Genomic DNA, 72,089 nt, shown 5'->3' on the forward strand with positions numbered 1-72,089 from the left:
GAGTCTGAAAGGATGTGTAGGTGTCAAAAAGTTGTTACTGAGAAAAGACAATAGACAAAAAATAAGAAATTTGCACTAGAACACTAGACGTCTATGATGTGGAGTGAGATTTTATGGGCTAAATATTCTAGATGTGTTAAGGAATTATGTGGATTGTGAGAAGCATAAAATGCAACAAACTTCTATGACTGAACTTTGGAGGTGTGGAGGTGTTTCTCTTGAAAAACAGAAAGCAAGTTTTAAATTTAAATTTAAAATTTAAATGATGATGTGGACTCTGACTTTTGCACAGTACTGTAGCTTAAATACACCCTCGATCAGATTCATCCACTGAAGGTAGGGGTAGCATAGCTGATGTTTCAAAATGTTGCATGCAAAGGTCTCCAAATCCTCCAATCGTACATAGTGCTGTTATGTAAATGTAAGACAAGAAGACATTGGCATTTCTGAGACAACTGAAGGCTGGACACAGTAACCTCAAGCATCAAAAAATGTCACAGAATGTAAGTAATGATGAAATTCTCACAAGTGAAAAAGATGAAAGATTCATCCTCACTTGGATCAGCGGCACTGGCTGCATCTCTTTGCTTGTGTGTGTGACTCACTGGTAGGATGCCATTATTTATCTGGCTGCTCCATTTACCATTGAGAGAACCAATATCTCCAATTTGCATTTCGGCTATTCTGTAGCCTAACTGTTGATGCCAGCTGGTTCTGCACTGGAGCTTAACAGGCCATAATGGCCATCATATCAACAGTGTACATGCTCCAAGGGTTAATCAGGATATTGAGTGAAATGCAGTAGGAGCCAGAGGAAACACTGAAAATGAACAGGTTATTGAATATAAAAACCAGTCACAAGAACCAGGTAACATGATAAGTATATCTGAATCACACTGGTGCACCACATGGCCGTGAACTGAGGAGAATACATCTCTAATATTTTTATTACAATATTTAAAAAATATATATTTGCACTTATCTTTAACACTCATATCTGGGTGTCCTGGATGGACCTTCATTGTTTCATACACAAAACCCCTATAACCCTTGGCAAAAAAGCATCTCTGATTAATTTCTGCTCTTTATACATTTCATATTCCTTTTATAACTTTTACAGACTCAGAAATAGAATTTACTGATGTTAGAGATATATAATTATCTTAGCAAGGCCTAAAGCATTATATGATGACACAAATCAGAGCCAGATTTTATAGTTCTAATAGGTGGATTAAGCTAAAACAGGGTTTAAGTTAATGTTTGGGATAGGATTATGATGATGATCAAGGTGAGGGTTATGATTATGACTTGTGTCTCACTTTGTGTCCTTTAAACAAGAAACACCACCAGTGATGAGGTTTCACTCCAACAGCGTTTTTTATTAACACAAACTTTAATAAAAAAAATTGAGCAATGAGAGAAAACACACGTGAATTTTTGAGTCTCAATGCCAGAGTCAATAATGCACAGGTGATATAAAATCCTTATAAATAAAGTATTAATTTGTTCTTTTAAAATATTCACGCACCACACTAAGTGATTAATAAAACTAAAATATGCTGATCATACGATACAGAATCACATAGAGGAATGCTGGCCATCTCATAAGCATGTCAACATAAATGCATTAAGCTTTTAGTCACACAAATGAAAAAAAAAAACACATAAATGCTTACAGTGAACTGAGCTTATACCCACTTAAGGCTGCTCTAAATCTCTCAGTCACTCATGTACTTTTTCAGTTTTATAAACACCTCACTTGCAATTCAGCATCTACACTCAAGAGCATGAAAACCATATCATGTATGTGATATAAATACATTAAACTTTTATGTGCATCAAAGCAATAAAATACTCAAAAAACAATCCATAAATTGTTAGCAGAATTAAACATATGCATTTAGGGATGTTTTAAATCTTCCAGCCTCTGTTTCAGTGTCCAAGATGCCTCAAATGCATTTCTGTCATTTTCCAGCACCTCTTAAAAGCTCAAGAGGCTAAATAAAAACATGCACCTGAGGTTTATACCCCATGATCTGTACCCACACCACTGCCATGAGTTTGCGGATGCATTCTACAGGTATTCATACCCTCATACGCACAAGCCACTCGTTCACTTTGCCCCAGCCTCATTCACCTTTCCTCTGGCATGAAGCATGGCCACCCTTCTGGCCACCCCAGTTGAGTCGTCATCCATAAATTCATTAATAATCAAAAATTCTCAAGTATAATTGTTTGTCATATTATCTAATTGATTTTTATAACTTTAAGTATATACAAGTTTTTAATGATGCAGGTTAGATACCATCAAAGGCGAATCCAGCGCAGAACACACACTATATTTCCAAAAGTATTCACTCATCTGCCTTCACATGCATATGAACTTGTGTGACATCTCATTCTTAATCCATAGGGTTTAATATGATGTTGGCCCACCTTTTGCATCTATAACAGCTTCAACTCTTCTGGGAAGGCTTTCCACAAGGTTTAGGAGTGTGTTTATGAGAATTTTTGATCATTCTTCCAGAAGCGCCTTTGTGAGATAATGTTGGATGAGAAGGCCTGGCTCGCAGTCTCCACTCTAATTCATCCCAAAGGTGTTCTGTTGTGTTAAGGCCAGTGAAGTTCTTCCACATCAAACTCTCTAATCCATGTTTTTATGGACCTTGCTTTGAGCACTGATGCACAATCATGTTGGAACAGGAAGGGGCCATCCCCAAACTGTTCCCACAAAGTTGGGAGCATGAAAATGTCTAAAATCTCTTGGTCTGCTGAAGCATTAAGAGCATTAAGAGTTCCTTTCTCTCATTCCCAGTTCATTCCACTTTGTTATAAAACCACTGACAGTTGTCTGTGGAATATTTAGTAACGACGAAATTTCACGACTGGACTTGTTGCACAGGTGGCATCCTATCACGGTACCACGCTGGAATTCACTGAGCTCCTGAGAGCGACCCATTCTTTCACTAATGTTTGTAGAAGCAGTCTGCAGGACTAGGGGCTTGGTTTTCTACACCTGTGGCCACGGAAGTGATTGGAACACCTGGATTCAATGATTTGGATGGGTGAGTGAAAACTGTTGCCAATACTGAATGGATGAGTGAATACTGTTGCCAATACTGAAGGGGTGAGTGAATACTGTTGCCAATACTGAAGGGGTGAGTGAATACTGTTGCCAATACTGAAGGGGTGAGTGAATACTGTTGCCAATACTGAATGGGTGAGTGAATACTGTTGCCAATACTGAATGGGTGAGTGAATACTGTTGCCAATACTGAATGGGTGAGTGAATACTGTTGCCAATACTGAATGGGTGAGTGAATACTGTTGGCACTTTTGGCAAAGTGTAAGTTAATGCTAATGCTAGCATATGTTAGCCTGTCACCCAGCCAAAGACTGCTATCTGGCTAGCTTCATTGCCATTAGACTTGTGTGTGACTCGCAGTGATAGCAGTCTGCTCCAAGGTCTAGCTGCACGAAATGTTTTATTGAAAGATAATTTTGCACAAAAAAGATGCATTTAATTGTTCTGCTTCAAATGTGTACATCATCTCCACATCAATGACATAATCAACATAATATTCTTTTTACATTTACTTACTTTCAGCAATAATTGTGTTAATGTAATATATTTTGTTCTTTGAAAAATTATGTGTAGAATTAAATACATCACTTACAGGGCTGGGTATGTAATAGTGTTACATTACAAAACACTAAAATAGAATGATTATCAGCAGCGTTACATGCAAACCACATACACATAAACGTGTCGCCTTTTGTTCATCATTTATAAGATTCTCAATCCAAATTTTGTCTTGCTGCCAGGAGAGATTTCTAAAGAGTCCTCCTCCCCGGCAGCAGTTCACAGAGTTTTATTCAGCCAATCTATAGACAATTTTACCATTGTAGTCTCACTGCTAAAAGAGACACAGCGCTATTATCCATCTGTTTTCACCCACAGCCACACTGTACATAAGTAGAGTTTTTCTGATGTAGCTCAACGTACATCTCTCTTTCCTCTGTTCAGACACACCTATCACATATTCTGGGGCAGTTTCTAGCCTCATCCTCTACAATAAGAGTCCATAGCAAATGAAGCAAGTTCCATAAATCCTAAAGACCCAAGCTAAAAATGCTGTAAAATTAATGTTAAATACTAAAGAACACATAACCTAAATCTAATGTTTAAATCTTGAACACGCTACAGTGGGTATTTTATTTTTATTGGCAGAACTGAGATCTGAAGCATTTTCCCAAATACCAACCCGGTCATTTCACACACCGCCAGATTCTACAGCAGCAAACTGATCAGAAAGTAAACTCTTTTATGCACTGTGCACTGCTGAAACTGCTGAGCGCTGAAGGAGATTCAACAAATTACAATCATCAAGCATGACACATCAATATGAAACCTGAGGAACACAAATGATGGCCAGGCAGAGTTAACAAAATGGCCTCTATTTATCATGTTGGTCGATGAGGAGTCTCCAAAGAAGATTTCTACTAGATTGATCTCTTGACTTGGTAGCAAAATATTTTTAACAAATAAGTCCAAATCCCAGGAGAGCAGTACAGTTTTAACAGTGTTGCATTTGCATCTTGAACTCAAGGACCTGGATAATTTTTCAGCAATTATTTATTCCCCTGTGATTTAATCTCAGAGCTTTCTCATTTTCCTGTTAAAATTGCTTAATTTGTCTCCTGAGGAGCTTTGATTTCTGAACTTGTCAACGTTTCTCTGCTCAGGAGTGTACATTTGTCTAAACAAATTATACAGTACAGATTTGCCTTCTTTATATTTGAAACATGCTCCACTTAGAATTGGCTGTTTTGCTAAATGTGAGATCAGTGACAGTGTTTGTGAGGCACAACATTTACTAATAGTCACTAATATTCGTGTTTCATAAAACAATGCAATGTATTTATTTACCATAAATTCTTGTTGAAATTATGGGTCTCTTCATGAAATTATACGACTTTAGTCACATAAAAAGTAATCAGTAATCATTTCCTTAATATAGTAATTACATTTATAATGCAACACATTTACAATTACAATGTACAAGCACATTTTTAACTGGTAGCAGCCAGTAATCTGTAACAGAACACACGTTTAAAGTAAACCTCCTGACCCGATCACTTATTTTAATAGTGTAGGCCCAACCTACACACAAAAGAACATTATAACCACCGTTTTACACTTAAAAAGTTCTTCAGGTGTCCTAGAGTAAAAATATTATTCTAAATAGAACCATAAACACTCAAATAACTCTTTACATGAAAAAAGGCTTCTTTGCATCATGTAAGGGATCTTCATATTGATGGGGAGTGTGCTGAAAATGGTGCTATATAGCCCCTTTTAGAACACCAAGAAGGATTTTACTATTATTACAAGCTTAAAATCATAACAATAGAATAACCTGTTTTGTGCTCTATAGAACCATTTTCAGAAAGGTTCTGTATAGAACTATCCGCAACCCATTCTACATCAATACGAAGAACACTTACATGATGCAAAGAACCCTTTAATGAGCCTCTTTAAGTGTTCATGGTTCTATATAGAAGCATTTTCTTTACAACACAGACTCTAAAGATCCACCTTTTTAAAGTTTGCAGTATAGTATAGTTTTTGCCACTCCTCTACAAACACCAGGTCCCAGCAATGCTCCTGGCCTAGAGATCTAGGTCAGTAATATGAAACTGAAGGCTACATGAGACCCATAAGACTTTACCCGACCAGGCCTGACTGGTATTGTTGAATTTGAAGCTTAAACATGCTTGCATTCTAACTAAACTAACAGAGATACATTATTGTGTGGTTGTAGAATACTTTGCTTTTATACTGGTGTTGACTGGTGTTCACTGAAGTTCCTCTTTCCTCTGCGGAAGTGTTGAACATGTTTTGGACAAGCTTAACATGGAAAAAAGAAAGATCCACAGTGACCTTTTCACCAGCCATCAACACCAACCCTGACATGACTGAGACTGATGCTCTGTTAAAATTCATCCCTGGATTCATTCTGGGGAATTTTCACTCACTCCTCAACTTCGAGAGTTATTCCAAATGCAAACCTGAGCCATACGTTGCACATAAAAAATGATCCTGAACTGAAAATTTGTTGGCCCCTTTTGAGCTTGGATCAAGTAGCAGACCCCTAACATATGATTGTACTCAAGGTGCAAAATACAGGGGGTCCTGGGGGGTCCTGGACTCCCTCACTAACCTCTTAGAGCCTAGGATACCGGGATTGGTAGAAAGAGTGACTTGCTACTCATTTCTCAAATCAAAGACAAAAGATGTCAGTTCATTTGTGGAAAACTAGAAAAGATCATTTCCAAAAGAAGAATTGTTAAACCAAACATTTTGCTAGCATCAGCGCCACTATGGCAGGTGAGTTAGCAGCCAGCTAAAACTGGAGGAGCCAACCAAAATGGAACCCCCTGAATACCAAGGGGTATTTCACACACTGGTTGTAGTATGAGAAGAGACTGTGTGACTGCACTAGAGAACTTGTGCTGGACTTCTGGGTGGCTTCTAATCTAACCATGATCCCTCTGTGATGAAAAAACAGAGCGATTGAACTAAGGAACAGATGGGGTGGTGATGGAGTGCCAAAACTTTGAACTTTTTGAGATTTATTACTAGACATTTATAGCTACACAGGAAGCACCATACCTGAAGCTCCTTTTCCCAAAGCTTTTTTACAACTCTATTTTTAGTCCTTCATCCCCTAGTAAGAATCCATAGTTAACATTATTTGAACATCTCCAAGTCAAATCCACTGTCAAATGAAGCCTACATAACAAGTAAAGTACAGCTCCAGAGTAGAGTAACAATGAAATCATCAGCACATATGCAGTTCCTACAACATTTCTGATCATCATCATGTAAACTGTTCTATAAATATTACAGATGCAATCAGCATGAAGAGTGATATACTGCATATGGAAATCATCCGCCTTGAAAACTGGCTGGCAAGAACTCAGTTTGAAGATAACGCATCTGCTTTTATGAATAAAATATTCCGCAGCAAGGGTAAGCACAAAGCACAGAGTGTGGAGGGTCTTCTCAGAGGAGTGCACAGGAAGCCAGTGATGACTATCAGCAGTCGAGCTTGAATAGAGCTGTTGTCTTCTTTAAAGTCTGGCCTCTTGTGAATGGTAAAGGTGGATGGTCTTGCCAGTTACTTGCCAAGTGATCAGATCAAATGAAAATAAACATTTGGGTTGTATCCAGTCAGAGCGCTACTGAACAATAGATGTTCCTCACTCCTATATAATAACAACAACTCAGTCAACTTGATCATTTGTTTTCCATGGTGACTAAATAATAAGCCTTGTTTAAGGGGTTGATTTGACCTTAATAGTATCAAGTGAAACTGACCATTACACTGTCATTTACAATAGGCTTCACATTACACATCTGCATCCAAAGCTTAGGATCTTGCTAAACTTTTTATTTCCTTTTCTCATGCAAAAGTCATCATCCATCATGCTGTTTTCAAAGCCTTTCTGCATTAAGTTTGGAGCTGAATGTAAAGTTTGCTGCTTGATATTTCATGCAGAAGTTTGTTTATTGAATAACCAGCTATGCAAGGGGCAGATAGAGCAAAGCAGGTATGTAATGAAACCAAGATAGAAGCAGGATACAAGTGCATGGCTAGTGCAACTTCAATGGGAGATGTATAAAGGATCCAAAAACCATAGTCATAAAAAACAGTCAAAATCGAAATCAGGAAAATCAAAACCAGAAAGGAAATTGTTGAAAAGTGAGAAAGACGAGGCAACAAACAAACAAAAATGCTCAGGAACTCAGCAAGAACAAGTTGAGCTTACCATATATACACCAGTCTTGATTGAAACCAGCTGGGTAGCAAGTAAAGCAGATGAGGGGATGGTGCTGAGGCAAGGATGGCGATCAGTGAGTCAGCAATGGTGAGTGCTGCAGATGGAGAAGGACACAGGGTGTGACATCTAGTAGAACTCTTTTGCCCAATTGAACTCTTTGGTATTCTCAAGACTTGCAGACATGCAGACTTAATGTGTACATTAAACAGATGTCCACAGACCTGGAGGGCCATCTAATTCAACTAGGCCGCCCAAATGTTAAGAAGAGCCAGTTTGTCCTGTTTCAACAAACATCAAACCACCTTGAGAGCAACAACATTTTATGTCCATTTTATTGGTGCAACATTCTAACATCTTGGCTGTAAATATGTCTCAGTATGTGCTAATGTCCTAGTATAGGCCTAACATATTACATAATATAAAAAGAAACTTATATTGACATCTGCTATAAGCTTTAGCTCAGCCTCAGCCACTTTTCTTGCATCTCTAGCAGGATACTTTCCCACAAAAATACAGTAGTTTCTCTTAAAATGTCTCTCAACATTTGACTTTTTGGTGGTTGACAGTCTCTCATTGCAGAGTAAACACATCAGGAATACTGCTGAAGTGCAAATGAGTCCGTTCATTTATCTATAAATTCTTGATGTTCATCTTGAATCTTTCTCTTCTTTGCTATTTCATTAGTTCCTAGCTGGCAGGATTGTTGTCTGCATTGCTATGTGACCAATTATTCATTAATTCTTTATATAGTTATAATTAATCTAATTCTGCTGTGGAGTCACAAAGGGGCAGTAAAAGAGTCGGAACCGCATGTTGCTGACTCCTGATCTGGGCCAAAAAGGGGATAATCCAGACCTTCTGCGGACTTCCAAAAAGGCCACTTGGAATGCAGGGTTCTGCAGATGTTGCTCATTCCCCAGAACTCATAGTGAAATGCATATGATTATATAAACCAAACGGAAGGAATTTCAAAAACTATTAAATTATAATTAAAAAAAATCTCCAGGCACTTGGGACAGAAACCTGAGATTTAGATAGGACTGTAGAGAGACAGCAGTGTTCCTTGAGCCTCTTCTCTGTACCCCTGAATACCACTGCTGTGGAATGAACCCTACATCATGATAGATGTTTGTCAATTTTCTGACAAATCACAGCTACTAAGACCTTGTTTAAAAAAATGAAATGGGAATATAAATGGAAATCATACCATAAATTAAATCATTCATATGAATACTTTGAATGAATCTGATACACTTCCGAAAGGGAAACTTCAAATTAATTCTCCTTAATATCATTTTATACCCTAGAAACCTGGTAGAAACCCTAGAAATACCCACTCTACTGAATTTCAGATTTACAATTTCCTATCACCAGACATTGTGCCAACTTGTACTGACACTCTGATTAGCTTGAGACAACCCCTTAAAGAAAAGGTTCAGCCAAAAAGTCAATTTACCCCATGTCCCAAATACTGTATATTGGTCACCCAAGGCATGTTTGCTTCTTTAGTTACATTTAGCACTAGAGCTACAACACTGATGCAGCTTTCAAGTAATGGAAGCAACCTGTTAGCATCTCAATTCACATAAACTGCCTTAATCGTCATACAATTGTGCCAAACTGCTTCAAGTTGTTAATGAATCTCAGATTTATTTATGTGGTTTCTAACATTGCATGATATACTCTTACATTTAAGTCACCAAACATGTTTTGAATGATTACTTTTGCAGTAAGGGGAAAACTGCATACATTTGATTTTTGGTCAAACCTTTGTTTTTACTTCCTCTTAGAAAACAAATCTGTTACTTGCCTCCGAACAGTGGACGGCTGGCATTAATTTGCCTTAATCAAGCCAACTTTCTCTTAACTCAGAAAATAATTAATTGAAAAATGAAAAAGAATTAATCTGAAAATCCAAGCATTAACATTTTTTGCATCACCACAAATGTATCTGTCTGTTCATCTTCACTTGATCCATTTATTCATCAAACTGTCTTCCAAATGTGATATATGAAATTTTGAAATGCTGTGAAATCTCATTTGCAACAGCACTAATCACCAGATGATTTTTTAAAAAATGGCATCTGGCCATCAGAAGCATTTCTCTTTAGTCTGACCTCTGTCTCACTTTCTGATCAATCAGTATCATCCCTCTTGCCAAAGGGGAAGTCATCATAGTGGAAGAGAAGTCTGCTGACCTTCGGGGCAGCATACTAATGCTGATTAGGTAAAGTATTTGGAAACTCCATGAATATAATAAATGGCCTGTGACCTTGGTGCTATAGTTCATAACCTTCAAGACAGACCATTACTCAAAAGTTGAAAAAAATGATTATTATTGCAATTAATTCTATTCACATTCATGTTATTTAAAACTACACTGTAAAAAAAAGTTGTTCCAAAATCAACATTCAGCATTTCTTTATTTATTAAACTTTTTACATACAAGTACAATATCTTGTCTCAACAAGAGTTGGGACAATTCAGGAATTTGTCCATTTTACTGTCCACTTTTAAGTTGTTACCACAAGGCTACTTAAAAAACAGCCCATCACAGTTCAGCTTATTGCTCTTCTTATAAATCTTATAATGCTGTCTGACATTTGCTTGCATCAACGTGTTGCAGCTGGCAGGAAAAATTATACTAACCAATAATGTCTTAGCAGCACTTTATCAGCCTGACCAATCATCATGCAAGAAAGACCATCATCACCTCCACTCTTGGCTGCATGTACATGGATTTTTAAATGAATCCCTCATGAGTTATTTCAGCTCATTTATGCTGAAAACCTGTGTTAACAGGAGTGAGGTAGTTCCGTTTGCTTACATTGAAAACCTGTATTCATGAGAAGTGTATTCATTCACAGGAGTGAGTTAATTTGGCTCGTTTACGCTGAAAACCCGTGTTCATGTTGACAGGAGTGAGATAATTCAGCTCCTTTATGCTGGAAACCTGTGTTCATGCTACAACCCCAATTCCCCCAACACAGTTTAGACACTGTGTGAAATGAAAATTAATATAAATAAAAACAGATTGCAACAATTTGCAAATCCCATACACCCATATTTTATTCTCAATACAACATAGAACAAATATCAGAGTTTAAAAGTGAGACATTTTACTATTTCATGAAAAACATTAACCCATTTAGGTAATGATGGCAGCAACGCATCTCAAAAAAGTTGGGACAGGGCCGTGTCTACCATTGTGTAGCATCCCGTATTGTGTAAACATCTGGGAAGTGAGGAGACCTATTGCTGAAATTATGGGAGTGGAATGTTGTCCCATTCTTGTCTGAAGTAGAATTCTAACTGCTCAGTAGTCCTGGGTCTTCTTTGCCAGACTTTTTGTTTCATGAAGTGCCAAATGTTTTCTACTGGTGAAAGGTCAGGACTGCAGACAGGCCAGTTAAACACCTGGATTCTTCTTCTCCGAAGCCATGCTGTTATGATGGATGCAATATGTGGCTTAGCATTGTCTTGCTGAAATATGCAAGGCCTTCCCTGAACGAGATGCTGTCTGGATGGCCGCATATGTTGCCAAAAGCTGTATATTTCATTCAGCATTAATTGTGCCTTCACAGATGTGCAAGACACCATGTTTCCCTAATGCCCCCCCATACCATCATGGTTGCTGGCTTTTGAACTGGGTGCTAATAACAAGCTGGGAGGTCTTTAGTATGGAGGATGCAGTGTCCATTATTTCCAAAAAGAATTTAAAATTTTGATTTATTGGACGACAGGACACTTTTTCACTTCTCCTCAGTCCATCTTAAATGAACTTGGGCCCAAAGAAGTTGTCAGCGTTTCTGGATCCTGTTTCTCCTTTGCATGATACAGCTTTAACTTTTTGTGGATTGCATGGCGATCTGTGTTCACAGATAATAATTTCTGGAAGTGTTCCTGAGCTCATGCAGTGAATTCCAGTTTACTGATGTAGCTGATGAAGGAGCGACATGCACACACACATGCAAACACAAACACAGTGCATCTTCTGCTCAAACGCTAGGTAATTACACCTGTTCACAAATTTATTTAACCTGACTTCTTTGTTCCTGAAGTCTTTTCCTTTTGTAGCAAAAGAACAGTGAGAGTAACATGGAGACTAACAGGCTATCCTGCTGAACAGCTTTTCCCATCGTCTGTCTTAAAAATAAAATAAATGCATATTTAAATCAAGTTTTCAACAATCACTGAATTGTGGTTAAAAAACTGCAGAAAACATGTATTACTTAATTCTTTTGATGAAATCTGTTTTTTTTTCCTTATGCAAAGCAGAGAGATCCTGTTGACCATCAGAGTCTGACTCTGTGTTCATTCAGGGACACCAGCTTTTCACAATCCAATCAAATCCTGAGGAGTGAAGGCATGTCCTGCTCACAGTTATTCCCCACCTGAGTAGCTGGTTTGAGTCAGAAGTATGTCGTGTTAGGGAAGAAAAATGCATTCTGATTCTGGATTCATGTTGAGTTTAAGTAGAATCAGATGTGCTCCTGTGACCCCTAAAACATCTTACAAACTCATCAAACTGATTTGTGTTGCTCAGCCTTGTAGTAAATACGTTGAGGTGGCTTGAATAGCTTAAACCTATCCTAAAGTAAAAGCTTTGTTACTTTAATGTAGAAATAACTGAAGTATGAATGTGTATCAAGTCAAAAACAACAAAAGTACAAAAGAGCTGCATGACTGTGTAACAGAACAGTTTCAGTGTCAAAATGATCAACTTCAAAGGTGAGAGGTGTGAGGAACAGCAAAGCAGGCCAGGAAAGCAAATTAATCACACAAAGTGATTAATGACTGAATGTTAATGGCTAAAATGCTTTGGTTGTCAGTTTAACATCCTTTGCCGCAACACGCAGAATGCACCCTGTGCTTGGATTGCCATATGAATTGCTGTATTACTTTTTTAGAACATAACGACATGCAAAACTGTGCTTGTATAGCCCAAAGCACCTGCATTTATGCACTTGCATGAAGTAGGTTTCTCACCTAAATGTAACTAATTACTTCTCACCTCATTAAAAATCACAAAACACTGATGGAAAATGGTGATTCCTGACATCACTTTGCATTCAGACATGCCTCCAAATGCTCCTCAGTCATCTGCTCCATTCTCTGAAGCTTGACTATGATTGAGCGCAACTCAGCCTGAGTCACTCTCCCTGCTGAATGTCATCATTAAAAACAGCAAACTAGCATAAAGTTTAAAATCAACTACAATTAACTAAAACTAAAATGATAAGTCTAAATTGTTCAGCTTTTAGCATCTATGTGACTCATAAAAGCTGTATTTAAAAGGCTACAATCATGGCTTCTGTAGCACTATAAGGCACGTAAGGAGCTACAGCCTAACTGTGAACGCATTGTTGCTGCCACAGGGCATTTTGTTTGATTTTAGTGGCATCCTTTGAACTTTTATGCATGTTGTAATGTAAAATCTGCTTGCTTTTGTGCGAGTGCTGCACAGTTCGAACAAGATGCCTTCAAAATTAAGACCTCAAAAAAAGCCTTAAACACACATTGCCTTAGAAAAATAATCGATTGAATGTTTTGGTAAATGTTTTATAGACCAGCATGGGGTCAACTTTCGCATACAGTATAACTCTTCGAGTTGAACTCTATTTACATTTTAGTTAACCTTTAAACTCTCAGCCTTATTCCCTTCTACGGCTCATGATTCAGTTATTACATGGAAATCAATGCAAACGAGTTATTCTTCATATTCAATTCATCGTCTCTGAAGTGCCCAAAGCTGGGTCACTGCTGTTCTGTGGCCATTCTGAGAATTGTTGGATAGTTCTTTCCAAGTCTTTACCATTCTGAGCACAGGCAAACTTGTACACTTGTAAACTTGTTTCTTTCCTGCTTTAATGATGCTCCATGTGGCTTTAGCTCGCTTGCCCTAGAGCGGAGAGCCCAGCAGTTTTGACTAGACGCAGCACACAGGTGGAGAGCTGCAGTAGAATCAACCTGCAGTCAGGTCAGACAAATGGGTCATACACACAGTCCATACATACACAGTCTCTCTCCATCTCTCTCTCTGTTTCACACACACACACAAAGTGTCTCTCGCTCTGGGAGAGAGATGAATGAGAGCATCACCAAGTACAGAGGTGTGCATGTCAGAGAAAGAGTCTGTGTGAGTAGAAGAGAGGGTGGAGAGAATGAGTGGTCTTAAGATGATGTGTAAAATCTCCAGAGGGAGCAGGTAGACTATTTCAGACCTAACCGTATGCTTACTGACCTGCGGCTGAATAGGGAATAGCAGAAATGTGGAAAAGAACAGAAATGCAGGACTAAGAGCAGATCCAGGTGTTTGGAGGGAAGAGTTTTATCAAGAACAGTTTTGGCTAAAAATATTTCATAGTAGTGTACAAGAATGAATACACAGTAAATCCAAACACAGAAAAATGCACACAATAAAACACATTCAAATCAAACAAGTATGAACAAATGAGTGCAAGAACACTTTGGTGCCAATACGGAGGGATAATCTTCACTAATAAAAGCAGGGCTGGCCTGAATAATTTGAATGCTCAAGTAGTCATTTGTTACATTAGTGTTCGATTCTAAACATAGAAACTTCATGTTTTTTTCAAGCCACAATAATTGTGGTCCAAACTGCAGAACTTTTCATCAGCAAAGAGCTTCACAAAGGAAACAAATGTTTAAAAATAAATGAATTACAGTTGGTTTAATGTAGGTATCCATGCCACCTTGTATCTAATTGCACAGTTTTGATGCGGCCATTGAAGCTAAAAAGAAGACGTGTCTGAGAAATTGTGTGTGGAACACTTCAAATGATTGAACAATGAGAAATATTGCTCTGTGCAAAATGTATAATAAGAGGTTATTATGGAGATACATGCAGTTTGATGAATTACCTTAAATATATTACATGGACAAAAGTACTGCGACAGCACTCCATCATTGAACTCAGGTGTTTCATTCAGTCCAATCACCACAGGTGTATAAAATCAAGCACCTAGCCATGCAGTCTGCCTTTTTATGAAAGAATAGGTCATTCTAAAGGGTTCGCTGAACTTGAGCGTGGTACTGTACTAGGATGCCACCATTGCAACAAGTCAGTTTGTGAATTTTTTTCTCTTTTAGATATTCCACAACAAACTGTGAGTGATATTATTGGACAGTGGCAGCGTTTAGGAACCATAGTAACTCAGCCACAAAGTGGCAGACCACATAAAGTTGCAGAGCTGGGTCACCAAATGCTAAGGCTCGCCGTGCATAAAAGTCGCTAAGTCAGGAGCTTCATGGCATGGGATTCTATGGCTAAACAGTTTCATGCAAGCCTTACATCACCAATGCCAAGTGTCAAATGGAATGGTGTAAAGCATGTTGTCTCTGGAGCAGTGGACACATAACGAGTGATGAATCACGCTTCTCTATCTGACCCAGTGCACATAGCAGGATCCATAAAGACATGGTTGGGTGAGTTTGATGAGGAAGAACTTGACTGGCCCACACAGAGCCCTGACCTCAACTCCTTTCAACTCATTCATTTACATTTACGGCATTTGGCTGACGCTCTTATCCAGAGCGACTTACAATTTGATCATTTTACATAGGTAGGCCAAGGCGGTGTTAGGAGTCTTGCCCAAGGACTCTTATTGCTATAGTGTAGGGCGTTTGGCCCAGGTGGGGATTGAACCCCAGTTTACAGTGTAGAAGGCATAGGTGTTAACCACTACACTATCCCAACCACCTTTAGATAAGTTAAAACTGAGATTGCGAGCCAGGTCCTCTCATCTAACATAACCTTTTTTCAGTGTAAGCGCAATGCAGATATAGAATTCATTTATTGAATTTCCAGTCAAAACAGACATTAAGGACAAGTTGTTCATTTGTCAGCACAAGGAAAAAAGCTGAAAACACATATTAACACAAAAACAATTGCAGCTTCCATTTTTTTCAGGAGACCTGCTTTCAGTTTTTCAAAGGAGTCTGAAGGGCTATTTCTACACCCCTGGGTGTAGCAGTGTTTTGGGAAGATTGACCCATTGTCATGAGTACACCAGCAGCTTCTTTCCTTAAAAAAGTATGATGACATAGAAAGGCATTCACATATCTGGACATTACTGCCATTGCATATGAGATTTTGACACAAGAAAGTAAGTTACTTGGGGAAACCCCCCTTCTGATGATGTATCAAATGGTGTATCAAACTTCTAAAAAACTACAACCGCTTCAGGGTGGGTTTTCTGGGGGGCACACTGAAATGTAATTTCTAGCTTTCATGCGGTAATGTTGGCAAACTGGCATCATTCTGCATTTACCAGCTACACCTTTTAAATAGATCTTCAAGGGTAAGATCTTCTTTAGTAAAGACACTGGTTCTTTATAGGACCATGAACATACAATGAACCATTTGCAAGCTTAAACATTTGTGCATGGTGAGAAAGTTCTTCAGATTAATGGGGAATGTGTTGTATAAGATTCTATTTAGAATCTTTTTGAAAATGCAAAAATAGTACCAAATAGGGTTTTATTATTGTTACAAGCTTGACATCATAGCAATAGCAGAACCCCTTTTGGTACTCACAGTCACTGCTTGCACCCATGGTATAAGCCTGTGTTTGGGGGAGGATGTGATCTGTTAGTCACAATATAGACAACATTTAATCTAGACCATTCCGCTGCCCCCTTCACTCAGACATGCTGCAGACTCATTTGACAACAACTACCTAGAATAGATGGATCTAATCTTAAGGCATGTCACACGCATATTAGAAAGAGAGAAAAAAACTCCTGAGTATTTCTTGTTTCCCAAATAAGAAAAGGAGTCTCCGGAGAATTCCCTTCTCATCTGGATCTCATTTCAGTATTTAGAGCTGTTGTTCTATGCTGCTTCGATTCTTACTTTGTATGTATGAGGGGAGCAGACAGGCTCTTTCAGATAAGATTGGGTGTGGGGGAAATAAAGCTTTAACACTCACTGAAATACAACCTCTCTGCCCTGCAATTTAACAGACTTTAAAAGAATGCCTTTCCTCTGTGCCCTCACGTAGTGCCCCAACTACAAATAACACATTTATCCTCACTTTAGAATCTGTGGCCAATTCTCATTGCCCAACAACACAGCAAGCTATGTTATGGTCTATGGTCACAAGCTCAACTCTGATCAATCGAGTGATATGATATATTATGCATTATCAGTGAGGCAGTTATCTTGTTTTTGTATTGGTGCTGTGAGGCATGGCCCTGACAGTTTGAAAAGCATTTGTGGCAGCAAATTCTTCAACAGCATCATCACACAGCAGCATAAAGCATATGCCTGATAAGTCTGCAGTTTTGTCTCCACCCAAGTAAACTAGAGCACCTGCCTCCCTGAACACTTTTTTTTTTAAATTAACAACATAGTAAGGTTGAGAAGATGTGTCATGGACTAATAATGACTGGAGAGGGTCTATGGAGAGAGAGAACAATGTGATGACACTCTCCATCTGTCCTGATATTTTCAGGTATTTTCAGATGTCGGTTAAAAATAGGCATATATCCACACACACACACACACACACACACACACACACACACACACACACACACACACACACACACACACACACTCTAGGGTTTACAGAGAATGATCCGAAAAAGAGAAGCTATCCAGTGAGCAGCAGTCGAGTGGACGAAAATGCCTTGTTGATGTGAGAGGTCAGAGGAGAATGGGCAGACTGATTCGAGATGATAGAAAGGCAACAGGAACTCAAATAACCACTTGTTACAACCAAGGAATGCAGAACAGCATCTCTGAATGCACAACATGTTGAACCTTGAAGAAGATGGGCTACAGCAGCAGAAGACCACACCGGGTGCCACTCCTGTCAGCTAAGAACAGGAAACTGAGACTACAATTCGCACAGGCTCACCGAAATCAGACAATAGAAGATAAATATCCAGCAAGATAATGCACCATGTCACAAAGCTCATATCATCTCAAACTGGTTTCTTGAACATGATAATGAGTTCACTGTACTGCAATGGCCTCCACAGTCACCAGATCTCAGATCTGAAATTAGTAATTCATTACTAATCATCCAACATTAGTACCTGACCTCACTAATGCTCTTGTGGCTGAATGCATTTAAATCCTCATAGCATGTTCTGACATCTACTGTAAAGTACACACACACACACACACACACACACACACACACACACACACCCTTTACTATGAACACTATTCTCTGGGTAAGGCCTCCTTTTGCTCTAAAAACACCCTTAATACTTTATGGCATGGACTCCACAAGATGTTGGAAACATTCCTTTAAGATTCTGCTCCATGTTCCATGTTGATATGGTTGCAATTCCTGCAGGTTTTTTCAGGCGCTTTTATGCTGTGAATACCGTTCTTCCATATCCCAAAGATGTTCCATTGAATTCAGATCCAGTGACTGGGAAGGCTGAGCACTGAACTCATTGTCATGTTTATTTGACCAGTTTGAGACAACTTTTGCTGTGTGACATGGTGCATTTTTATGCTGGAAGTAGCCATTAGAAAATGGGCAAGTTGTGGTCATAAAGGGATGCATATGGTTAGCAACTATTCTCATATAAGCAGTGGCATTCAAGAGATGATTAATTGGTATTAACAGAAACAAAATGTACCAAGTGAAGATTCCCCACACCATTACACCACCTCCACCAGTCTGAAATATTGAGACAAAGCAGATTAGGCCCATTAATTCATGCTGTTGACACTAAATTCTAACACTACTGCCTGTGTGCCTCAGCAGAAATCAAGGTTCATCAGAGCAGGTTACCTTTTTTTAGTCTTCAACTGTCTAGTTTTGATAAATCTGTGCACATGGCCGCCTCCGCTTTCTGTTCGTGGCTGACAGAAATGGAGCTCAAAGCGGCCTTTTACTTTTGAAACCTGTCCACCTCAAGGTCCAATGTGTTGTGCATTCTGAGATGTTTTTCTCTTTACTACATTTCAGATGTACAGTCAGCTCAAACCATCATTCTCCGTTGTCCTTTCTCATCAATAAGGCATTGCTGTCCGCAGACCTGCCACTCACTGGATGTTTGTCTTTATTCCTTTGTTCAGAGTTAACTCTAGAGACTGTTTTACATGAAAAGTCCAGGCAATCAGCAGTTATACAAATACTCAAGCCAGCTTGTCTGCCAACAACAGTCATGCCAAGGTCAGTCAGAAAACATTTTTCTCCCATCGATGTGAGCATAGGTGTACCTAATAACTGAAATACAATGGAATACAGATGGAACCAATGAGGGGGGGGTCACCACCAGTCACATGACTCCCCTTAACGGTAGTCAATAACCCATTCTAATTAAACCCACAGCACAACACAATAAACAATAAACACCACCCACACCCACACACACACACACACACACACACACACACACACACACACACACACACACATCCCATCCCAGAAAGCAAAAACATTAACAACATTATAAACAATAATAACGTAGCGGTGGAGGCAAGGAGATGGGATGCAAATGCAAGCTTTTATTCAAATTAGAGTTAACGGAGTCCAAAAACTGAGAAGCAGAAGTTTGAAAAACAGACAAGTCCATGACGAAAACAAAAAGCAAACTTCAAAATGAAAGAAAAGAAGTTACAGAGTAACATCCACAGCGCAAGACAGAGACTGAACAAACACAGGGGTATAAATACACAGAGGGGAAATGAGAAACACCTGGGACTAATGAGGGGCAGGACCAGGGAGGAGACACAGAACAACAAAAGCACATGCCTACCACTGAGGGGACAAAAGGGGATCTGTGTCAAGTAAACATTCTTTACATATATGCCATTTATTTTATATTTTTTTAGTGAAGTAAGTGTAAGTATACCTGAAGAAAATGAAAATCATCAATCAAATCAGATGTCTACAGATTCTGATAAACCATAAATAAAATGAAAGCCCAACCAAAGAGAAGGGATTATATGGCTGAACTATGCAACTTGGTTGATATATGAGAACATATGAGAACATGGCCACTAAGGTAAAAAAAGCCATTCATAACAACACATGACAACCACTGGGAGGCCATGTTGTTTAGTTTGATTTTATCCAGTATTGATGTAAGAGATTGACAGTTGTTTTGACACTTGTTGGCTTGTTGTATTATTCTGAAGCTTCCTGTTATGGTGACAGAGATAAAAAATAGAAAGTAGCTTCCAAAATATTCTGCAGGCTTTTATTAACTTTGTCCAATGAACGTGTAAAGATATAATTAAGCCTCATCAAGCATTCAGTGGACATTCAACCATTCAGATACCTGCCATGAAACTAATTTTGCTGTTTTGATTCACCACCACATATGCAGTGCATGTCCACCCCCCACTACTATCACCAGTGGGTGTTGGGGTGATGGATGCCATGAAAACTAATAGCTCATTTCTCTGCACTCATGTTTGCAACAAATCACATAAAAACAACAACAACAAGTCCCCATTAAAGACCACCAGCTGAAAATCTATATATATATATATATATATATATAATTTATAATACTTCCTACATTCTTAGGAATTAGGTTCCTTAATGGTTCAATGGTTCTTGGCTTAGATATACAGACATAGGGAAAAAAAGTAATTGTTATAGAACCTTTACATTATATGGTGGTTCTTGAAAGGTTTTGAAATGCTTTTTAAATTCTTAACTTCTCTTAGGTGGCATACATAGATTATATAGATTGGTATTTGTGTCCATAACAGCTTTACATTCCATAATACAGGTTCGATATCCACATATTTAGATAAAGACTCAAATCTGAGCATGTAAAGTAAATTGACTGGCATTGAAGTAATAGAAAGAGAAGTTATTAGCCTGAAAAGCTGGCCTAGCATTATTAGCCCCACTGTGCACCCCTAAGCACTGCTTATTAATTATTGATCAGAGAACACGTTTCTGATCATATCTGGATTCCAGCCTTACTCTTCCTGCAACCTCTCCATTATATAGTTATTAAAGGCCTGGCAACATGTTAACTCTGGTGGCTGATAGTGACCAGACTATCGTGCTTCTCTACATAAGGTTTACATCCCTGATGGATAGGGTAGTCACAGAAGCCTTCCTGAGGGCAAGGCAAGACTTCCCCTAAAAAGCAACGATAAAAGGGGTCTGACTTCTCCAAGCCTTCAAGAAGAGTGACAGACCAAAAGCCACAAAATGGAAAGCTACCACCTAAGGACAGAGTGTTTGAGATCTTTCTCTGACCTGCTAGAGGTCACAACCCGGCAAATTGATGGACACAGAGCTTTCAAAGAGAAAACAGCATGAACAAATAAACGATTTTCCAAGATGAAAATTTCACAAGATATTCATACTGTCACATGACGCATCATGTAATTGTGAAACAGTATGAAGCCATAGAGATGTGTGTTCCTTTAGGGAGCTGGGAGACAAGGAGGCATTTACAATATGCTTAGTTGTGCATTTTCTTATGTCTTTGCATCCTTAATAAGTTTAAAGGTTTAGAGATGCTCCTAACCACTATTAGGTTTTTCTGGTGTATAACAAAAATGCATAAAAATATTTAACAATTTATTGTTACACATAAATTTTTTTGGTCTGAATTGTGATTTTGGGGTAGTTTAAACTACAGTGTACTTTAAATTGTTCCTCACATTCTCATATCTCACTTGAGGTTCTTCAATTGCATTGCTCCACAAAAAAATGTGTTGATCTTTATATTTAAGAGTCTCAGCACGAAATAAAAGGCAAACTGTATTAATCTGTGGTCTAGATCACATGTTTCAGACTGGCCTTCTGCAGATGGCCTTAAGCAACTCATCAGAGGCATCTTTATGAATCCTAGTTTCTGTTAGTAGGAAAGTAGGATTATTTATACCTCCCAGTGTACAAGCCAAAAAAAAAACAAACAAACTTGGATTCATTTTTATTGTTATATTTTACATTTTAATATACTGATAAGTTAAACTTAACCAGACAGAAAAGTTCAGAAAGGCCTCCATAAATTGTAAAGTGGCCATTGTGATCATTCTCATCTTCAACATTACACACAAATTTGTCAAATAAACTGTATATTATCATCCAAATCATAATTCTACTAGCCCTAGTCTAAACGAGACCCACAAAATGGAGGCAATATCATACAATGATGGTCCTAATCCATTCAGGGGGGAACAGAGATCCTGGAATTCACTTGAAAAGCTTGAATACAGAGACAAGAAGTCACATACCAATTCACCCATTCCTCTCAAAGATATCTCACAGGTCTTGAAAGGGCATTTCCACATCCTGGAAACCTTTACAGAACGTTTTCTATATGCAAACTGAAGTGCCTTCTGGTGTACAGCTTATCAGATGTGAAATGTCAGTGTAAGTCTTTTAGATTTTGATATTGATTTTAAACTCAAGTGTTTTCATAAATCTCTATTCCATCTTTGTCAGAAGGTCATGGAATGATACATTGTTCACCAACTGATTAATAATCCTTTTCTCCCAAAAAGAAAAAAGCTGAAAAAATGAACGCCATCTGCAACATTTCTCTCTATTAACTCAACACATGAAACTCAATTTATTTCAACAGTATGCTACATTTGTGACCATAAATGGGAAATTACACGTCTTAAAGATGAAGAATCAAGTGCTGAGCTAATACAACGATATTATCCAGTTATAACATCTCATTAATCCTGTTCTGTCAGACGTATTAATAAGGCAAGAGAGCTCCAGCTGTTGTTTCAACAGTTTCTCAGTTTCATCATTTTCCAGCATGGTTGTTTGAGAACACTCTAAAAACTTGAGAACTTTTATAACTAGCTTGTATTGGGAACTTGAGGATGATTTTAAATCTATTGACACTATAGCAATGCCAGCTCTGGCTATAAATAGAAGATAGACCTCCAGAGTTTGGGAGTAATTGTCCCAAACCATCAGTCATTTCCTTTAATTGGGACCACCAGCAGAATGCTAGCTCTCTCTGTAGTGCCAGCTTTAACTCAGACATCGTCAACGTCATTGCTGAGGCCTCCATTTGACAGTGCACACCTTTATCTAAGAAGAGCAACATAATCGAAGAGCTGACAATAAGATGAATTCTAATAGAGGCCATGGCAGGAGGGAATCAATCCAGTTGGATGTGGGGATTGATATCTCTGTTGAGACAAATCCCAAGCGCATCAATCAGCTCTCTGCCATAAGCTGACAGCAGTGATGGTTGGTGAAGATAATTATTTAGAAACAGGGACATCTCTGATTCCAAAATCATGCCTTCCATACTTCCCCAGGCAATGTGATTGCGCATATAGAAATGTACTATGGTCATTAATTCTGAGTCAGAATAAAACAGACCAATAAATCTACAGAGATATCCTGTGTAGAAAAAAGAGACATATTTGTCAGAAAGATGGGTTGGTCTAGGCTGGTGATGGATTTGATTCTGTTCATATGACATTAGAAACTGTGATGGGTGACACTGCTCTCTTAAATGCATGAGGAACAGGCAGTGCATGACTGTAAAGAGAAGGTAAAAGCATTCTTTAAGGTTGAACTTGGTTTGGAAGATGCTAAAGTAACTTAGAAGTTATTTTAGCATCTTTGGAACCAAGTAATCCCAAAAACATCTAGTGATGTTAAAGTCTGGGCTCTAGGGTGGCTAGTCTATTGTGCCCATTTTAAATATTTTGAAGCAAGAATGGAGCTTCATTTTCTCCTACCTCTCAAAGACGAAAACTATCCGTACTGTTTAAGGGTGGTGATAGTTTTGGCGATCTACCAAGTCTTGCACGATTGTTATGTTTAATCATTTTTTGAACTCCAGTTTTGAAAACTCCAATTTCTAGTCTTCCCAGAAATCTCACCATAATAATGGTCAATTTGCACATATAAGGCACCTTCTTACATTACCTAATAAAATAGATGGTAACATTTTATTTGGATATCTATCTATCTATCTATCTATCTATCTATCTATCTATCTATCTATCTATCTATCTATCTATCTATCTATCTATCTATCTATCTATCTATCTATCTAAGTTACAGTCTCTGATGTTACCTTTCTTATGAGATTGGTAACACTAGTGACGCCTATGGATAAATAAAAAAGTGGACATTTCTGTATATGTGTGTGTTAGCATGTGTGTGTGTGTGTGTGTGTGTGTGTGTGTGTTGGATTTTAGTTTGAAATTTATGTACAATGTGATCTCACTCCCAGCCATATCAATCCTAAAATAGCTCTAAATTGCACACAGTGATGGCTGCTCTTCAAAGTAGTCTTTATTCAAAGGTAAAATCATGAAAACCATGCTCTGTGGAAGGTTTACTTAAATTTTGACAATTACTCTGGAGAGGTCACCAAACATGCAGGGCTCAGCTGTCAGGAGTCTGGGAATAATTCTCCTCCACAGCTTCTCAGAAGTTCAAATGTCAATGGTTCGATTGACTATGCAGACATCTGGGGACTCGACAAAGGCAAAGAGCTAGGAAAAATTTAAATGCATGTATTCATTTTCATCTCCTACTTCCTACTGGATCTGACTTCACTACAATTTTAGCCCCAAGCAAACCTGATCCAAGCTTGAAAAAACAACAAATTCAATAGCATAAAAATTCAACATGACATAACCAGATACCAGAAAATGACACAATGGATGGACATGACCAACATATTGGTGAGTACTGTGGGACCTAAATTCATTTACTACCATTACATCCAACAGCTTGTAATGAAAACACACATGCAACAGCTGCAAGCTCATTCCAAATGAGATCAAATATCCTCAACTGAATATTGCAAAAACCCCAGGCTACAGATGAGGAATATCTCTCCCTATGGACTTTTATTAACCACTGGGATAGCGTCTAGGGGTCAGCAACGTGGGAAAAATATTGTCAGAATGTTACATTAAACATAAGAATGCTTGATTGTATCTCTGGCGGTTTCAGAATACAGGATCTTGTACACTTTGTGACCCCTTAGGACCATTACATATATGCAAAGATCTGAATGTTCTGCCAGCACCTAGAAGACATTACGGATCAGAGATACACAAAAGAACGGACAGTTACATGGGGTTTACAGTCGTTTATTATAGACCATTATAGACCTAGCACAACAGCCAAAACATCTCTATATTTAAAGCTCTAGAAGTTAGTGGTGGGCATTTTGACCATGCCTGCAATTAGAAAAAAACAAAACGCATTTAAATATCTCAACAATGTAACTTATGCAAAGCTTCTGATCCCCCATTTTGACCATGATCTGCATTTGTTTATCTGATAATAGTAATTTCTGCAATTCCATGTAATCAGTAAGCTAACAGTGGTGTACACTCACTCTGTCACACTGAGTTAAATGCCACTTATGGCAGTTTTAGTTTAAACACTGACAACTGAAGCTTTGTTAGATATGCATGCAGTATATGATTTACTTTATATAATGCAGTTTTCCATTAACTTCAGTAAATACTTCAACTTCAGTCCTAACTACTGAATATTAATGGCCTAACCTGCACTATAAAAATCAAACTTTGTTGGCTTTTGTTACACTTTGTTGTTACCTGAACAGCCAATAATGAGAGAATTCTATAATTCTATAATCCTTTAAGTTATTATTGAGTTAAAATGTTTGTTGTAGTTAAACAAAATTGGCCTCAGTATGAGAAACACACCTTTTCACATTTTTTACAGTGTGCTAGCATGTTAGCTATATGCCATGATGGGCCCTGTTTCTCAAATGCCTCTTTGCATTAAGATAATCTGGGTAGAGAGTGTGTTCAATGTGATGCTCGCTCTCTACCATTTAACTTGCTCTTAGCAAGTCATACTTGCTCTTAGGTGCTTTTGGGAAACCTAGAATTGGTTGTTTAACAAGGCCATGTTCTTATGTAGGGGATGTTTAGCATAGTTTCAACATGGTTGTTCTTCTTGTTTCATATATACACAATTTGCAACTGATATGTTCTCATAGACTTTAAGAACCATTTTTCCAGTTCTTTCTGGGAAAATGTATGGTTGCTCTCCTGAAATTGCCATTGCTTGTGTCCATGCATGTGTTAGGCCTACTGAGTACCCTACATGTTTCAAATTATTACATTAGTTTAGTTAGCTTTAGGTAAAGGGGAAATAAACAGTGATGCATACACTGCTGGTGACTTTCTAGGTAATTAAATAAATAGAAATTCATGATCAATGCACCTCTAGTGGTGCATTGGCTGACATGCATACTTGATTTACTCTACAGACGTTTACCTTACAGAAGGATTCATGCATCAGGTTGAATGCATGGCTTGACGTGTTGAAGTCAATGCCTCATGGCATGCAAACACTCTTTACTTTGAATCTGCTTTGGAAATAAATACATTGAAATCATCTGGCAATAGATGGGCTCTTTGAAATGGGAACTTTTAATCTCAAAGGCAATATGTACTGCTTTTTCTCATCTGAGTCAAAGAGGCAGGTAAGTGTTGGCAAAGTGTTTGAGTGGAGCCAACACTAACACTTTTATAGGCGAATTTCTTCATTATTTCTAAATAGCCTTGAAGATGCTAGCTAGCATTCACCCTCAATGACAAAGACATCTGTGCTCAAAAAGAAACTTTCTACTCAGAGGAGAAAAGTTGGACATTGCCCAGAAACAGTGAAGACAGATACAAGATCATTTAGGAACCTGATCTATTCATGCTCCACCTACTCTTCAACACTTTGTTCATATTCACTACACAACACTGAATTTCCCGTTTAAAATGCTGTGCTATATTGTTGGACTACTTTGCAAAACCTAATCTAAACTAGGCAGTTGGAAATGACAACAATTTTGCCACTATGTTGAAATAAGCTTGTTAATAATTATATTACAAACAATAATAATAATAACCAGTGATATACAGGTCTAAGCCTTCATTATCTATGTAACAAATAAATGGTGTTCTCAATAATTGTCACTTTTGCACCCTGTGGTAAAGGAAAATATTCCGAAGATGAGATGTTTTACTATGCATACATTATGTATATATCACTGTATCCCCTGAATTACATGGTCATTAAAGCTCCACTATGTAAGTTTTGGGGATTTGGAGACCTCACTGTTGGAAATATGTAATTGCACACAATGTGCTGAAAAACACAATGTGTCACTGTGCTTCTTCCAAGTATGTAAGTAAATGGTCTATTATTGTCCTCATATGTTCATCAGTATGGTGTTGATTTTGCATTTGAGATCTAAACATCGAGCCACCTTTTTATGAACCTGTGTATGTGCCATTAATAAGTAAAGATGTAAGTAAACTCCTGCCAAATACAAACCAATACCTCTGACTTGAACTGGCGTTATAATATTGGTGACTGTACCAAAATACCCTGCAAAAACCGGCACATACTGCCAAGTGTAATGGTTGTTGTGGCAGTAGCAGCCTATATCTTGAGCAACAGTTGTGAGTGTTAGCTTGTAGGATGCATGTAGGAATGTTTGTATTTTGACTTCTTTGTGACCTTGGAATTTATAGAATCCTGGAAAATGTACACAGAAAAAAAATATATTGGGTTTGCAACATCCTGGTCTACCACAGGCTGGGATAGTGTATGTTTTCAAAAGCATTTTTCATTAAGAAACAATCTAGTGTTCCTCATATGGACATGCTCCCAACCACAAAATGACATGACTTCAGAGATCTATTGTTACCTAAGCATGCGTGTGTGGGCAGAGTATGGATAAGATCATTTCTGATTTATTTCCATAAACAGAGGTTTCATTGCAGTGACCTTTTATTGCTCATGATGGTCAAGAGGACACTCAATACAAACCTTGTTCTACTTCACAGCTGAAGTCCTCTACTTTTAGCCACTGGTAACCTCTCTGTTCCTGTAATCAATTCAATAAAGAGCACAATTACACAGTGCAAGTTAACAACACCGCAGAGCCTTGTTTCCCTCTTGAAAGCTAATTAAGAATTTACACAGTCACCATGAAGTTCTGCAGACAGGACGAAAGTCTCATCCCTTAAAAGAATTTCTCGCAATGCATGGTGTCAAAACCCATATGCACAAAGTGCAAGATATCATACGCATGTTCACAAATTGGCCCAGATTGTGGCGCACCAGTGGATATGCCTGACAGTCGAGGAATAGCAGGTCTCAAGAGAAGAAATTAAGGATGAACTGCACTATAGAGTTATTTCTGCCCACACTCTTGCATAATTCTGTTTAATTACCTGTGAAATGCAACTGTGACACTTCCTAACACTCAGACTCTCACATCCTTTGATGTGCCACTCATAAAAAGACAATATGATTTTCATGATTTCAAAGCAAAAATCTGCTCTGTTTTTCTGTAGCATGTAGCCCCCACAGGCACGTAAATTACATGTCTGGACTGGAGGAAAATTAGACTTAAGGTCATAAGGTTAGGGAGGTGGATGAACTCTTGGCTCAGCTGGTCGTGGGCACAGATGAATCTGTTCTGAGACAATGCCCTTCAGCTGCAGAGGACTGATACACCTCCACAACAGCTCAAAGGCCCAACACTGACAGAGTATTAAACACTTTCACACAGATCCACATCACTTGCTCCAGCCAGAATTTCTGCAGGTCTGAAGGAGAAATGCAGTTGTACTTTAGGTTCTGAGGCCATGGAAAACATGTTGGTCCGCTTATCAAAGGAGGACTTTAGGCAAACTTGTTAATAGCCACCAATTAGCATAACTCAATGGAATCTAGTTGCCCCCAATTAGCATAACTTCATGGAAGCTGGTAGCTATGATTCACTATATCTCCATGGACGTTAGTAGCACCAATAGGTTGTTTGCAGCCACAAGATTCTGATGATGCTTGAAACTCAGATGGAGAGCAGGAAGTGAAAAGCAGAATTGACGAGATGGAAGTGAGCCCGTAGAGCGCTGGTTTAGAGAAAGATATGAACAGAACTATTTACAACTTTCTCTCATAATACTGTCGAAACAGAAAATCACAGCATATCTTTGATATAATCCTTCTGTTAAGAAGAATAGATACGCAGTAGATACAACCAGCTACCTAGTCGTCCAGATATCCTTCTACTCAAGAAAACAAATGAAAGCATTAAAAAGTATGAAGGCATGCAAGTTACCAGGGTGAAGTTGACCTCCTGTTCAAATTTTCCTGTTCCTCTATAAACAGTGCAGTGGTTATTATAATAATGCTGGATGCCAGTCTTACTGAATAAGACTTCTGCTTTGAGTGATTTGGTCTATTAAGATATCCAGTCCTTCTGTAAATACACACTATGGTGGGACATTTAAAAAAGGCAACACAGTTCATCAGAACACCTGTTAGTCTCACACAGCTGAGTGATGAGCTTAACTGTATAAATAACTGTCATTACTAACAGTTATAAATATACAAAAACTGAAACAAATGTTTTCTTCCCATGTCATACAAGCACAAGGCTGTCTTTGGTATTACTCATTTCAAACAGAGATCGAAACTTTCAGTTTCATTTGTTTTCCTGCACCTGCTACTTCTGATCCTAGCTATGCGTCTGCACATACGTATCAATGACGCACTGCAAAGAGCGGCTCAGAGCGGAGAGTTTAGTATCCAGAAAAAGCAATGCTCATTATGCTTATTCTGGTTTTATTGATATACAACAATAATTCAGCTTCTAGTTACTACAGATGGAGACATTGGACTTGGCTGGTCTTAGTCCACCTTAGACCAAGTTCAAATGAGGTGGAGACCGAGACAAGATTAAGACGGCTTGTTATGGTCTTGAATGTATAAAATAATAATAATAATAATGAATTACATTTATATAGCGCCTTTCACAAACCCAAGTTTATATGTTTGTGTGTCTGCCCTGCGATGGACTTGTGGCCTGTCCAGGGTACATCCTGCCTTCCATCCAACGACTGCTGGGATAGGTTCTAGCTCCTCCTGCGACCCAGAATGATAAGCAGCTTAGAAGATATTTGTGTGTGTGTTTGTGTGTGTGTGTGTGTGTGGTTGTGTGTGTGTGTGTGTGTGTGTGTGTGTGTTCTTGTAGTGCTATAGTAGTGAGGACCCTATGTCCTCACTATGATAGGACTACATGAAATTTTTGCTAAAGTGAGGATATTTTGCTGGTTCTCATGTGAGCATGTGTTGTTTTTACCACAACTAAAAGAGTAGAAAAATTGCCTTTTGGATACTGAGGTTAAGGTTAGGGTTAGGTTTGGTACACAAACTGTACTTGAGTCAAAGTAGAGAAACCCAAGCTAAAATATTACTCCAGTAAAAGTAGAAGTCCTTACTCTAGACCTCAACTTGAGTAAAAGTACAAAAGTATTTGCCAACAAATGTACTTAAGTATCGAAAGTAAAAGTACTAAAACATTAATTATGGCTCTAATGTCCTATTATCATTTTTATAACTCTCACTTCATTAACTAATTTTAGGTGAAAATACTCCAGTGTCTCTCTTGGTAAACCAGTCTTTTAATAGAATGTCATTAATTAGTGACGTTGACGTCTATTACAATTATAAAATAAGCACAAAACACAGAAGGCAAACAGTTTCCATTAGGTAGGACCGAGGGGCTGTGAAATAATTTCTGCAAACAAGCAAAGTTTCAGTTTAGGATTTATTTGCAACTTAGTTACAAGTTTAAGTTTAATAAAAACTGGCTTTAAACTCAGGATCACAAATGAGCTCCTTTACTGTATTGCATCTGTAGGTCTCTGTTCATAAACATAAACTAGCCAAAATAAATTTACTACAAAATGAAAGTGTTTGTATATATTCAGAAAAAAGGCACATCAGTCACACCTGCATATGTGGACATATTTCTATACTAAGGTCTATTTACACAAAGTTAGGTTAGTTCATCATTTATGTTGGATAGACACTCCCAAAATTTTACTCTGCTGGGCTGATGTTGAACCGTGTGCTTGCACTGGATCGGTTTGTCCAACAGGTCAAAACAAGCTCAAAACAAAGTGACCACTGCGCCTGATTAGTGTCATTGATTTGCGCTTCTTTCATTTTGACGTTACATTTTTATACACACAAAAACCAAAAGGAATGACAAATTTTGCATAATGTAGTGGAGTGGAAAGTAAGGTACTTGACTTTGAAATGTAGTGGATTGAAAGTAAAAAGTACAGATACACAAAAAAACTACTTAAGTTACATTTACTTAGTTACTGTCCACCATTGGATTTAGGTTTAGGTGTAGTATTATTTAGCTGTAGTAACACAAAAATCAATAGAAGTCTATGGTGTGTGTGTGTGTGTGTGTGTGTGTGTGTATGTGTGTGTGTGTGTGTGTGTGTGTGTGTGTGTGTGTGTGTGTGTGTGTGTTATTGTCCAAGATTGGACTTGAGTACTATAACACTAGTTAGTAGCCAGCAGTTAGCATGACAGATAGTTATAAGACTGGTCAAAAACATTCCACTAACCTACAACCTTTTAATCACTACTCAAATTCTCTACTATTCTCTCACATTGTGCATTTGCATGATGGTTAATGCAGTGATGCCTAGCACAACCTGTCATGAGTCCATTCTGTGGTCCATCCTACATTTACATAATGCTGATTTGTAGCTGTTCACTTTCATGCACTGTTAGCAACGTTAGCTTTCTTGACTGAGTCATTCCATCCAAGAAAATGTCCACAATCCTCCCACTGTTTCACTGTCATTTTAGGAATTTGCAGAATGGGGTACATGGGTTGCCAAAGGGAGCTGCTTTTATTGATTTGTTTTGAAGTCATGCATAGAAATTGGCGCAGTTCTTGCCCCCCGGTGCACATGATGACAGTTGACAATGATCATGTTGCTCCAGCTAAACAAATGTGAATATTGTCTTTATATGTGCGTGTTTGCGAATTAACCATCGATGTGGTGATTTGCTCTGGGGATTAGACTTTCACCCCCAACGCTGAGGTCAATCTGTGCCATGATGTGAGGAAGTCTCATATTGAGGTGAGGCAATGAAAGACCTATTTGTCTGCTTTGCTGAGCAATAAAGGGCAATAACGTATTCTAGACTTTCCCTTTAACACCCTCCAGTGGTCTATTCATTTTAAAGCAGAAGTACATCAAACTCAGCAGCACATATTTTTGGTTGTACAACACAAATCAGCAGAGGTACATGAACCCCAGAAGAACATGGACCACAAAATGTAAAAGTCAAGTTTTTTGGACTTGAGTTGTGTGTTCCAGCTTATATTAAGCTGGCTCTCATTCATTTAGAGGCTTTTCTTGTCGAGGCATACAAGCTGCATTACTCGCCAGCGGTAACAAAGAACAACAACAAAGAGAACGACAGCCAGCTGTGTACAAGTCTGTGTACTGCAGCTTCTACCATGAAAAGCCACAAAGCTTTGTTCTGAAGTTCTGAAGAATGCAGCAACATTTAAAGAAGGTTTTAGCTCCTCTGGGTGAGCTACACGTGCGTCAGTTGACAGTGGGGTATAGCTGAACAGTGTGGTATAGAATTTATTTTCAGTGCATTTTCAGTGCTTTAAAGGGCCTCTATGACACATTTTTGTTAGTTTTCTCAATGGCAGTCACTTATAACATTGACATAGTCTTACATACCAAAGGAACTCATAATTTATTTTCACATGATCCAACCTCTTCCTGAAACAGGCAGTTTTTTTAATGTCCTTTTAAGACCAGGTACAAAAAGACTACCCTAAAAAAGAGTTTATGTCAGCTTTAAACTTGTCAGTTTCATCAGATATTCATACTCATCACATATAACACATCAATGATGCTCTTTATGTTATAACATCTTATTAATGATTTTTAAAGTTTTATTACCCGATTAATGACATTAATAAATCTATAAATCTATTTTAGCTACCCATAAATCCTTCATTAGAGTAGTTTTATTGTAAAGTGGTACTTTGGCTGATATATGAAAATGTTCTGACTGGCTGCCCTGTATTGCCCTTCGTTTAAAAAGTAGATCAGGCTGAAATGACTCTTTATAAGATTTATGTAAATACATAGTTTTTTGTGACATTACAAAGAGAAAGAATTTAAAATGGTAACTTCCAAACTTTAACAATACATCAAGCTTTTTTTCTTATTTAGAAATCTGTTTTTCCCTTAATATGGGCCCTTTAATTAAATTAAAGCTCCGGACCTTGCCAAATTACTCTATTTCCATGCCTTTAAATATCAGGATCAGCTGCTGTTTTTCTGTAGTTCCAGAAAATCACCTTCAGCACAGTGTCATTGCCAATTTGTCATATCTCATCAACAGCACAGATATTAAAACATTAGAATATTTTCCATGTTCTGGAAAAAAAATTGCTTGATGCTCATTAAAGGCACCTCGTGACAGCCCTGTCAGTGAATTGATAAAGGATAGGGATTAACGGAGCATGCTCTAATTCTTTGAAGCAGCATACATGAATGACTCATATCCCAGAAGGACTCCCTAAAGAATACCAAACCTTTCGTGGCCTTGGAATGAGAACTGAGTGGGAAGGGATCAGGAAGTTCAAGTTAAGAGCATTTCTCATGGGCCCTAAATAACACAGCTGCCCACAGAGTGATCATGTACATTTAATGCTCAGAAAGCTTGAAAACCTCAGAGGACCTGTATGCAGGAGGCTGCTTTGAAACCAGGATGGATTCTATGAATAGTGCAAGCTTGTTATGGTGATCTCTTGAGGGTACTTAGATAAAGTGATGCTGAAATGCTGATAATGAGCTACCAAAGCGCTCTGTTCCATAAAAAGTCAGAAAAATTTGTTCACTAGCAAATTAGCAAAGCAACCCAGCTAAAAGCTAAATTTGTAAGTTTGTAGGCCTACTTCCTCAGCGGTCACAGATTATAAGAAAAGACTATGCATGAAAGAGTCTACAGTCATTTGCAAAAGTTTTAACAAAATAATACTAATTACAAACCAATTTCCAAAATTGTTGAGATGCTGTGCAAAAGGTAAATAAAAACAAAATGCAATGATTGTTGAAACTATATTTTGTTGAAAATAGTACAAAGACAACATATAAAATGATGGAACTGAGAAATTGTGTTATTTTTTAAAAAATATATGTCTATTTTGAATATGATGCCCACAAACGTTCCAAAAAAGTTGGGACTGGGGCAACAAAAAACTGGTAAAGTTGTGCAATGCAAAAAAAACAAAAAAAAAACACCTGGTGGTTGACAGGCAACAGGTCAGTAACATGATTGCGTATAAAAAGAATGTTCCAGAGAGGCTGAGTATGAGTGAAGATGAGGAGGGGTTCACCAATCTGTGAAAGAATGGATGAGCAGATATTGCAATAATGCAAAAATAACATTTTTCAACATAAAATGGCAAACAACCTTTGATTTTGATCATCTATACATAACAACATTAAAAGGTTCAGAGAACCTGGAGAAATCTCTTTATGCAACAGACAAGGCCAGTATTGCCTGGTCATAAACTTTGGGCCCTCAGGCAGTGCAACATTAAAAACAGACTTGATTCTTTAGTGGAAATCACTGCATGGGCTCAGAAATACTTCTGAAAACCACTGTGAACTGTCTGTGAACACAGTTCATTGCTGCATCCACAAATGAAAGTTAAAACTTGAAAATGCTAAGAAGAAATTGTGCATAAACAGGATCCAGAAATGCTGCCACCTTCTCTGGGCCAGAGCTCATTTAAAATTCTCCTCAGTCCATTTTAAATGTGCTCCGGCCCAAACACTGGACACTGTGTCCTCTGGTCTACAGACCACTCAGCTTGTTATCAGTGTACAGTTCAAAAGCCTGTACTCATGATGATATAGGGGTGCATTAGTGCGCATGTCATGGGTGACATGCACATCTATGAATGCACCATTAATGCTGAATGATATATATATGTTTTGGCAACATATGCTGCCATCCAGACAATGTCTTTTTTAGGGAAGCTCTTGTTTATTTCAGCAAGACAATGACAAACCACATTCTGCATGTATTACAACAGCATCACTCTGTATTAATGAGTGGGTGCTAAACAGCATGGCTCTGTAGTAAGAGTCCATGTGTTAAACTGGCCTGCCTGCAGTCCAGACCTGCCAACCACTGACAACATTTGTAGGGTTTTGAAATGAAAAATACAACAAAGGCAGCACCAAACTGTTGAGCAGCTGAAATCAAGAATGAGAAAACATTTGACTTTCAAAACTACAGCGGTGTTTCCTCGGTTCCCAGACGCTTACAGTGTTGTTAAAAGATGAGGTGATGAAACACAGTGGTAAACATGCACCGTCCTAATTTTGAACGTGATGTTGGCATCAAACTTAAAATGGCAATACATTTTTCAAAAAAGAATAAAATTTCTCAGTTTCAAAATTTGATATGTTGTCTTTGTAGTATTTTTCTATAAAAAATATAGTTTACATGATTTGCATATCATTGTGTTCTATTTTGATTTACATTTTGCACAGCATCCCAACTTTTTTGGAAATGGGGTTGTACATGTTTGGTTGCTTAGGCTGCTGCCCCCGCGACCCGGGCTCAGATAAGTGGATGATGATGGATGGATGGATAGATGGATGGATGGAAACTAAGCTAACACAACCTCTGCAGGGACACATAATTATGGCATTTCTATTTCTTTGCTAAACTGAACACATTAGGGGAAAAAATACATAAAATAAAAATGTGCCATTTGCACAGAGCAAAATTTATGTTTTTATTTTTTCCAAGGTGTTTAATTCAGCAAATAAACAGCAACTGTGCATTAAATGTGCAGAGCTTTGTTCTCTGTAGAAGATGTGTTAACTTACTTTCCTTTAGAAGATCAACAAAACATGTCATTTGACCAGCAATGCCCAAACTTTGGTATATGGCGGTACTTATTTCTAGATCTTAGTCTGATTGCACTGCATACATTCAAGGAAGTTAGAGATGTTTTGGTTCCACAAGGCACAGCAACTGATGTGCTGCTCCACATGACTCCACTGATGTAGCTGGTCAATTAATCAAAGCTCTGTAATGAAAACTTCTCTGGCCATAACAGCACATAGTGCAGAGCAAGTCTGAAGTCAATATGTATTTCATTTCTGCAGCTCAACATCAAAAATGTGTGATATAATGATTCGGGTGCATACATTCTATGAGTAATCAATAAACAGCATAGTCTTTTGCCCAGAGTTCCATTGATTTCTATGTACTTTGTGCAAAGCATGATTTTGGCTGTGAAAATGAGCTTTCTTAGTGAAGAATGCTCATGTTTCTCCTCATTAAACCTCGCATTGCTAACTGAAAGGCTTTGCTCTGAAATGACTGCTTTGACGCTAAGAAGAAAGTCTCCATTTCTGCCTTTTAATCTACTCTTCACTGTGATTTCTCAACAGTTTTGTTGCATTTATTCTCCTATGTAAAAATATATTCTACCATAGTAGGACATTCTTAGACTTAGCCACTTTATGGCTGAGATGCTGTTGTTCCCAATCGCTTCCACTTCCACTGACAGTTGACTATGGAATATCTAGTAGTGAGGAAATTTCATGGTACCATGCTGGAATTCACTGAGCTCCTGCAGTCTGCATGCCTAGGTGCTTGGTTTTATAGACCTGTGGCCATGAAAGTGACTAGAAGACCTGAATTCAATGATTTGGATGGGTGATTACTTTTGACAATATAGTGTATCTATTAGTTTTAATAAAATCAATCAATTAACTCTTAGCGCAACCTGAAATCATCTTTTTAAGAAAATTGTAAGATTATTTTAAGTTATTTTATTTTGTGAAATTCCCTAAATCTACACTGTAAAAAGCTGTTAAAAAAAGTCCAGACCAAAACCTGTAACGTTGGGGAGCGATGATGAGGCGGATGCACATGCGGAGATACTGTAAGCGAGATTTATTAAGGACAAATCCAGAATCAGGGTCAAGATGGTCCAGAGCCACAGAACCAATATGTAGAGAACAGGAAACAGACATAACGAAAGAAACACTGGATAAACAAAACACCACATGAGAATACTTCAAACAATACATCAAACAAAGATCAGCGAGAGACTAGGGAAAACACAGGCTTAAATACAGGAACAGGTAAAGAGAGACAGGTGGTTAACAAGGGGGTAACAGGTGAAAAAAGTCAATGGCAGTGTCTGGAAACAAGGGGGCAGGACCGGGAAGGACAAGTAAACAAGTAAACAAACGCACATGGAAGACTGGGAGGGGCCAACTGTGACAAAACCATTAAATAACAGTAAAATAATACTTTCACGATGATGGTAAAACACTGTAAGATTACAGTCGTTTTATTTCTTATGCTGTAATTCAGTGTCTTTACTAGTATAACTATTTATTCTGATATACAATACTTTATACTACACATTATTTGCAATAATGATGTTTAAAATAAATACAAATGTTTATAAAATAAGGTGATTTGTTTTTGTGAATTTACATTCTATTTCTGTAAATTAACTAAACCTATACTTTTTAGCATTTTCCCTGCTCCCAGCACACCTGATCCAACTGATTAGCTCATTAACAGCCCATTATTGAGTTAAAGTGGGTGTGTAATGCAGGGAAAGCGCTAAAATGTGCAGGGAAGTGGGCCTACAGGACCAAACACTTCAATAAAAGAACCATTTCAGATTTCCTAAAGATTCACTTAAAAAAAAAATGATTTGGGAAGATGAAGAACCTTTCAAAGGATTAAAAAACGTCATAAGGCAAAGGCTCTATACCAATTTAAGTATCACATTATGTGAAGGTTCTTAAGGCCTTCATACTTACACATTTTGAAAGACCAGGGCTCACTGGAAGGCATTTAGTTTTATTACACACTTTTGTGTCTACCTAAGAACAGCTTAGCCAGTTTGCATTGAAGTCCCTGTAGTTACTGAATAATACACCTTAGCATGTACTTATCCTGGTTTCAATGGGTTAAATCATTCCTCAGGGATCGCCAGACAGCTCTGTTTTTTGTGCTTTGAGTTGGGATACAGCAAATAAGATTCCTTTCTGGGGATCCCAGAGAACCACTGCTCTAAAGAACCATCAACTGAAATCTTCCTTAGGGAAATGAAAGTGCTTCTTTGTGGCGCTGTGCAAAGATCGCTTTTTGGCACAGTTGTTTAAGAGTGTAAGGTTTACACAGATGGTTGGTTTAAACGTGTTGTTCTTTTCACTGGGAAGCAGATTGTGTTCTGTTAGATCACAGCCAGATTCAAAATGCTTAATGATGGGTGGAATTAGCTAGTTATCACCATGGGACAATGCTGCTTAGTCAAATTTTTGTCACCTTTTTATCTCAGGCTTCCCAAAGTTGTCTGGATCTTCTACAATTGTCCGGTGGAATTGAGAGGAATGAAAACAGTGCATTTCGGCATGGTTGGACAACAGCATCTCAACATGTTGACAGAGCTCCATAATACTCATCCCTCAGATATTTCCACTGTTACAACCGACTGAGTTGACAGATGAGAAAATGTAGGCCATGCTGAGTGGATGTTAGAGATGTGTTTCTAAGTCATATCTGGGATATGTCAAGTCACAAGAAAATGTTTCATCTCGTATCTGAACAATGCCTCAGCTCCAAAAGAGTGTCAGCTCAGTGGGCCGTAAATCTAGACACCTGGTAATCAAGGCTTCATAAAATGCCACAGTGCTCTCCATCATCATCCACCAAGAGCCAAGTATATTGAACTAACAACTTCAAAGAGTGTCCCCAGACTGTTTGGACCAGCCTAGCTGTAACAGTCAAACAGTCTAGTTTATTAGCAGGCAAAGACCAGGCAGCTAGAATATGATTATATTAGTCTGGGCAGCCCAAGTGCAGAACTAGTGAGTCAGTTAATTGAGTAGGCAGATGGCAGAGTTGGAAAAATAATACAAAAATGTGTCGAGAGTCCTTGAAAGTCTATTCCATTTTGTTCTGACTGGATATACAATGTCTGAATAACCTCTTATTGTAAAACGTGTTAAGCTACCAACGTCTCAGTTGACTTGCTTTAGGGTGGATTTTTTCAATACAGAAATGAAAAACTTGACTTGTTCACTCTTAAAAAACATGGTTCTTCAAGGGTTCATCAGTAAAGCCAAAGGTTCTATTTACAACCATGAGTTCTAGAACCATTTCATGCCTAAAAGGATCTTTGCATGGTGAAATGGTTCTTCAGGGTGACGTATAATTTTTTTTTAATATTCTATGTAGAGCCATATACAAAGAAAATGGTTCTATATAGACCCATGAACATGGGACCCCAAGGGTTCTTTGCATCATGTAAAGGTTCTTTAGACTAATGGAGAATGTGCTGTAGATTTTCTATGTAGAACCTTTTAAAAAAGGTTCTATTCATTAATAAAACAGCCCTTTCGGGTGCTGTCACTCATCCCTCTGGAAGATCATGTGACTCCTGACCTTCCACCTCGCTCCAATCACCGTTCAGAATCTCCTAAATACTGATCAGTTTCACCTGTTAATGTCTTTAACTAAGACATTATGTCTTTAAGGCAAATGTCTGTTTGCCTAGTTAGAGTAGTATAAAGCCCAGGCTTTTAGTTTAGTTCTTTGCGAGGTATTGCATTCTGAGCGTTATCATTGGTAATGTTGTTTCTGATTTGGATTCTCTACAAAATGATAACTACAGGAAAAGGAAAAACCTACTTTACTTTTAAAGTTAATGAAAGTTAATGAGTTTTTTCCAAGTAACTCTGGGCCGTTTCTTTTGGTCCATTCTTCATGAAATTTATGCACAATGTAAAGAGCAACAAGTATTTTCAAATTATGTCAAAAACTGAAAAATTATAGAAAAGGAGGTACAAGGTTTTCTTCTGTCAGCAGCGAAATGTTAATGAATGTTAATGTCAATGAAATGTTAACTTTATATGTGATTAACAGAATAACAAAAACAAAATAGTAATTTTGGTATGTGAAAAAGTTTTGAAACTCTGCTAAGTCAGTACTTAGTAACACATGTTTTGACAGATATCACAGCTTGAAAACACTTTTGTTAGCCAGCTGGTGGTCTTTCTGTTCTTGGTTTAGGAATTTTCACTCACTCTTAGCAATTCAAGTTGTGTACTATCTTGCTTAAGATCTACCCACAGATTTTCAATTATGTTTAAGTCATGGTAATGTGAGGATCATTCCAAAAACTTTAGCTTACATTACTTGAGGTAGGTCATGGATAACTTTAAGATATGCTTTGGATCTTTGTCCTTTACCTAGTGGAGCCATTTAGTGGAATGCATTGTTCTTCTATCTCCCAACGCAGTGTTTTCTGGCATCCACACAACCCAAAAGCACATTAGATCCACCCCCATGCTTAACACTTGGCAAGGTGTTTTTTTTTCATCAGATGCAGCCATTTTTCTCCAAAAATATATTCCATTTTACTTTATAAGTTCATAGCACTTGTTTTCAAAATGCCTCTGGCTTATCTAGACACTGGTTTTATTCTGCAGGTGTTGATGTTTTGTTTCTGTTTCTTTTTTTCACTTTAAAAGTCAATAAAACAATAAAACCAAACGTTCACAAACAACTGTACCTGTTTTTTCCTAGTCTGTGTTAAATGGGAGAGAAGTGGGTATTTTTAAACCCCTCTCTTCCCCCTTTTCCTTTTCTGTCCTCTCTTCTTGGGTCCATTAAACTTGTTCTGTTTTTTTTTAATCTTTTCAGCTCTATTTAAGTCTTTTTGCCTTAGTTAAGCAAGTTTTTCTTTTCCTGTTGATTAAAAGCCTCATCTAGGCCTTTCATTCATTTTCTTCATCATTTTGACTTTTCATGTTCTTATGATTTTTCTATTCATTGTTACAATCTTTTGATTAGAACTTTTGACGTTCTGTTTTTAAATTTTTGATAAGGCACCATCACATAAATTATGAATGGGTGTTATTCATGCATTTCCAAATGTATATGTGCATTTACACCATCCTCATTTAAGTAGCATAGATGGTGGGAAATTATCCAGCATCTACAGCTGTTGTTAGATTAGCCAGCAAAAGCCAAGTTTTGTTGTGTGAGATTTGAGCGTTGTTATTGGTCTTTGTAGGCTTTTGTCGAGTGTGACCTACTTTGGAATGAATGTTTGTCACCCAAGAAGCTTTTAGAATCATGTAACACCCCTGTACAGTGGGAAGTGAATTTCAGAAGCAGTAAGACACAAACTGCACTGTACAGTTTTACATAAGAATAAATAATAAATGATGATACAACAGACTACACTTGGTAAAAGGGTGAAATGCTGCCCTGATTAATGCAGATATAATGAATGGCTGTGTTTTGTATTTTTCTTTTATTGGCTTGTGTCAGTAGTATTTAACAATAGCACAGTGTATTATGTCTTTAACCCCTTAAAATCCCAGGCTTATTACAGACTAAGGATTATTATTCAGTAACTATGGGGATCCAAATGAAAAAAGCCATTCTTAGGTTACAGAAGTGTGTAATAAAACTTTGGGCCTGCCATTGGGCCTTGGCCATTTAAATGTAACAATAAAAAGCAGCATTTGAGTGTGTAAAATAAATACATTTACTTTTTTACCGGATTGCCATGTGCGTAAAAGATTAGTATACAGTTTTTTTCTCGTTTTTTCTTCTTGATTGGAATTAATGATACTGATAATACTATTGGTTAGTTAAGTACAAATCAATGCTTTTTCAGGATGTTAAACTATAATGCTCAAAACTGTGTGCAGTCCTAGCAGATAGAAGTTTGACACAGATACTCCAAAGATGAGGTTGAAGGACAAAACTGGTGATGAAATTCATGTGCGCCCATTTCATCATTAGATTTGATCATATGCACCATGAATGAATTAAGGGCCAGTGTCAGGGCCTTTTTTGTAGGCTATAGGGAAGTGTTATAGTTATAGGGAAGGGGCAGATTAGTAAAACTATAGTTCCCTGTGCAGTTCCCTGAACTGCAGGTTTATTGTGAGAACAGTTAAAGACTACAAGAAGCTAACTATATTAAGTGAAAAGGTATCCAGTTACCTGTCCTTTAGCAGACAGACAGACAGAGAGACAGACAGACAGACAGACAGACAGACAGACAGATAGATAGATAGATAGATAGATAGATAGATAGATAGATAGATAGATAGATAGATAGATAGATAGATAGATAGACCCCCACAGGACCACCACAGAGCAGCTTTTATTTGGGTGGTGGATCATTCTCAGCTCTGCTGTGACAACAACATGGTGGTGGTGTGTTAGTGTGTGTTGTGTTGGTACGGGTGGATCAGACACAGCAGTGCTGCTACAGTTTTTAAACAACTCAGTATCTCTGCTGGACAGAGAATAGTCCACCTACCAAAAATATCCAGCCAACAGTGTCCTGTGGGCAGCCTCCTGTGACCACTCATGAAGGACTAGAGGATGATCAACACAAACTGCGCAGCAACAGATGATCTACAAGGTGGGCCAACAAAGCAGGTGTGTCTGATAGAGTAGACAGTGAGTGGACACAGTGTTTAAAAACTCCACTTGTTCCAGCGCAGCACACACTAACTCACCACCATCATGTCAGTGTCACTGCAAGGTGATCTAAGAATGATCCACCACCCAAATAATACCTGCTTTGTTGTGGTTATTCCTGTGGGGAGCAACAAGTGGGCAATGAGTGCAGAAACAAGGCAGTTTTTTTAGTGTCATGGCTGATTGGTGTATGTCAATGTGGAAAAATATGAATGAAGTGAAATGTAATACAGTTTGCCTACAGAGCCTGGCAGTTCTCTACTGTAATTAAATAGTTATTAATTACATACTCAATTAAATAAGTAGTGTAGTTTGGGTACACATGCGGGACACTGCCAAGTCAGTCAGAAGGTAGTAGAGGATGCTAGACTTTATAGCAAGTGGTTAATTCAGCTTAGAACAGACAGCAGACAAAGATCAATGCATAACGCGCAGAAAGACTGAGAGCAATGGAAGAAAATGTGGACAGCAAGTGGCTACCTTAGGAATGATTGGAGTTACATCAATCATTTCTCTCCACAGTACCTACAGAAAAGTGCCTCAATGCAGTATCAGCAGGGGGGAGCCAGACCTATATCAGACACCATCACAGCAAAACCTGAAAAACACTCTCTACTCTTTTCGCTCACATGATGTAGCTTTCAAAGAAATCTGTTGGCCATGTCCATTTGAAATAGCATGCCATCAAATAAATTAAATAAAGGTTTTCAGTGCAAATTTTCTAGTCTCATTTTTACCTCTAATGAATCCATTGTACTGTAACATGGAGTGAAATAGAACAAGCCTATGAAAGCTTCTGACCTGGACCTAATCAAAAGAACACAGCACCATCCCCTTCCCTGTGGGCCTGATGTTAATGTGCTGTAGGTGGCTGGAACACACAGAGAGGAGAGAAGGTGAACAGCAGAGGAGTTAAGTAATAAAGGACAGCTTTAACTGTGCATGTAGAGTTTATCAGTAGATTGGCAGTGTAGTCACAGTCTGTAAGCAGTGACCTGGAGCCAACAGCAGCTCCACATTTACATGTAAAAGAAGGGGAAGATCCTTTAACTTCAACCAGAACCCTGCTGATCCACACCAGCTTCATAAAACCCCTTTTCTAAACATATGACGCTGAGAAAGCAAATGTGAGATGGCAATCCTGAATCGAGTCTCTGGATTTAAACATAAAATATTTACTTACAATACAATTTTGAAACACTGAACTGGCATGTCAGAGAGAGTGAACGTCCTTTTTAGAAATGGATTGAATCTTCCTTTAGAGCCATGTTACTTTGTAGGACAGCATTCAGAGCAGCCCACCTGCCACAGACCCACCTGACACAGAAGCATTTAACTTCAACACGTTTTGCTTCTTAGAACCAAAGCCAGAAGATCTCAGCCACAGAGACCTGAGAGAGCTGCAACACTGAGAGGCAAAAACGTTAACACTTCAGAACAGAAAGAACATTAGAAATCCTTTGTAGCGTGTGTGCTAATTAAGTCTTAATAAGCCACTCATTGGTTAAATATTAGGGTGCTTTTTATATATTATTATGTAATAACTACGTTGAAATAAGCATTTTTCTGGAGCATGTTTGTGTGCTACACATAATCTTTTCAGCATTAGATGTGCTTTATTAAGCCCTTATTAAGTCTAATTAAGTAGTAACAAGAATGAATTAAGCATTTTCCACAGTATTTTTACTTATGCATCATATAGTGCTGTAGTACTTGAGTTTCAACACCACAGAGTCATCTTCTAGGCCTTGGGTTAAAGAAATTAGGCAAATGCATTACCTCTATAATTTATTTATTTTCTTTTTTTCGCCTTGAAAAAACATGAATCTAAAGCAAAGCACATTTTAAACCAGAAGCAGGACCCTATACTCCTTATATTATAGAAATAAAAATACTGTGGAAAATGCTTAATTCATTCTGTCACAGTGAGTTAATTACCAACTACTCTTGTATCACTTTGATGTAACTAAAGTATAATGAAACTTTAATACAGTATAGTAAACACATTTAGTTGTGCTTTTAAGTGATTCTTTTGAATAACCTAAATGGTAAATCTAAATGTTGCAGACATGACTGTTATTACACTTTAAATATATTATAACAAACAACCAGACATACAGATCCATTTCAGTGGAACGTACTGAGTTATACTGCCACTAAAACACTCTTAAATGCATTTTAAATTTGATTTTAACATGACTAAATGCACTTAAGTTGTATGTATGCATTGTATGTGTACTTTTATAAAAATTAACAAATATATCATTAGAAGAAAATGAATATAACTACATACACTTTAACGTGGAGCGAGAAGGCGGACGCACATGCTGAGATAAGCAACTTTTATTATGCGCAAATCCAGGGTCATGGTCAAAACGGTTCAGGTTCATATAATGAACACGGATCGAATGGGGTATAGACATGATGAAATAAACAAGAATCAAACAATAAACAATATCCCAAACAACAAACAATCAGCACGATCAAACATACAAACAAAGACCAACACAGACCAGGGCAAATACAGGGCTTATATAACAGAGGTAAGATGGGGGACAGGTGGGAAACAGGTGGTAACAATCAGGGGTGGAGTCAGACAACAAGGGGGCTGGACTGACCTAAAACAAATGCACATGGATTAAAAAGTAAACAAAAAGCACATGGACAGGACTGGGAGGGGCCAATCGTGGTACACTTAAATTGTATATAATAAATATTGGACTTAGGGCTGGGCGATAAAAAGTTAACGATAATTATCATAATATAATTTTTCCTAGATAAAGGGATAAAAAAGTTTGGATAAATTTTCGGTATAATACACCATTACACTTCCACATTCTAACCAAAGCCCTGGTGGTGTTTTCTACTGAAAGGAAAGTGACACTACTCTGCTGTTGCTATGAGAGTGCACATGTATGAGGTTTTGAAAATGATATTTTTGATCAAATGTACTTTAGCCACGTCTAAAATGTGGCAATGACCAAGCGTGAGCATCGAGATCAGTGGCCTAACTGTATTGTCCACAGTGAACATCCTAACAAAGTTTAGCAGTGAGTAATTACATCTGTAGTGCTTTACAGCACAAAACCATCATATTTTAGTATTATTGCATTCCCAAGCAACGAAAGTGAAAGAATGATGTGAGTTTATCCAAGTTAGAGTGCTGATTTAAACAAAAATGAAACTGAAGAAACTGTGGGACATTGTAAAGTGGGAGAGCACTATCTTTCCAGGATAGCTGTTTTTAACAGCTGGCTATCTTGAAGCAACGCTCCGTCACTCGCACAACACAGAGAACTGGTGATACTGTAGATCAAACAAGACACAAAAGCAATTTAAACTTACCTAAAATGAGGACTCTGTTTGTCTGGTGTTGATATATTGAGGTTCATCCCTCAAACACTATGATAGAATAGAGAAATCCAGTCATCTGCTAGCTGGTGTCGGAATACTGTGACACGCTCTGATATGGATGTGGTAGGAGTAACAGTAGTAACACGATGTGATCCATCACTGACGTACTGAGCCAGCTAATGTTTGCTGTTCCTATTAAATTGACATTGTTCAGAAACTAAATAGTAAAGTGCTGTTGTTGGCCACTTCTTTAGCATTTGTAATGGGATAGCTGAGCACTCATCACTAGCTAAAATAATCTTTTCTTTCTTAAATTATGACTACTACGAAAACTGCGGCCGTGCTTTTCCATCTGGTAAAACAGAAACTTTCTCCCACTGTCCCATGACAGATTTGTGAAATGTTCCACTGTTTGGTGAGTATTTGTCGTATTCCGACCATAAAGGATAGTTTAAAAAAGCAATTAATCACCCAGGAGCAAAAACCAGCCTTCAAACTTGAAAGAAATAATGATTTGACATTAATCGCGACTGATATCCAATATGAATTTTGTTTATCGTGATAACATTTTTGGCCATATCGCCCAGCTATAATTGGAATACATCTTCCATGCCTGAACTCTTAATTGGAATGATTTATATTAGAATAAACATCAGACACACATTGTACTGCACATGAAACATATTTTAAAGGTGTAGTCTTGATTTGAGTTACATTGCAAATGCATCCAAGAAAAATGCACTAAAGCACGCTTTTAAAGTCACTGCTTTCAGATACGCTACTGAATAACACGCTTAAGTTGTTGACAGTTCTGTTCTTGTGTTTAAGAGTGCTTCACTATATTAAGGAGCACATTCATTCAAGTATATTTACTTACAGCACAATGTGCAATTTAAAAAAGTATAATAAAAAAAACATAAAAGTATATATTAGATGAACTTTTTAAAGAACTCTTTTAAAGAAATCTTTTTTCCTATAGGCGCTTAAAGTGTTACTGATATACAGTGTTCCCTCGCCACTTCGTGGTTCACCTTTCGTGGACTCGGTGCATCGCCGGTTTTCAAAAAATATTAATGGAAAAATATATTGCGGATTTTCGCTACTTTGCGGCTTTTCTGTGGAACTCGATCTGTGGAAAATATATATATTTGATTAATTTTTACATTAAAGAAATCCCAAAATGTATACAAATATATTCAAAATATTAATTCTAACAATATAGGAATGTTATAAATCATAAAATATTACGATTTACAGTAAATAGTGCATATTTACTCAGTGGATGAATACACACTGAAAACGAGAAGCAACATCGCCTGCCTGAGACGCTTGCCTACATGAGATTGTAAACAACACACAGTAAGTGTAAAGGTACAATACATGCACAGAACAGTGTGGGAGTGGTTATTAAGGGAATGAGAAAGGTTTATGTAGCATAAAAGTGTGGGGGAGGGTTTATAAAGCCTTAAAATAGTGTATAAATACTTAAACAAATATAGCGTCCCTACTTCGCGGATTTTCGTTTATCGTGGGTGGTCCTGGAACGTAACGCCCGCGATAAACGAGGGAACACTGTATTATGATTCTTCTACACAAGAGACACGGTTATATCTAAAGTCTGGATTTCAATAGCTTATTCATTTCATTTTGAAAATTGCTACTTGTGGAAACTCACCACCTGCCATTGTTCAACTGTAACTCAACATAGACAAACCTCACAGACAAACAAAGTGCTCTTCCATTAACAAAAACACCCTTGAAATATGAAAACTTCATTCACATCCCTGCAGTTTACCACCAGCTTGTCATCATAGTAGCCAAAAATAATGCAAATGCACAAAGCTGTTTCATGCAAACCTCTATCATTATAACAGCTGAAGCAAGAGCATCTCATGTCACTCTCTACTTCTGCCAGCAATCATTTGAGGCCTGAGCTGTATCGCTAAACTCCAATATGAGACTCTAGGATTACTTTCATAGCTGATCCAAGAGTGCTTGTTGTTTTTTGGAGCACCACCAATGCCTTAAAGAGGCTAATGAGCTTTGATACCATCACTTAGCATCCAAGGCTTACCCCACTGACAGCACTAACTTCATTCTGTAAACCACAGCCCTGCCTTATGAATAGGAACTTGGCATTTTTACAGAGGCGTGTGTCATCCCAGAGGCCTCCCTAATGTAGTAATGAGGGATGAGAGGCAGGTGATAGTGAGGACTGCAGGCAGCCGTGCTCTGATGCAGCGCTGTTGCTAATCCAATATTTAGCATGCTAATCCTTCCTGCTGGGGATGTTTCCACTGCAGTGACAGAGACACACACACACACACACACACACACACACACACACACACACACACACACACACACACACAACACTGAGAATAATTCACTCAAACTTAAAGTTGTCATAGATAAATTTAATACAGCTTACATTTATTTAGCATCCTGGGAGACTGCTGTGTAAAAAGACATTCACCGCTTATCAAAAGTGTTGATGGTCATTCGTTGTTATGGAACTTTATAAAAAATTGAGTGCTTTTGACATCTTTATTGTGATTTGAGGACAAGTGTCTCAGCCCACACACTGAACACCCCCATCTCACTGAATCACTGGCATAGATGTAGACTGGGGTGGAAAGAGTACTGAAAATGTCAACTTAAGTAAGAGAGCTGCTACTGTAGTGATCATTTATTTGATTACAAATAAACATATTAATAAGAGTAAATATGTTGTTCATAGGAAACTGCCTGAGTAATCACTACTAATAGTAATTGCTAGATGTGTTGGCTAACAGGACAAGGGGCTAGGGATTTATAGATGGGGAGCTAATCCTTTAGTTCACTGGGGTCACTGGGGGCTCACCTCTGGAAGAAACAAAAAAAAGTTTCATGACATTTTAGTATGTTTTGCAGATTTTTGGTGGCATTGTGTGCAGTGCTGGTTGTACTTACTAAGCCAACAGATTATGTAAATGCTCTCTAGGGTCTCTACCAGGGGGCTGCCTAATGACTTCTGGGTTATGACTGTGTCATGATGTTTTCTAAGATGCTTGAATGAGGGGGAAATGCAATTGGTTGATTACGTTTCAAGAAAGAACAGACAGCAAAAAACAGGAAATAAAAAGAAAAAAAGTTGACACTGTTTATTTCAATAAATTTGACTTGAGAACCCTAAACGTGTATTCATTAGCACTCATTCATCATACATAATGTTTGTGGAAGTCAATGTTATTAGTTAGTCTCTGCATCAGGTAACAAATTAACTGGTTTGCTAATATTATATACAGTAAGTTAGGATTCTTAACTTAGGAATATTTCATTTTACTCCTTTTTTATTGTGAGATACGCAATATAATTACTAAAATCCCGTTTAGGGCCCCCAAAAGGCTAGAGCTGACCTTCATAGTGTAATATGAAAAGTGGGTAGGACTTGAAAATGATAAAATTAGGGATAAGAAATCTTTTAAAAATCAAGATAATTGGGCAAATTAAATAACCTTATAAATAAAGTCATTTTATAAAGTTATTATCGGATATATAAGCAGTGACTTTGTGACTTTCTGCACAAACTTACACAATCATGTTAAAATTTTGGATCAATCTTCAATACAGCTTTAAAATGTGATAAACTGATTAATTTTGTAGGAAAAGCAAGCATTTTCCAGCCTGTTTTCTGGTCTTTTCTGTCTTTTAAGGTCTTAGAAATGATTAGCTCTGCATTCATCTCATTTCAGATAGATTCTGGTAACTCTCTTTGCATGGGAATTAGTCAGTTGGGTTTCATGTCTCCAGAAGGCTCAAAATGCACCTGCAGGGCTTCTGGCTGGCACCAGGAGGAGTGACAGTATTGCTCCTGTTCTGATCTCTGCACTGGCTGCCTGTTAGATTCAGAACAAAATTTAAGATTTTATTGTTTTTTTTTAAGACACTTCATGCTTTGGCACCTCATTATATTTGTGACCTGCTATGTCTCTATTCCAACTCTTGGTCTCTTAGATCTTCTGATAAGCTTTTAAATAATCCACAGTTGAGGCTGAGGTCTAAGGAAGATTGTACCTTCTCTGTGGAGCAGTGTACCCCTCTCCATCAGGTCCTCCCCTGCTCCAAATACTTTTAAATTCTACTTGAAGACTCATCTTTTTTCCTTGGCATTTACCGCTGCAAGATATGTGCCATCTCAAAGACATTTCACTGTTGTCTGCAGGGCCTCCTCAAACCTTTCAGAAGTCCTAAGCAAGGTCCCCATCCCCACCCCCTCCCCACCACTTGCTAGCTGATATACTGTAAAATGAAGGACTAACTAATAACAATACCTACCACAAGCTATGCTGACCTACCACTAGCACCTGGATTAATCACAGCCTGACTATCTACACCTGGATTAATCAGTCTGAGTATCTGAGTCTGGATCAATCACCGCCTAAATATCTACACCTGGATTAATTACAGCCTGAGTATCTACACCTGGCTTAATCACAGCCTGAGTATCTACACCTGGATTAATCAGTCTGAGTATCTGAGTCTGGATCAATCACCGCCTAAATATCTACACCTGGATTAATTACAGCCTGAGTATCTACACCTGGCTTAATCACAGCCTGAGTATCTACACCTGGATTAATTACAGCCTGAGTATCTTCACCTGGATTAATTACAGCCTGAGTATCTATACCTGGATTAATCACCACTTGAGTATCTACACCTGGATTAATCGCAGCCTGAGGATCTACATCTGGATTAATCACAGCCTAAGTATCTAAACCTGAAATAAGCAAGGCCTTCCCTGAAAAAGAAATCATCTGGATGGCAGTATATGTTGCAAAAATATGTATCTGTGGTTCAGCATTAATGATGCCTTCATAGATGTGTACATCACCCATGTCATGTGCACAAATGCCCCCACATACCATGAATACTGGCTTTTGAACTGTGCGCTGATAACAAGCTGAGTGGTCTTTAGCCCAGAGGACACAGTGTCCATGATTTCCAAAAACAATTTCAAATGTTGATTTGTCGGACTACAGGACACTTTTCCACTTCCCCTTAGTCAATTTTAAATGAGTTTGGGCCCAGAGAAGGTAGCAGCATTTCTGGACCCGGTTTATATATGATTTCTTCTTTGCATTTTAGAGTTGTAACTTGCATTTGTGGATGCAGTTTTCATAGACTTTGGTTTTCAGAAGTGTTCCTGAGCCCATGCAGGGATTTCCATAACGAAATCATGTCTGTTTGTAATGCAGTGCCACCTGAGGGCCCAAAGATCATAGCCAGATTTCTCCAGATTCTCTAAACCTTTTAATGACATTCTGTACCATAGATGTACCATAAAGGTTCTTTTTTGCTATTTTGCATTGAGAAACGTTATTCTTGAATTATTGTACTATTTGATCGTGCAGACTTTCACAGAGTGGTGAACCCCTCCCTGTCTTTACTTCTGACAGACTCAGCCTGTCTGGGATGCTTTTTATACTCAATCATGTTACTGAGCTGTTGCCAATTAACCACCATGTGTTTTTTTGTTTTTTTTTACACAACTTCACCAGCCTTTTGTTGCCCTGTCCCAACATTTTTGGAATGTGTTGTTGGCAGCAAATTCAAAAAGGGCAAATATATTTTAAAAACAATAGCATTTTCCATTTAAGACATTTGATATGTTGTCTTTGTATTATTTTCAATTAAATAAATCGTTTAAATGATTTGCACATCTTTGCATTTTGTTTTTATTTACATTTTGCACAGCATCTCAACTCTTTTGGAAATAGGTTTGTATTTTACATATGTGCCGTGACTCTAAAACTAATATTCTAATAATATTCTAATAATAGTCAAGTTCTTCCTCCTCAAACTCACCTGGCCATGACTTTATGGACCTTGCTTGCTTTGTGCACTGGGACACAGTCATGCTGGAATAAAAATGCCCTTCCCCAAACTGTTCCCACAAATTTGGAAGCATTGAATTGTCCAAAATGTCTTGGTATGCTGGCCAACCCCTGAAAAATAACCCCATATCTTTATCCCTCCTCCACCAAACTTTACAGAAGGTACAAAGCGGTCAGGCATCATACTGCCTGAGCTGTTGTTGATCCTAGGTTCTTACATTGTACAACAGTAGCACTTACACTTGACAGGGGTAGATCTAGCAGGACAGAAATTTCACATACTGACTTTTGGCAGAGGTTGCATCTCACAACAGTGCCACATTTAAAATCACTGAGCTCATCAGTTCAATCCATTCTACTACTAGTGTTTATCTACCAAGACTGCAAGGATATGGGCTTAATTTAACCTGTTCGCAATGGGTGGGGCTGAAACAACTGACCTCAATAATTGGTAGGTGTGTCCCAATACTTTTGTCTACATAGTGTAGATTATTCATGTATGAACCATAGCAGAGTAAAAGGCCATAAATTTGTGGACAAAAAGAAGGAAAGCATTGTGAGTGCCCCAAACCTGTTCAGCAATTTTCCCTTATGCCCCTCCCACTTGTCAATCACTGTCTCACATCTCAAGCCATTTAGGCTACATGAATGTGGTATTTTCAGCGCTCTCCCAAATATTCAATAGTCTCCAGCAGAGATACAGAGGTTCAAAGTGCTTATTGATTTCCTTCTTACCAAAGTTTGAATGCATGCTGTGCTCCATGCTGTCACCAGATAAAAGGCTTGCCAACTATCTCTCATCTCCACTCTCCAAAAAGTAATGGCTGAAAGATTTCCACATTTTCACGTCTCTTTCAATATACTGATGTTTTTTTCCCCCTAAAATGGATTGGTATTGGAAATGGAATGTAAAAAAACACAGTTTTATGATACAATCAACTGCCAAGATTAAATGCAGATTTGATTAGATTATTCAGAGCTTAATTAGCTAACCCCAGCTGCCTCATTTAAAAACAGTCTGCCCCTGCTGATTGCTCTGTATGGCTCTTGTATTTGAAATGGAACACAATGACTCAAGAATACATGCTTCCATATATACTGACCAGCCACTTCATTAAGTATACCTTCTTTAATCTACACTCACTGCCTATTGTATCTGCTCCACTTACCATATAGGTGCACTTTGTACTTCTACAATTACAGGCTGTTGTCCATCTGTTTATCTGCATACTTTGTTACCCCACTTTTACCATATTCTTTAATGGCCAGGACCTCCGCAGGACCAACATAGAGCAGGTGTGTTTGGGTGGCTGGTCATTCTCAGCACTGCAGTAATACAGCGCTCATACACACAACAAGAAAAATATACAACAAAAATTATCTTAAGGTGCCAGTCAATTACCTAAATGCCACTGAACATGCATGAAACACTTATTAAGCACTCTTAAAATAAAAATGGAGCACTGCCATAGATGTAACCCCTTCTGGTTCCATAAGGACCATAATGAGTGGTTTCAATTGAATTTATAACCATTTAACTGAATATTAACTGAAACCGAACTAAAAGGTGACAAAAGTCTTCTATGGCACCATTCCAAAGAGCTCTCTTTATTTCTAAGAAAACAAGATCAAAGGCAATGATGACAGGCATTTGGTGATGTACTTTGGTCACAGCAGTAATCTTCCGCAGTAATCAACTATAAACAATCTGCAACCTTTGCCATAATATTAAAGACTGTTACTGGTCCGATTATTTTCCAATTATAAATGAACTGGCCAGGACTAACATGGACTGTGAGTCTATATGGTGTATTCAAATGCAATTCAAATACAGTTCATTTAACATTGCATTCTGCATTTATTTATTTATTTATTTATTTATTTATATTTCGGTACAAAACTGTGTAGTGCAATTAATTGCAGACAATATTGTACTACAAGGAGACCATGTGACTACAATGCAACCAAAAGGCTTAGTTCCTCTAAGGCTTGTAATGCATTTTTCATATTCTTCAGACATAAAAAGACAAAGGTAGTGTGTAACATAAAAGACACAAGAAAGGAAATGTCTAAAAGAGCAGAACTGAGGCTTTCTGATCATTAGATGGTGTAGATCTGATAGAATCCCACTATACAACACATCCCCTCTGTTCCTCACCATCATCTGTTTCTAGCCCCCATGGCAGTTCCAAACCCTGCACAACAATCCAACTTTTCAGCCTCTGCTGACTAGCCATTGCGTACAAAGTTAGAGTGCATGCTTCACTGGAAACCTTTTGTTGTATATTGCCTCAAGCAAAAGCAAGAAAGAGAGGAAAAGTTCTTTTTACATTTTCGTACACTTACTTATGTAACTGATGTGCCCCAAGTTGAGCACTAACTGTCAGCACAGTAAATACAGGGCAACTTCAGGAGGTTCAAGACAAACCTCTGTTGGTTCCATCCACCTAGGATATCATTTTTTCAGATTTGATCTACAGTACTGAAGCCAGCAGTGAGCATGGAAGTGTACTGGGTGAAATTATGCATATTATGCATGTTCTAAAAACCAAAATGCATAAAAAAGAAAGGAAAAGCAAAAAGGTTTTCAAGCTATACAGGATTCTCACATGAAACAATTATGCTCACATTTAAAGCACACATCTTCAGACTCTTCCAATGGAAAGATAAGTCTTCTAGGTTTTGCTCTAAAGAACCCTTTTTGGATTAAGATTGTAGGCCTAATTACTTCCTACAACTACTGAGGTTCTAATTCAGTGGTTATCATTTCTGTTCCTGGAGTACCCCTGCATATGCTGGTGCATATCATTCTGAGCTGAGGTGCTGTGTTAGATTGAGGAAAATGTGCAGGTCTAGAGTTCTCCAGGACGAGGGTTGGAAACCAATGTTATGGGGGAAGTAAAATAGCAGGTGTCATGCATAGTGAGAACATAATGAGAAGGAATTAACCCCGTAAACTCAAAAGACTAAATGCTAAGCTTTTTATTCAGTGACTACAGGGATTTCAGTACAAGCTGGTTTAGATATTATTAGATTACAGAAGTGTGTAATAAAACTTTGGGCCTGCCAGTGGGCCCTAGCCCTTTAAACAGTGAAGTACAGCTATTTTAATAGGCTGTTTCATTGATTGGTATGATCATTTTAGCCATTTTTGCTCTATGAGTAACAGCTATTTATACAAATAGTTTTCAGTTAATGCTTGGAGCTAGAGTACAAGGTGACCCAAACCTCTTTATAAAGTGTCCTTCATAAAACACAGTATCGCTCAGTCTTTCAGAAATAAAAATATGAGTCTGTGAGTCTGTGAAAGCTTAAATTCCTCAAATTCTAAGCAAGTCCACAACTAAAAGGAACTAAAATATAAGCCTCCCTAGCTCACCTTCTTTTGACCGTCCATCTTCTCAGTGGTGGACGAAATACAGAAATCATATACTTGAGTTAAAGTAGAGATACCCAAGATAAAATATTACTCCAGTAAAAGTCCCTTTAGACCTCGCCTTGAGTAAAAGTACAACAGTATTTCCCTTCAAATGTACTTAAGTATTAAAAGTAAAAGTACTAAAACATTAATCAACTTAATTCAAAGTTTAAATTTAACAAAAACTTGCTTTAAGGTTCCCAAATGTGTTTTCCTTTACTATATTATACTAAATTCAGGAAAAAGACACATGCCAGTCACACTTACATATGTGTACATATTTCTACATTGTGGTCTCATTTATCTATGTTTATCAATAGACACTCCCAAAATTTTACTCTGCTGTACTGACGTTGAACCGTGTGCTTGCACTGGGTCGGTACATTTTATGTTATGGTACGTTACGTTTTATGCACATATAAGCCAAAATGATCGACAGATTTCTCATAATGTAGTGGAGTGAAAAGCAAGATATTTGACTTTGAAATGTAGTGGAGTGAAAGTAAAAAGTCACCCAAAATGGAAAAACTTCAGTAAAGTACAGATACACGAGAAACGACTTAAGTACAGTAACGAATTACATTTACTTAGTTGCTGTCCACCACTGCACTGCACTCTTCCACAGTTGATAGGCTTGCAGATCCAGGTAGATCCATGTTCATTCCACAGCTGTACCCAAGCAGACAATTAAATCACAATTTAGTGCATGTTTATATAAACCTGAAAACACAAAAAGCAGATTCACCATGAATACACAGTAGTTTAATGATTTATCTAGCTCTAACCAAGCTAAATGATTTATGAAATCCGCCTGTTTTCCTGCTGTGGCCTCATTAATTAACATCTTCTCTCAGAGGTTAGCTCCAAGGTCAACCTTTTCCCAAAATAATAGACCATCAGCACAGTTCTTTCTTTAAAGACTATTTTACTGAATTGAATTTTGTTTGAACTGGCTGGCTCTACATTACCAGTCAGGTACGCACGATCTTTTCCATTCTAAAACCGCAGGCAACACAGCAGAGCATTGCATTATACTTCAGGATCTGTAAATTCCAGCTTAAATCTGTACATTTTGAAGTGAACTCTGATAGGATGGTGCTCATAGCACTTGGAAAGCATGTTCTAATTAGCTGTCCATTTTAGATTCATGCCTGATTACCCTTGTCACTACTTGTGACTGAGTAAGTGGATTTTAATGGGCCCATCTAGGGTACCCTCTCTGGTGTGCCTCATGAAGGAACAATGTATTTAAGTGTACTCTTCAAATGTATTGAATATTAAAACTACAAATGTAAAATGTAATGAATTTTAAACATTAAATGCATGTCAGCCTAGTGGTAGGAGAGGATAGCCAGCCATCAGGAGTTTGCAGGTTCAAATCCTAGGACAGACTAGGTAGACCTGGCCTCCGACAAGGCACTTAACCCCCCACTGCACCAGGTGGTGCTGCTCTGCTGGTGACACTGTGCTGTTCCCAGACTGGGAATAGTTAGGCAGCAAAAGGACAAATTTCCCTTTTAGGACCAGTACATACTATATGTAATATTTTGGAGCAGGATACAAAACATTAATTGTATTTAAATTGTAACTAAGCTATGATTAAATAAATTAGAAAGAAAAATGTTGGACACAGCCCCTTGACAACTCAAGTGCTTTAGGAAATGTAGTCCTTTCACGAATAGAAGTTGCCAGTTCAGTGCAAGAAAGTCTTGCAGAAGTACAACCAGAACTGAGGTTTTATTATATGTAGACATTGTCTCTCATTGTCCATAAACTTTGGAGACCACTTTCTTCCTCTTTTGATCTCTGGATTTGGCTGCTCTGGTTCTTTCTCATCTCCTCGCTATACAGCATGGTGTTCTTGATATTCTTTGGCCCAGCGCCCATGACAACAAATCAAAGAAGGGTTATCATTAGCCACAGGGGGGGTCTTTCTTGTCTGAACTCCACACTCTGTCTCTAAATGAGGAATATTCTGAGGGGGCTTCTATAGCTCCTGCCTCTAAACAGCTACAGCCTATTGTTGTTCTGGTGACGCTGGTATTCTTTGTTTTGATTGAGCTTGTTCAGACAGGCAGACAGCTTTAATTGTGCAGGTGCAAGGGCTGCACAATATGGAGAAAATACTAGTATTAGAAGTATACTGTTGCAATTGCATTTTCCTTCTACTGATACGCAATAAAATAATGCAATCAGCTGAAAAGTTCACCTGCATTATTGTGACCAAATTACACACACACACACACACACACACACACACACACACACACACACACATCTTCTAAGCCGCTTCTCCTTCTGGGTCGTGGGGCGTGCTATAGCCTATCCCAGCTGTCATCAAGCGAAAGGCAGGATACACCCTGGAAAGGTCACCAGACCATCACAAGAGTGTGACCAAAATAATATTAATCTAAATAATCAAAGTGAAAATGTTAAGATCTTAACATGGTCAATGTCATAAATAAACATGGCCAATGTCATAAATTTGATTATATTTGAGCAGTGACCTAGTAATAATGCAGAACCATGAATGTCTCTCATTTTATTTGTCATCCAGATTTTCACTGTGGTTTCAGACTTTTAGACACCACTGTATACTCACTTGCTAGTAAAAGGTTGGACCCCCTTTTGCCTTCAGAACTGCCTTAATTCTTCATGGCGTACTTTCAGCAAGGTGTTGGAAACATTCCTCAGATATTTTGGTTGGTTATTTGAGTTACTGTTGCCTTTCTATCATCTGGAACCAGTCTGCCCATTCTCCTCTGACCTCTCACATCAACAAGGCATTTTCGTCCACACAACTGCATCTCACTGGATATTTTCTCTTTTTCAGACCATTCTCTGTAAACCCTAGAGATGGTTGTGCATGAAAATCCCAGTAGATCAGCAGTTTCTGAAATACTCAGACCAGCCTGTCTGGCACCAACAACCCTGCCATGTTCAAAGTCACTTAAATCACCTTTTTTCCCCGTTCTGATGCTCGGTCTGCACTTCAGCAAGTTGTCTTGACCACCTCTACATGCCTAAATGCATTGAGTTGCGGCCATGTGATTGGCTAATTAGCTATTTGTGTTAACAAGCAACTGTACCTAATAAAGTGGCTGGTGAGTGTATATACACAGTTGTATGCAAAGTTTGGGCACCTCTAGCCAAATGATGTCATGATGAACTGGCCAACAGAAATGTTCCAAAAGTGCTTGGAAAAAAAATCTAGTTCCATTATCTTCCATTCAAAGTTAAAAATGTTTTCTCCTTCTCCTGTAAAGTTAATATTTTGAAGATACAAGGTTTTGTTTCGACAGTAGCAATTAGAAGAAGATAAGTGTGCAGCTGCATTCATGACAGAGATGCAGAGGAGGAGAGCAGTGCACATCCACTAAGTCTTAATGCAATCTAAATCATGTGTCCACGTTAATTATCTACTGTTTTAATTACCCATTTACAGCAATTATTTACTGGGCTTGATGGTAAATCCAGCAATTACACACAGCTTGATTTGACTGTAAGTTTTACTATTGAGAGTAAGTTGCAAGGTTGGAGGCAGTAAGAATTCTTGTTGTGGCTGCCGAATACTCATGCCTACGCATGCTGAACACAGTACCTTATGACAGTGATTATGAAAGAGTAAACATTATAATTTCATTACGAATGTCCTGTGATAAGCGTCATGCCTAGAGCAATATGCAAGGACATTAATGTGCATAACTTAGCATAACTGTATGATCCTATCATTGCCACAGAGAATGCCATTAAGAATAATTGAAAAACAATAAGAATTATGACGAGCCAAAATATTCCCCTGAAAGCAATGGAGCTGTCAGCTGAAATGGAATTCCAAGTTATTTTCTCAGATGCATTGGTTTCTGAAAAACACAAGCTGTACTCCCTGAGCTCTGGGGAAATGGTGGCCCCCAGCCAGAGTAATTAGGATGCCAGGGAGCCATATGCTATCTGCCATGCCTCACTGCAGTCCAGTCACTGTGCACTTAATTACTGAACATCAGGGACCAACATGAGGCCATCAGTCTTATAGCCTCTTTGGGGCAGGTGGATTAAACTAGCCTGAAAACATCAGTCTCTTCCTCCCTGACTTGCTGTCTTTTTCTGTCCATGCCATTTTCGATCTTCACTGGCCAGCATTTTAGATCACCATTCCATCACTTTCCGGTCTAGAAATGCAACATAGTTATTTAAGAGCCCATGTACTACATTTTTCTTGTGTTTTATTTTTTCCCTCATGCCTACTGAGGTTGAATTACTGTTATGCCCTGCTGCCTGAATGTTCCAGTGAAAGCCTTAACAAGCTTCAGCCCAGAACACTACAGCCTTACAAGAATGAGAGGATGTGACTACACCAGCCCAGTCACTGGCACTATATTAGTTGCCAGTTAAATTTCAACTCTGCTACTCTACACAGCCTTGCCCCTCAGCCCCTGAGTAAACTTACACTACACTGCCAAAAGTATTCACTCATCTGCCTTCACACGCATATGAAAAAAGTGCTTGGACATACAGTGGGGCAAAAAAGTATTTAGTCAGCCACTGATTGTGCAAGTTCTCCTACTTAGAAAGATGAGAGAGGTCTGTAATTTTCATCATAGGTACACTTCAACTATGAGAGACAAAATGAGAAAAAAAATCCAGGAAATCACATTGTAGGATTTTAAAAGAATTTATTTGTAAATTATGGTGGAAAATAAGCATTTGGTCACCCACAAACAAGCAAGTTTTCTGGCTCTCACAGACTTGTAACTTCTTCTTTAAGAAGCTCTTTTGTCCTCCACTCTTTACCTGTATTAATGGCAACTGTTTGACCTCGTTATCTGTATAAAAGACAGCTGTCCACAGCCTCAAACAGTCAGACTCCAAACTCAACCATGTCCAAGACCAAAGAGCTGTCGAAGGACACCAGGAAGAAAATTGTAGACCTTCACCAGGCTGGGAAGAGTGAATCTACATTAGGCAAGCAGGTTGGTGTGAATAAATCAACTGTGGGAGCAATTGAAAGAAAATGGAAGACATACAAGACCATTGATAATCTCCCTTGATCTGGGGCCCCACGCAAGATCTCATCCTGTGGGGTCAAAATGATCATGAGAATGGTGAGCAAAAATCCCAGAACTACATGGAGGGACCTGATGAATGACCTGCAGAGAGCTGGGACCAAAGTAACAAAGGCTACCCTCAGTAACACACTATGCCGAGAGGGACTCAAATCCTGCAGTGCCAGGTGTATCCCCCTGCTTAAGCCAGTACATGTCCAGGCCTCTCTGAAGTTTGCCAGAGAGCATATGGATGATCCAGAAGAGGATTGGGAGAATATCATGTGCTCAGATGAAACCAAAGTAGAACACCGTTCGGGCAACAAAGGAGTGGCTCCATAAAAAGCATTTCAAGGTCCTGGAATGGCCTAGCCAGTCTCCAGACCTCAACCCCATAGAAAATTTGTGGAGAGAGTTGAAAGTCCGTGTTGCCCAGCAACAGCCCCAAAACATCACTGCTCTAGAGGAGATCTGCATGGAGGAATAGGCCAAAATATCAGCTACAGTGTGTGCAAACCTGGTGAAGACTTGCATGAAACGTTTGACCTCTGTCATTGCCAACAAAGGTTATGTTACAAAGTATTGAGTTGAACTTTTGTTATTGACCAAATACTTATTTTCCACCATAATTTACAAATAAATTCTTTAAAAATCATACAATGTGATTTCCTGGATTTTTTTTCATAGTTGAAGTGTACCTATGATGAAAATTACAGAACTCTCTCATCTTTCTAAGTAGGAGAACTTGCACAATCAGTGGCTGACTAAATACTTTTTTGCCCCACCGTATAAGTGACATCCCAGTCTTAATCCATAGGATTTAATATAATATCTGCCCATCCTTTGCAGTTATAAGAGCTTCAACTCTTCTGCGAAGGCTTTCCACAAGGTTTAGGAGTAGGTTTATGGCAAAGGTGGGAGCATGAAATTGTCCAAAATCTCTTGGTCTGCTGAAGCATTAAGAGTTCCTTTCACTGGAACTAAGGGGCTGAGCCCAACACCTAAGAAACAGCCACACACCATAATCCCCCCCTCCACCAAACTTTACGCTTGGCACAATGCAGTCAGACAAGTACCCATCTCCTGGCAAATGCCAAACCCAGACTCCATCGGATTATTTGATTGAGAAGCGTGATTCGTCACTCCAAAGAACACGTCTCCACTGCTCTAGAGTCCAGTGGTGGTGCTTTACAAAATTGCATTCGATGCTTTGCATTGCGCTTTGTGATGTAAGGCTTGGATGCAGCTGCTCCACCATGGAAACCCATTCCATGAAGCTGTCTACGCACTGTTCTTGAGCTAATCTGTATACCACATGAAATTCAGTCAGAGGAGGTCAGTAGCTATTGACAGTTGACCTCTGCACAGTATGTGCCTCAGCATCTGCTGACCCTGCTCTGTTATTTATTTATTTATTGTCGTTCCCAGTCACTTCTACTTTGTTATAATACCAGTGACAGTTGACTGTGGAATATTTAGTAGTGAGGAAATTTCACGATTTTTGCACAGGTGTTGTCCTATCATGGTACCATGCTGGAATTCACTGAGCTCCTGAGAGCAATACAATCTTTCACAAATGTGTGTAGAAGCAGTCTGCATGCCTAGTTGTTTGGTTTTATACACCTCTGGCCATGGAAGTAATTGGAATACCAATTCAATGATTTGGATGGGTGAGTGAATCTTCTTCTTCTTCTTTCGGTTGCTCCCTTTAGGGGTCGCCACAGCGGATCATCTGCCTCCATCTTGCCCTATCCACTGCCTCCTCTACTTTTACAACAACATCTCCATGTCCACCTTCACTACATCCATAAACCTTCTCTGAGGTCTACCTCCTCTCCTTCTACCCAGCAGCTCCATCTCCAACATTCCTTGACCAATATATCCACTATTCCTCCTCAACACATGTCCAAACCATCTCAACCTGGCCTCTCTGGCTTTATCTCCAAACTGCTCCACCTTCACTGTCCCTCTGATCTGCTTGTCCATCCTTGTCACTCCCAACGAAAATCTCAGCATCTTCATCTCCGCCACCTCCAGCTCAGCCTCCTGTCTTTAAGACAGAGCCACAGTCTCCAAACCATACATCATAGCAGGGCGCACTACTGTCTTGTAAACCTTCCCTTTCACTCTCGCTGCTATCCTTCTGTCACACATCAGCCCTGACACCCGTCTCCACCCACTCCATCCTGCCTGCACCCTCTTCTTCACCTCTTTTCTACACTGTCCATTGCTCTGGATGGTTGACCCAAGATATTTGAAGTCATCCACCTTTACGACCTCGGCTCCTTGCATCTTCACCTTTCCACCTGCCTCCCTCTCATTCACACACATGTATTCTGTCTTGTCTCTACTGACCTTCATTCCTCTCCTCTCCAGTGCAAACCTCCACCTCTCCAGATTCACTTCCACCTGCTCTCTACTCTCACCACAGATTACAATGTCATCTGCAAACATCATGGTCCATGGAGCCTCCTGCCTGACCTCATCTGTCAACCTTTCCATCACCATTGCAAAAAAGAAGGGGCTCAAAGCTGATCCCTGATGTAACCCTACCTTCACCTTGAAACCATTTGTCACTCCAACTGCACACCTCACCACTGTCTCACTATCCTCATGCATGTCCTGCACCACCCTAACATACTTTTCAGCTACACCTGACAGTACCACAGTTCCTCTCTTGGCACCCTATCATATGCCTTCTCTAGATCCACAAAGACACAATGTAGCTCCTTCTGACCTTCTCTGTACTTCTCTACCAACACTCTCAATGCAAATATGGCATCTGTGGTACTCTTTCTGGGCATGAAACCAAACTGCTGCTCACTGATCTGAACCTCTCGCCTTAGCCTTGCTTCAACAACTCTTTCCCATACCTTCATGGTGTGGCTCATCAACTTTATACCTCTGTAGTTACTGCAGCTCTGCACATCACCCTTGTTCTTAAAAATGGGGACCAGTACCCTGCTTCTCCACTCATCAGGCGTCCTCTCACTCTCCAGAATTTTGTTATACAACCTGGTTAAAAAGTCCACTGCCTTCTCTCCTAAACATTACATTTACATTTACATTTACAGCATTTAGCAGACGCTCTTATCCAGAGCGACTTACAAGAAGTGCTTTGTCAATCTAGAGAAAGTATCTTTGCTAGTTACCAATAGCTTAGAGAAAAAGACAGTCCTGGGCTCAGATACTGCTAGAAACAAATATGTCACTGCAGACACCAAGAGAAAAAGAAACAGAGTTGAACGCAGAAATCTGTGCCATTCAATGCAATAACAATAAGATACAATACAATAAACTACAATACAGAGTGCAGTACAATAAAATAAGTGCAGCTTATAATTCAATGCTAATTTAAGTGCTGTGTAAAGAGATGAGTCTTCAGTCTACGTTTGAAGACAGCAAGAGACTCTGCTGTTCGGACAGCCAGTGGGAGTTCATTCCACCACCTGGGTGCCAGTACAGAGAACATTCTCGACGCTTGTCTTCCGTGCACCTTGAAGGATGGTGGGTCAAGCCGAGCTGTACTCAAAGCTCGAAGGGCTCGTGGTACAGTTCGAGATTTCATCTCCACACCTCCACAGGTATGTCATCTGGACCAACTGCCTTTCCATTCTTCATCCTTTTTAAAGCTGCCCTCACTTCCACCTTACTACCCAACACCCAACACATTTTTGCCAGTTTCTCTCACCACCTTAGCTGTAGTTTCCCAGTCCTCAGGTAGCTCCTCACTGCACCCAAGGGCCTGTTGCAATTTTTCCCTGAACTGCCTGCAACCATCCTCCTCCTTCAGCTTCCACCATCTAATCTTTGGCTCTGTCTTCACTCTCTTCCTCTTCTTTGTTCCTAATCTCATTCTACAGACAACCACCCTATGCTGCCTCGCTACACTTTCCTCTGGCACCACTTTACAATCTCCAATCTCCTTTAGGTGGCATCTCCTGCAAAGGATATAATCCACCTGTTTGTACCTCCCTCCACTCTTGTATGTCACCCTGTGTTCTTCCCTCTTCTGAAAATATGTGTTCACCACAGCCATTTCCATTCTCTTTGCAAAATCTACAACCATCTGACCTTCTGCATTTCTGTCTTTTACACCATATATACCCAGCACCTCTTCATCCCCTCTGTTCCCTTCACCAACATGTCCATTGAAGTCTGCACCAATCACTAATCTCTCCTCTCTGGGGACACCATCTACCACTTCATCAATCTAACTCCAAAATTCCTCTTTCTCCTCTAACTGACAACCAACCTGTGGTGCATATGAAATGACCACATTCAAAATTACACCATCAACCTCCAACTTCAGGCTCATGATCCTGTCTGACACTTTCTTTACATCCAGAACACTTTTCACAAACTGTTCCTTTAGGATTATCCCTACTCCATTTCTCTTCCTCTCTACACCATGATAGAACAGTTTGAATCCACCTCCAATGTTCCTGGCCTTGCTTCCTTGCCATCTGGTCTCCTGGACACACAGAATATCTACCTTCCATCTCTCCATCATGTCTGCAAGCTCTCTGCCTTTACCAGTCATTATCCCTATGTTCAGAGTCCCTACTCTAACCTCCACACTCCTGCCTTTCCTTCTCTCTCGCTGCCGTCCAACCCGCCTTCCTCCTCTCCTCTCTGATGGTCTTCGACCTACAGTAGTCCAATTATCACCGGCACCCTGCTGGTCAACAGCACCGGAGGCGGTCGTTGTTAACCCGGGCCTCGACCGATCCGGTATGGCAGTCATATTTGTGATCCGCATGATAGTTTTGGCACAAGTTTTACGCCGGATGCCCTTCCTGATGCAACCCTCACCATTTATCCGGGCTTGGGACCGGCACCAGAAGTATACAAAGTACACCCCTAATGGCTGGTTTATGGTTTATGGTTTATGGGTGAGTGAATACTTTTGGCAATATAGTGTATCTCTTATTATGAACCTTCAAGCCTACTTAGGTCCCAAGGTGTGTGTTCACTTTTAATACCTAGAACTAATAAAGTTATATCAAGGGGATAGAGCCTTCTCATACAAAGCCCCCCAGCTTTGGAATAATCTTTCAGTCAGTGGTACACAGCTTCAGTTTTTATGTCTAGGCTAAAAGCTTAGTTGTTTACTCAAAATTTTGGTAATTAGTTTTACCAGTTATATTTAAAAGGTGCAGATCTGGGGTTCATGGACATCGAGTATTCTGATAAACTGAGATTTGTTGATGGATTGGCTTGCTCATTGAGGCTTGGGGACAGATTATCTGTAAAGCTGCATTGTAAAAAGTGCTATATAAATAAACTTTGGCTTGACTCCACGAAGCTTATGACATTTGAGCGGGTTTATATACCAAAAATATTCATGTATTATGTTATTAAGTTCAAAGATTTACACAGGAGTGTAAAGCGTGCTGAAAATTCCTACTGAAGTACAAGTACTGTCACTGTAGTGATCATTTACTCAAAGTAATTAAGTATTACCCAAGTAAGAGTAAATGAGTAGTTCATTAAAAAACTACTTAAGGTTCACAACCTGAACATATTTCTGAACTGTCTCGGCTACATCATTCGAAATAACTTGTACAGAAAAACACTAAATCTAAAGTTCTGCAACCTGAGACTGATCACAGTTCACTCTGCAAGAGCACATTTACACACCTTTCTGCGAACTGTGTAAGGAAAGGGGTTTATATTAAACTGCATGCATTTCACAGTTAGATGATTATATAAGACGTCCTAGTTTATCTGTTTCCAATAAAGTCCCTCAAAGACTGAGCAGAGGATGTTACTGTTTAATTAAGTTCATTTAATAGAAAATTTTAAAAATCAAAATTATGAGTAGATTGCTTAATTAATAATGTAATTTTAGTCCAGCTGCCCATCAGCTTTCTTAGACTCTACAGATGGTAAACACATTCACAGCCTTCAAATTTCACTGATATCAGTTCAGAACAGGGACGGCACGGTGGCGTGGTGGCGTGGTGGGTAGCACTGTCGCCACAGCGAGGAGGGCCTGGGTTCGATTCCCCGGCCGGGGTCCTCTCTGTGTGGAGTTTGCATGTTCTCCCCGTGTCTGCTTGGGTTTCCTCCGGGTTCTCTGGTTTCCTCCCACAGTCCAAAGACATGCAGTCAGGCCAATTGGACGTGCTAAATTGCCCCTGGGTGTGAGTGACTGTCTGTGTCTGTCTGTCTGCCCTGTGATGGACTGGCGACCTGTCCAGGTTGCATCCTGCCTTCCTCCCGAATACTGCTGGGATAGGCTCCAGCACCCCCCCGCGACCCTGACGGAGAAGCGGTTTAGAAAATGGATGGATGGATGGACAGTTCAGAACATTTACACCGTTAAAATCAGCACAAATTTGACTGTAATATATTTAACTGGTAATCATGCTGATCACTTCATACAGAATCAGACATTATAACTGCATTTCACAGTTAAACAGAACAGCTAAATAGCCTCTCACAGCTAAAGATAAAAACCAAGGCAGAGAGGAAGAGAGAGAGAGAGAGACAGAGAGTGAGACAGAGAGAGAGAGGATGAAAGGAGGATGGAGATGTGGGGAGGGATCAGGCCAGCAAGACAGAATCAATGTCCAGAGTTTACTAAGATGCTGTATTAGAGTAGATTTTCTTTAGCCGTTCATGTCGATTTATCTCCAGAACAGCAGCTAAACTAGGTTGTATTTTAAACAGTAAAGTGCAGACTATGTTAGACACCTGTTAGTGCGACACCTGTTAACTAAAGAAGCTGACAGACACTTGTAATGAAATATATGCAGCAGATTTTATGTTTAATAAACAGAATCATTGCAAAAGAAGACACCCGTAAACACAGTACCCGTTTAGCTCAGATCAGCTATCTCGGCTAACACTCCCTCAGGCTGGAGTCGAGCTGTGAGAGCGGATCTCAGCAGGTTTCGTGTTTGGCCGCTAATAATAACGTCGTTTTCTTTAGTTCATATTAAATGAACACGACCATTTGGCCGCGGCCTGTTCCTCCTGTGTGCTGGTTCAGTTCTCCTCTGTCCTAATCCACTAAACTGGACCTCTCTGTAGTGTTTTTCCTGCTGGAGCTGCTGTTTTGTAACTGCCTGTCGTTCATATTGGTTTCTGAGCTGATACGTCATCATTTATTTGTACTCTGCAATGTTATTCAAAATTAAAGTAGCGAGATAAAAGTATTTCATCAAAACCTAAGTAAGAGTAAAAGTACTATGATTTAATTTTACTCCAAAAAGTGCCATTACAGGGAAAACCATACTCATTTACAATAACTTACACATCTGGAATTACATTTTACGTAAGTTTAATTTTTAAACACAACTTTACATAAAAATGTGTCCCATGTTTTTATGTCACTACTGAAACTGACAGAGGTTTAGTCCATAGGTGGAGCCTTATTTTAGCCATATCCCTGCATTTTAGAGCAGGAAGTGAGACTGCATCCCTATACCTCATGGCCACATGGTGAGCAGTATTGAAGGAAATTTATCCCTAAGTCTGAAAATGCATTAAGAATTGTCACCACTGAAACAAGTATTTTTGTAATAAGGTAAACTGTTTGTGTTGTATTAAAGACATATTATGATTTTATGTACAGTATGTACAACCGTTCAAGGCTATGTTGGCTAGTCGTGTACTGGCTAGCATTTTGAGTACTGCTCAAAACTAGCTAAAACTGTACATTTGTTAAAGTTTCAGTAGTACTATGATTTTTTGGTAATGACAAAATGGAATAATAATTCATTTGTTTTAATAAAATAAACATAATTAAGGTACAAGGTAATTCAAAGCAAAATGATTTTCAACTGGTTTTTAACTCTGACTTTGAACCAATTTGGTTCCATATATATGATTTATATTGTAAATGACCTCTCTCCTGATTTGCTGATTCAAAATGCAGTCCCTGCTGAAAGACTTCTTATAACTTTTATGTGAATGGGTGGGCTGAACTGCTATAGGGTGAACAGACAGGTTTTATTACAAGTAAAAGTGTTGAGTTTTGTGATATCACAAAAACAATAAGTTGAGAACTGCTGATTTTGCTGTGCCCTGCAATGGACTTGCAACCTGTCCGCAATGTCTCCTGCCTTCTGGGATAGGCTCCAGCACCCCTCCGCAACCCAGTAGGACAAGCAGTGAAGATTGTGTGTGTGTGTGTGTGTGTGTGTGTGTGTGTGTGTGTGTGTGTGTGTGTGTGTGTGTGTGTGTGTGTGTGTGTTTGCAGCCTTTCCATATATAAATCACACAGACTGAACAGTAAATAATTAACATTGAAACTTAATTAATTTAACAATTATTCCCACTCCAATAAAGTGTTTTATTAAAAAAGGAATATTCAGATTTCTGTGATTTGTAACCTTTAAATCACCTCTCCATCACTGGTCTGATAAATCCAACATCACATCAGGAGTGCAGTGTGCATTTGAGTCATGTAGTCAGTCAATCATTATAGTGCACTCAGAGAGCAGTAGTAACACTGCACTGAATATGAATCAGTGGAAGTCAGTTAGACTGTATGCAAATTGAGCTCAAAGATTAACCTCCTTCACAGCTTAACACTTCAAGAATACTATTAGCCCTGTCTCAGAGCCACTGATGCACTAGAGGTGATATGGACTTCTGGGGTCATTTGTTGGCTCAGGTAATTACTGCAGCTGAGTCGAGCCCATTATCACAGGGTCATGGCTATAGGTGTATGTTAGTCGTTATGCATCAGACTTAAGAGAAATCATGAAGGGGTGACAGAAACGTGACTCAACTATTAAGTAAGTGAGTGCTGAGATGAGGTTGGAGCTGCTATGAATTACAAAGGCCATCCATGTTCCCATCAGGTACAGCCAGGTAGGTGGCCAACCAGCTACTTGGAAGTCTACATATGGCCTTCACTGACCTTTAGGATTTTGGTGGTAGTATATGTTTTTTGCCATGAATAGCTTTACACACATTCTATGATGTTTTAAGCTAAAGCATTCATCCTTTTCCTTTGAGCTCAGTAGAGATTCCAGAAAGTGGGACACTACAAACATTCCAGCTGTGGTGAGGTTTTCATGGCTTCTCAATTCAAAGAAGAACAGTTTGGTCAATAGCAGCAGCAGGCAGAGGCAGAAATGCAGCAGGAAGCCAAGATCGAACCCACAGCTGGGTTCACACACACACACACACACACACACACACACACACACACACACACACACACACAAAAACATTTGTTGTTCTACCTTGTCGGAATGTGGGGTCACACATTCAGCACAGCGCAGATGTCAGTGATTGCACAGCCAAACAGAGTTTCCAATAATACAATTCAAAATTAAAAGACACAGAGAAAATGGGATTACTGACAACCATGCAAGATCTACTAGACCACCAAAACTGTCACCGTCAGATAAACCATAATTGATGCTTTCATTTTTGAATGATAGGAAAAAAATCAAGCTCCACTGTTACTTCAGATCTGAAAAAATTCACAGGTGTTTCTGTCCATCCGTACACTGTGAGAAGACAACTCAGCACTATGGGTCTTCAAGGCTGTGGAACTGTCAAGAAGGCATTACTGAGAAAAGAAAGCAGACAAAAAAAATTGCAATTCAAAGAAGCTGCTGGATTACTTGGGTTGTGAGAAACAGAAAATGTAACCAACTTCTAAGACTGAACTTTCTAGACATTTAAAATTCTTTCTGAAACCTGAAAACTAGAAAGAGTTAGAAAGGAAATGGAAGCTGACAAAGAGTGGAAGCATTTGAAAGTGTTGATGTGGTAGTCAGTTTGAAGCTTCTGTGCAGAAAAAAAAGATTTCAACCAAAGACTTTCCCCAGGCCTCTAAAATAATATTATGAACAAAAAAGAGATATTTTAATACTGGCTAAACACTTTCATTAATAACTGTTCTAAGTTCTCAAAAGATGTCAAAATGGAAAGAGTCTTCAGCCGCTGAATTGGAGGAAATAGGGGAAAGGGTTTCTTCTTTATTTCAGCATCAAGGGTCACAGGGTCTCAAGAGACCCAACTGCAAACAGTGTTCCAAACAACGGTTTATATACAATTTATCTGGGGTAATTTGAAATCCCCCCACCGTACTTCTCAACTTCTACTTTTGACATTAGCTTGTTCATCTCTTTTAGGTGCGTCTCTTTGTCCATTAATTTGGCCATTGCGTGTTGTGTTCACTCCTAAAAACTGCTTTCAGCTGGTTTTTACCAGCCTGCTCTACCTTTCAAGTTCAACTTGTACCACTCTTCACTGGGTCAGTAAGAACACACAGGCCTGTCTGTGAACCCAGGGGCTTTCCAGTGTCTACAATCTTCTATGCAGACAGACTAAGGCCTACCCTTTGTGAGAGAATTATTCTCTGTTAGCCAATAATACCTATTTGGCAGAGGTGTAAGTAATGAATTGCATTTACTCTTGTTACTGTAACTGAGTTCAGTTTTCCCTGTAATGATACTTTTTGGAGTAAAACTAAATCATAATCTTTCTTATACATAAAATTTCTTACTTAGGTTTTGATTAAATACTTTTATCTTGCTACTTTAATTTTTAATACCATTACAGAGTAAAATAAATTACGGCTTATCAGCTGAGAAACTAATACGAACGACGCGCGGTTAAATTGAAAACATTCATCAATCAAAAAACAGCAGTTCCGACAGGAAAAACACTACAGAGAGGTCCAGTTTAGTGGATTAGGACAGAGGAGAACTGAACCAGCACACAGGAGGAACAGGCTGCCGCCAAATGGTCATCTGTGTTCATTCAACATGAACTAAAGAAAACGGCGTTATTATTAGCGGCCAAACATAAAACCTGCTGAGATCCGCTCTCACAGCTCGACTCCAGCCTGAGGGAGTGTTAGCCAAGATAGCTGATCTGAGCTAAGCAGGTACCATGTTTAAGGGTGTCTTCTTTCTTTTATATTGACTCTGTTTATTAAACGTAAAATCTGCTGTGTACATTTCCTTACAGTGTCTGTCAGCTTCTTTAGTGAAAAGGTGTGAATGGTTAGGTATTTCACCGTGTCTAGGTAGGGTCACGGTAGCAGTTGGGAGAGCAGAGAATCCCAGATCACCCTGTCCCCCGCAACTTCCTCCAGCTCATTCCCAGGGACCCCAAGCCGCTCCCAGGCCAACTTGGAGGTGTAATCACTCCAGCGGGTCCTAGGACGACCCCGAGGTCTTATCCCAGTAGGCTGTGCCTGGTACACCCCCACCGGGAGGTGTCCAGGGGGCATCCGAATCAGATGCCCGAACCACCTCAGCTGGCTCCTCTCAATGCGGAGGAGTAGCAGCTCTACTCCAAGCTCCTCCCCGATGGCCGAGCTCCTCACCCTATCGAATAGAGTGTAGCCCGCTACCCTATGAAGAAAGCTCATTTCCACCGCCTGTATTCGCAATCTCATTCTTTCGGTCATCACCCACAGCTCATGACCATAGGTGAGGGTCGGGATGTAGATCGACTGGTAAACAGAGAGCTTTGCCTTATGGCTCAGCTCGCTCTTCACCACTACAGTCCGGTACAGTGACCGCATTACTGCTGCCGCCTGTCCCAGCCTGTGGCCGATCTCACAGTCCCTCTTCCCATCAATTGTAAACAAGACCCCAAGATACTTAAACTCCTCCACCTGGGGCAAGTCCTTTCCCCTTACCTGGAGTGGGCATGCCATCCTTTTCTGGGCTAAGACCATGGACTCAGATTTGGAGGTGCTGATGCACATACCAACCACTTCACACTCAGCTGCAAACCGGCTGCAAATGGAGGCATCCATGTGATTCAGCCAAAAGAACAACATCATCTGCAAATAGCAGAAACGCCACCCTCTGGCCTCCACACATAATGCCCTCCTGACCTTTGCCACATCTTGACACTCTGTCCATGAATATCACAAACAGGAGTGGAGACAGAGCACAACCCTGCTGTAGCCCAATGCTAACACTGAAAGGGTCCGACTTAATCTGCATTTTTCCTATTCAATTTAAGGTTCAACTATAGGTCGAAGTCTCCTTTCCAGCACCTTTTCATAGACTTTCCCAGGGAGGCTGAACAGTGTGATACCCCGATAGTTGGCACACACCCTCCAGTCCCCTTTTTTAAAAATGGGGACCACCACCATGGTCTACCAGTCCAATGGAATGAGGTCCTTGCAGAGGCGCATCAGCCACGACAGCCCCACAATATCCAGAGCCTTAAGCATCTCCGGACGAATCCCATCCAC

The sequence above is a fragment of the Pygocentrus nattereri genome, chromosome 16 (assembly GCF_015220715.1).
Source record: "Pygocentrus nattereri isolate fPygNat1 chromosome 16, fPygNat1.pri, whole genome shotgun sequence".
NCBI classification, from domain to species: domain Eukaryota; kingdom Metazoa; phylum Chordata; class Actinopteri; order Characiformes; family Serrasalmidae; genus Pygocentrus; species Pygocentrus nattereri.